The following is a 72089-nucleotide window of genomic DNA, read 5'->3' as shown; positions in this document are numbered from 1 at the left end:
AACTGGGCCTGTGGAGCACATGGACCGAAGCCCCAGACTGGGCTCCAAGGTTTTGTTTTCACATCGCAGCATGGATTTGTAAAACCTCATCATCAATAGTGGGAACACGGTGGTTTCCCTGCAATAACACCACAAGGCCAGTTTCATGTTCCCGTGGATTTGTACTGTCAAAGTTTGTTTATGCTTTTACATTTTCACAGTGAAACTAACTGTTTGCCTCTGGTTGGTATTTTGTATTGCTTCTCATTAACTATGATTAGAAAAAGAAAAAAAAACCACTGTATTCTCTCTCTCTCTCATCATTCAGTCTGAGCCGATTACAAACTTTTGCCAGATCTACCTGGAGGGTTTCTGTGGTGGGTGTTTGTTTCATTGGATGGTGTTTGATGTGCTAATGTACTGTTTTGTTTTTTTGGGTGTTTTTTTTTTTTTAAGCTTCCTGCACTTTGCTTTGCAAATGGATTAAACATGAAAATCTAAGGCTGCCTTGTCCTCCCAGCAGCACATCGAGTTTTATTTCTGAAAAAAAGCTTTTAAATAAAATATGCTTATATTCTAGTACATTCATTATCAGTTTGCATCACGATGAACTATTTTCAAGCTTATCACATCCTAAGAACTCAACTGAAGGTGATTTTGAGGAGTGGCGTCGATTACCTCATCTCCGTTTAGTGCAGTCGTGTGTGTATTTGCTGAAAATATGAATTCACAACTTTATAGTTATTTTGGTTTTTCGAGATCTGTTGAGATGGGGCGGTTTTAGGGCGGTCAGACTGGAACCTTCTCGTTCTCTCTCAGGATTTGTATGTGGCTACAGACTGGTGATGCAGAGTGCCTAGTGCTGGTGGTTCCATGGAAATCTTTCCTTTTCAGCTTCTTTGCTACCAGACTTCTTTAGAGCATGTTCATGCCTTTATGTGTCACTGTTCCAAAGAGAGATTGCTGCCTCTTTCAGTGAAGAACATAACTATTACAGCATGAACGTCAATAGAATTAATCAGAGCAAACATTGATGAGACATTGACGAGTTTAGCTCGAGTGGTTTGTCTGTTAGTTTAACCTTCATGTTTGTTTGTGATGTGCTCCTCTTGAAACATGCATCAGAACAAAGAAAGCACATGTTATTGATCCCCTTCTCTGCGTTTAACCCTTCCTATTCATAGTTCACCTGAACCATGCCTACTAGAACCACTGTCCTGCCGCAGATAGACACAGTGGTGATCTGTCAACAGTGTGATTTAAACTTTATTTGAACAGGAAAATTGAGAGTAAACGTCCTTTTTTTTGTTTTTTTAAGTCTATGAGATGTCACTTGTTATATAACAGTTACCTAAACCAAAAAAAAAAAAACTAACCAACTTAGGACCCAATACTCCATTTCTGATCTATTCATTCTAATTATGATGGAAATTAGTAATTCAACTGACAACACTTGACGGCCTAAAATGACATGAGCTTTTTGACATCTTTATCTTTACAACAATTCTAATGTACAATCCAATTTGTAGTGTACTTTTAGAAACTTGAATGTTGAACAACAAAAGGCCAATAACTAATAATAAAATAACAAATAAACTATAATAAAAGTTGAATCACATAAAAACTAAGTTTCCAGTGTTCGATTTTGATATTTGAATGGCGCCGCAGCATTTCATTACAGTGACTTAACAATAAAAGTAAATATTCCAGCAGTTCAAACACAATCTTTTTATCTGCGGTGGATGACATCAGATAATGTTGACGCAGAAGGCACAGCTTCTAATTAGAGAGCATTTCTATTAGTGTTTCCAACTCCTCACTTTAACACACTCCATTGTGCAGTTTGACTTTCAAGTTTGTTTTTTTAGTGAGAGCGGTTGACATAAGTGTGGCGAACACATTATGATCGCAGGCTCCAAGCAGCCCTACTGAAACCTTTCACTGAGTTCTGAAATGTGCGGCTTTGGTAAAATGTTCAGCCTGGAAAAGAAACGAGATTATATCATGAACCAGCTGTTATTGCAAATTAACTGCAGAGTTTGCCAAAAGTGAATTGTTCATTGTCAAATGAACAGAGGCCTCCAAACTATTTTTAGTCAGCTATAGATGTAATGTCAGTGTACACAATAACTCCAGAGCTAAATTGTGTCTTCTTTAGTTTCACAGATATAGTATCAAAAATGTCTCTTGGTGTACATGAGTTATTGTATTATTTATTATTAATTCTTCTCTAGTACTCAGATCTTGATATCTGTGGGAACCAGATCCTTACTATCCTTACTTGTCTTGAAAGTGACTTTACACTGTGATACTATCCAAAACACAACTTTTCTAACAATATAACTGTGTTGCTTTTGTTCAAGAGAGGGAGTAGACTATATGGTGGAGCTCCTGTTGGCTGTTTTCTCCACAAGTAAGTTGTTGATTTCCTTTGCGGGGCTGTGTGGGTGTGACAGTTCCACTGTGTCATCAACATTAACACCAATACCACACATGGATATCTAATTGAATCACTAAAGCACAAGATTGTTTACACTGTTTTGTGATATATAACTACAAGAACATCAAAAAGAGGAGCGTAGAGGCTTCTACACCTTTTTCCAGAGGATCCGAGCAAAGGTTACCCATCACATTTATAAAACACCAAAGTTATTATCCTGCAGGAAGCAGAAAAAACACGAACAAAGTGACAAACACTGAACTGGCAGGACTAAACACAAAGACACAAAGGGCCCGTTTTCTGCACAAATGCACCATGGACGTAGGAAACAGTTCTTTAGCACATGCATGAGTAGATGACTCCCAGTCCATATTCTCCTGGGACTTGGTAGTTTTATAGTTGGCAGTCTCTCACAATATCAATCCAACATTGTCGACTGTCCATACGTACGTCCCTGGCCACGCGCGTGTGTGTGAGTGGTTCATTTCAAAAATTTAAAAAAAACGCTAACGACAACCAAGAACACCTACTCATGGTCCAACAAACCGTTTCTGTGTAAACATCACTTTTAGAACGATGCTAAACGTGAAAATTATGAATTTTCACTTTCAACATTGTTATGAAAATCAATTCCAAATTACTTATCGGATAAAAGTCATATTAAAACAAGTCACTGGCAACTGTCATGCTAATTATTACCGTTATACGATCTTTCCCAATACAGAAATTCACCAGTAAGCCTCGAGTATGAGTATGGACTGTCAGAGGAAGCTGGAAAACTGGATTCCAACCAGCTGACTTACTCTCTCTGGGGTGAGAGTCCCTACAACTACACCACTGTGCTCCTCGTCAAATGGCTTTTGGTAACATTTCACATCTATTTACAACCTCAACTCAGTTTCAATGACGTTTTAAAATGTATTTCACTGCTCTTTGAATATAGATGGTTTTACTAGCTTGCTTTAAAGTCCATATGTTTTATTTTTGTTAGATTGTATGAGGAATTGCCTTAAAAAAAAAAGAAATGTAAAAAGCAATTTTTCATTAACCCCATCTGCCTTGATATTTAGAAATTGCAGCAACGTTTGTTCAAGTGCAAAACTTTCTGCTATATTTTTGTATATATTTATTGATTGCACAATTCCATTTTGAACATAATACCAAAATTGTTTTTCTCGCCATTCATAATATGACTCATAAATGACACAGAAATCCTATCAGGTCACTGTGGCTCCATTCATTAATCTGTGCTTGTCCCTTTTTCATTAGAAAACATACCTAGTGAAGCATGAGGTTGAAGTGTGTGTTTTTGTGAGTTCAGTGTCAGAGAATGGACAGATTCTTTTATCATGAATGACTCCTTTATTCCTGCAAAACACTATCCTTTCATTTTGGGTCCACTCGTGAACATGGCGAACACAACCCTTCACCACAACCTTCACCACACAACGCTGCTTTGTTAAAATACAAAAAAAAAATAAAAACCTGAATGAATGGCATTAATTTAATCAGGGCATCACTATGGAAACTGCACTTTCTCCTGCACCTCGCCGAGTCCCTCACATAAGGTAGAACATGCCTCGGTAACCCAACTGATTCTGCCATATTTCGCTTGTCTTGTTTTGAGTTTCTCGTCACAGGGATTTGACACGGCGCCAACAGAGTGGATTATTCAGAATATATGTGCTTGTTGTGCAGATTTCAGGTTGAAGATTATGACTTTGAATGAAATGCATCATGGTTATTATGGTGTACAGATTGAAAACTGCTCATGCAAATGTTTTGTTTATCTAATGAGTTTAAAAAAAAACTAAAACAAAACACCGTTGAAGCACATTCCAAGCATATTTAAGAGAGGTAAGAATTAACATTAGAGGTATGAGACAGGAAAATATACTATGCTGCCTATAACAGGTTATTGATGTGTTTGTGTCACATCGTGCGATGTATTTGAGTAAATCTAAACCTTGTAGCGCATGAGAGCTTACCATAACTTAGCTGGTATACCACATGAAGGGATACCTCAGCTTGACAATTGGCTAAATTGTGAAGGGTTCATGTATTGTGTGCATGGCTCTCAGACAAAATAAATCATGTTTACTGGCTCTCCCGGCTGAAACAGTACCGCATTGATTTCCAGTATGCCCACACTGGGTAATCCTGTTTGTGCAGCCGCCAGTGTTCAGAGCTGCAGCAATTCTTGGAGCGGCGAGAGGAATGAAAAGGAGACGAGAGAGATCTTCGGAAGGTGCTCCATTTTAAGATGACACAATTCAAAGGGGAGATTATTTACCTGCAGCAAGCAAACAGAGAGCTGGTAGATAAGAGGGGAAGGCAGATGTCTCAGCTACATTCCCGCAGCTTAGCTTCTCCAGAAATACACACCCTGTGTTCTTGAAAAGCCTAATTGAATTCCAAAGAAGTTCCTCCTCAGGTCTCATTAGCCCGCCAAGAACATGCCAGTTCTGATATCCTCAGTCTCTTTAACCCCAGCAAATGTAAACACAGGAGTTAAACTCGGGCTCCCAACAGATATTTAGGCACAAAGGGAAGAAAGCGGGAAGAGGTCTGCGCTCACCTTGTGTTTTACTTGCATTTCATTTATTCCTGAGAGCAGCGAGGGAAAAGTAACATCATCATCTTTTAGTGTGATTGAACTAGCTCACCGTGCATGTACACCTGACGTACGGTGCAATGCACAGCTTTTATTCCCCGCAGGACAAAGACTCCTAATTAGATGTTTGCACTTTCCCCCTGCTGGTTGTGATTTCTTCGATTCTTTTGAAAATCATGGTTACACTTTACAAAAAAGGCAAAACATCAAGGACGTTTTGTGTCATCCCATTGTTGTGAGAGAGGGAGAGGAAATCCTCGAGGGTAATTCTGAGGACCGCCAAAGACACCTGTGGTACTAAATATTAAGAAAAGGTTGCTGCTCGGTAATTGATAGGTAAATAGCCTGTAATAGCTCATTCAATACAAAAAAATTATAATTATGGAAATTATGGAAGTAATCTTTGTTAACTGCAGTAATAATAAAGATTACTTTTCTTTATCTTTATTTTCTTTCATTAAATCATTTCAGACGTTTATTTTTTTTGCATGTGAACAATCATATATACAATCCATCTATCCACATACTTATATATACAGCATACAAATCCATAAGAAAACCCATTGGTGATAATATAATCAAAGTTCCATTTTATGAAAATATATTTTGAAAAAATAAATAATCTATATTCAGGTATACACACATCCATACATACATCATATATCTAATAACCATGCATCAGATTTTTTGCGTCTACTGTAGCATTTCGTTACCGCGCTTTTTATATAGGTTTAATTCAAAATAAAGGTATAAGATCTTGCATGAAAAAAACAAAGGAAATATTATTTGTAAACCAGTGAAAGCGTGACACTGTACTGCTCCTTTAACCACATACGACTGCAGAGTTTGGCTCTCCTTTTGTTCATGTTGCAATATTGCATCACTAAAACAAAGAAACTGGTTGAATTCATCAGTATTTAAGTCTTTCTGGATGACAGATTGGGCCTTCAACTGTTCAACCTTGCGCCGGCATTGAAATGCGCTGGTTATTTTTAGGACAACATTCATTCTGGCCCCTCGTGAGCCGCTCAATTCCTCAATTTGAGGATGTGACTCATCTCATCATAATCTTTTAAGGCTTTCCAAATTACATTACAAACAAGGTCAGGGCACTTTGAGAAATAATAAGATCCCGATAATCATTTTTAATCCCCCCCGCTGTTACACCACAGGACGAATTGTGTTGTTTATGCATTTTGCCGATGTTCTCGTTTCCAATAAACACTTTTGTTTTCCTCATTCAGAAAGAGGATTAATGCATCAACCCCCCCCCACCCCATTTCCCCGTTCTCTCTCAGAAGATCGTGCTGTTGCGGAGTTGCTCTCGAATCTGGCACGAGAATGTTACGACAGCAGAGACAATCTCACCTCTACCCCCACAATGCACTCGGGTCAAGTTCATTTAGGTGTGACCATGGGATTGGTCCCTCTGGGAGCAATTAGTTTTCACTAAAGGATCTGCGATGGTGGGAGCAGCGAGATGTCAAACAATGGCTTCACCCCTCGTCAGCTAAATGCGTATTACCCCGGGCTCCTCAGAGGGTATATTGCCGGCGTTTTGTATTTCTGTGTGACTACTCACCCACCCACACTCGACACCCGTAGACACCTCAGCACGGAGTGATTTCAGACTCTCTTTAACACAGCCTGCATCTGTGTGTCGTACCAGGGGAAGAATGTCAAAACTTTGATTTCAGCATCCTTATGCCGGCTGGCTCTTCAGCATTGAGTTCACTTTGAAAAATGTCGCATTTGTTTTGCATTTTGCTGTTGTATCCCCAAAATTTCCAGCGAGGGATCAATGAAAGTAGCTTCATTTACAATAAAAGCAATTGTATGTGTTTACTTGTAAATGGCATGATGGCTCTCTACACCTTTATGTAATTTTATTTAATTTGGTTTTATTATATCATCAAAACAAATTTGAACTAAATTTTGTGACAAACTAAATAAGAAATTCTCCTTTCTGAATACAATTCAAAAATTCTCCCTCAGTTATTCATTTATATTTCACAAATTGCACCCTACAATATAATTATTGGTTTCTCCATCTATTAGATTGTCTGGGGAACTTTTAGGAGACAATAATGGACATCTTCATTTGTTGTGTTTAAAAAAAGATATATTTTTCTTAAAGACCAATGACACTTGAAGGTTTTTTTTTATTCCCCAACTATTGACAAAAAGTCTCCCATTATTCTGACCTGTGGGGATAAAATCCAGACGAGCATCAGCGCCGTCAGGAATCCTCCCTAGTGTGACTAGTTTTTGTGTAATTAAGTGACAAGTTCCGTATTCAGTCTGATAAAGTCTCCTTCTGTTAGAATGGGAAGATCTGTTGCGAACGTCTCCAGCAGCAGTGGAGTGTATTTCACAAAGTGCAAACTCCTGTAACGTTAGAATAATAATGAGAGTTGTGTGTAGTGGAGGGGACGATTAATGCGCAGCTGGATGTGTTGCAGTGACAGCCGTGACGTCAGTCCCTCTGAGGATCTGCCTCGTAGAAGACAAACCACCGATCTCTCAACAGTCATTAAGCTGCTCAGTTACATTTCAACCTCTCATGAGCGCCACCTGATTTTCTGTGAACTGACGGGTGGGAGAGTTCTGCTTTCAAATGCATCAATCTTTCATCTTGAACATAACCTGGTCCGGAGCAGTTTTTTTGGTAGCAGCCTAAGTTCCTACAATCCTGCCAGGTATAAAGAGAGTCGCCTTTGAGACAGTGGAAAAGCCTTTCAGCTCAACATTTCTTGTTATTAAACCACTGGGATGGGATTCCTGTTCAGTGCAACGTGACTAGTTAATGTGATTAGATGCAAAGGAAAAGCTTAGACAAAGTAATTAAGAATTGAAAAAGCAGTTCTGTGAAAACATTCATGACAAAAACAATGCAACACCTCTTCTGCCAAGGTAGAAGGGGGATGGAAATCTCCTCTCTCATAGTAGTTGAAGCTTTGTTACCTTCAGTCTGGATAAAACCCACCGAATAATTGTCAGTTAAAAACCAGGTAAAGCAGAGCTGCCAAGTTTCAGCTATTAAATCAAACTATTAAGTCTAAGATGACATTTATTTAATGTCACGCTGGGCAGCAAAGTCTGTCTGTTGTCAGACCAAAAAGAAAAAAAAGAAAACACGAATTTGGAGTAAATGGCTGATGGTACTCGATAAAAACAAATAAATGTTGTAATCCTGTCAGAGAATTATTCTTTGAAAGTGGATATTAGTTGGTAGGTCTTTTTAAAAAAGTCCTGTAACAACCATACCTACAGTTTGACAATGTAAAATGTTGATTTATCACCATTACTTGTGCATTACAGTCACTTGTAAAACATGTTTCATAAGAATATAAATATGCGTTTTAAACTTGACTTGTTCTGTTTTTTTTTAATTCACAACTTATTGTAAAAAACATATAACTAAAACAACATGCTCATAAAAACATCCCCTTGTTTCTTCACATTTTTCTTTAAGCTGCAACCTGCGTGAATTTTATGAAGACTGTTAACACATTTATTATCAATCTGTTGGATATATTCATTTGTTCTTCATCTCAATACTTTTTTATTGGAAACTTATTTCATCTGCATCTAAAAAGTACTTTGGGCTTTTTCATAGAAATTGATTTATATTTTGCTGAAATCCATACACGGACAGACTGACGTCTCTTGATCAATCTTTTATATACGTCTCCTTTTATTTCTTCAGTCCATCAAAGTCTCGGCAGGAGGAGACGCGGGAGATCTGAGTGGGAAAACTGTCGCAAAGTAGATGAAACTTTTCCCACAAACAATCTTTATTTCCTACTTCAAAGTCTCATTCATCTCTTCTCATAACCCCTCAGCACTGACAATTTATTCATAAAGCATAAACAAAGTGTTCCAGATTTGTTCCTGGGACTCAGATGGCGGTAACTTTCCTGGGTATGCTTGTACACTCTCTCTCTCTCTCTCTCTCTCTTTAGGATAATAACAATTTGCCAAACAGCTGCGGTTACTGCCATTAACATGTTGGGAGCGTATAACACGGGCTTGATGAAAGTTTCTGCACAATGTGACACCCTTTTTTTTTTTTCATCTGACGCACAAAGACACCTATAGTAACGGCAATTCTTTTCGTTTGGCAAAGAGAAAAGACCAGTTGTTATGGTTACAAGTTATAAATAGAGCAGGAGTGTAGGTGACAAGGGAGCTGAGAGTTTCAGGATGAAAGACACCGGTGACATCCACCCCACAATCCCCTGCTGCAGATCCGCTCACTTACAGGGAAACATCAGCCGCGGCAGACTTCAGCTGACAAAGAGGAGTCTGTGCCGCACAATTACAAGTACAGCACATGAAGCACACCTGAATATCGAATCACAAGTGTTTGAGTGTATTGGTGGTGCGGTTTTAAAGTTCAGCCCTGAAACAGAGCAGACACAGCCAGATATGGACTCTCTCCTCTCTGCTGAGACTCGGGTGTCCCCGGACTCCTCTACGAGCCTTTTTGGCATTTGTGTCATGCACATTGTTCTCTGCCCAAACGCCCAACACCAGGGGCCTCCTGATACACCCCGTAATTAGAAGCAGCTCAAGGATTTAATGAAGAGGCGCTCACTTGATGGCAGCAGCGCTTGAGACACCGCCAGTGGCTGCGACTTCAAAGCCAGAGATACGGCTTCCCAGCAAAGACCGGGTAAAAAATATTTAAAAGAAAAAAAAAAAAAAAAAGCTGCGACGAGATAACAAGTCATGGCTTTCTTTTGATTTGTGGCATGCCAGGACACTTAACTATATAGGTCTGCAGCCAGTGAGGGCACGCAAACGCTTGATCAGTGTGGCATTGCACTTCTGGGCATTGAGTATCGTCGGTGATAGAGCCCAGTAATGATGTAAAGGGAAGATCAGATACGAGTTATGCAAGTTTTCCTCCGGTTGATTCCCACAGAATCACTTCCTGTCATCTACTTTTGGAACCATCCAGAAACAAGCTCTGGAGGAGCTTTACCATCAACCTAAAAGGGTTTTTTTGTTTTTTTTTTTTTTTGCAGAGACGGATGTGTTTCAAAGTCATTTGGAATTCTCTTATAGGCTTGAAAAAAAAAAAAATAACACTGTGCTTCCTCAGGAAACGTTAAATGACATTTTTCAAATTCATCAATGAATATTAATGACATCTTTTAGGCTATTACCGCCTGCTTGCATGTAGGTAGGTCTTGGAGGAAAGTGCAGCGTTGCTGCAAACGTTTGCTGTGTCGGAGCAGCTCGGTGAGGACTCACCAAGCAGATACGTACATCGCTGAAGGGCTTCCACCCCCACATTCATTTCATATTAACCACAGTGCGTTCCTTTGACTTCATCCCACTGATAAGATACTTTCTTTTTCACTTTGAGATGCCCTCAAATTACATTAGGCTGATTCATAATTCTCTTTTGAAAATGCTTCGCAAAACTTTCCATAGGGTAGTCTATATGCGCTCCACTTGTAAAGACACAAACTTCAAGGCATTCTGGGAGAAGATGTGAGAGAGCCCATGTCCTTCTCCGACCAAATTAAAAAATATGATAACAAATGTGGGCCTTGATCTCAATTTAGGGACATGAATAAATCAAATGACTGAGGTTTCTTCCTCATTTCGTGGTTTTCAATGCCGTTACAGCGACAGTGACATTATCTCAACCAGCGTTACCAGACTGTCATTTACACCCACAAAAAGTGTGTTTTTCTACCATCTGTTGGAGAAATATTTCAAAGCTCAAATCAAGCTCTATTCTGCATGATTGCCTTCAAAGAACATAGGTTTGATACAGGTTTCCTTTGTTTCCTGTATTCCGGTTAGCTCAAAGAAGATCAAGTTGTTGTTTTTTTTCTTGGTTCTCAGCTGATTTCATCCTCTTTCATCAAACAGCCATTACTGTTACTGTGCAGGAACAAGATGCATAATGCAGGATGAGCAGCACTTTGTCAATGTTTTTGGTGTGCAAACTTCGACAGTCTGACGGATGATACGTTTTTTTTCACCCGCTGCAGTTAGAGGATGTGACGTGAACTGTGCTGGGGCAAACGTGTTCGATACACATTACTGTGTACCATTTACTTTGTTCATTCTTATTGTTATTCGTTTATAAAATGTGTTTCTTTAAAAGAACTTCTCACATCCAAACTACGTATACTATGCAGAGTATCTTCAAGATGAACGAAGATGGGCCAAACAAAGAAACAAATGAAGGTTAAATCACGGTTGCAAGTGCAGTAACTATAACTGAGTTCTAATTTTCTAACACTGAATATATGACTGAGGCCCCGTTTATACAGCAGCTTTAGTGTTTTTTCTGTGTTTACACGACAATGGTTGCTAAGAGACACTGCAAACTTTTTTCGAAAACAGCTCCCACGTTGGAACTTAAGAATTTTCCAACTCTATCTCCGTCAAAACGAGGGAAAATGCAACATTTTAATAAAAAGGGCTCAAGCTCCGTCTCTGTGTAAACGGTGGAAATGCTGCTACTGCGCATGCACACCACGGCCATGGTATATTAGTTCTTCTCCACATGCGCTGGTAGCTGGACGATAACAACAATGGTGGCCGACAGAGTGTCATGAGTCCCGGTCCATGTTCTCCTGGGACTCGGTAGTTTTACAATTGAGTCTCACCCATAATAGCAATTCAAATTCACTTTTGCACCATACATAGTGAATCAACCTCACGTAAATACCTGTGGCAACAGTATATCTCCCACGCTCGCAGTCTCAAAACACTTCACACTATGAGAGACATTCACTGGTTCACAGAACAACTCACTGCCACACGCAGATACTCAAATTTCAACAGCAGCAGCTGGAGGTTCAGTGTCCTGCCCAAGGACAGGCGTGAGTATCATGCTTAACTTCAAATTGGAGGACAACCTGCTTAACCTCCTGAGCCATAGCCACTGCCAAGTGTGCGCCGTCGTCCTGCCAGGCTGGAACGAGACCTCTGAGGCTTTCAACATATTTGGATGCCTGTGAGCCGGCAGGTCCTTTAAAAAAATATAAATACCATTTTACGTGAATTATTGTATTTAGGGGAAATTTGTTGAAAACTAACTGCTCCAAGAAGCTGCCCAAGAAAACTTAGAGACGTAGAAGACATTTCAAGAACTCTGAAGTTTAATCTTATTTTAGAGGTGCCTCAGCAGCTGGTGATTGTGCTCAATCAGAAAGAGATTGTCGACCAGGAAAAACGGCTTTTTTTCTTTTAAGAATGCCAGTAAAGCTACAATCTGCCAGTAAGCATGCACAGAGCAGAACTTTAGGACTAATCTGGACAGATTAATACAATTTTGCCCACAGAAACATCCAGCTTGGTGAAGGTCAATGATAACTCATCAGGAGAAGAGCGTCACACCGGCTGTGACACATGGAGGTGAAAATTCTCAGGGACTGAATTCAGCAGCACATCAAAGAGCTTCAAGGTGAAGCCTTTAATCATAATGAACCTCAGCACATTTGTGAGAGCATGAGAGACCGAGCTCCGACATGCTTTTACAAGGGAAGGAAAGTAGCAGGAAAAGTTTTTAGCAGAGTTGATGTGAAGACTCACTGTTACGTGGACCGTACATCATTTGACTGAATGTGAATCACATTAAAATGTAAACCCCATTTGGTTGTACTGGCCAGTTCGTTCTAAAGCCAATTATGGGATCACGCACATGTCTCAACATTACAGGCCAAAAAGATTAAAGTGTTCTGATTGAATATCATTTAATTCACGGTTTAATCTTATAATCAGTGTCCATGTAAACAGGACAATCTAATCTCTCAGGTGAAAAGTATTCAAATCAGATTTAGAAAAAGCTACTACTGATGATTAGAAAAAATATCTACAACATATTGTTTCTCGTCCCCTCAGACATTATAATACAAAAATGTGTTTCCTCTAAGGACCATAGTTTGTAGTACTGGGAGTGTAGTTGCTAGTTTCTAAAGTCAAGGTTGTATTTACTTTATCCTCTCAAGGAATATCACATCTAATAATATTTTTGTTGAATCGTTTGAAGATCCAAATTTTTTATTGGAGTCAGGTTCAAGGACATAGAATGGAGATTCAACTTTTCAAAAAAAAATGTTTTTTTGAATAGAGTGGAATAGAAATGTTTAACACTGGAAATATTATATCTTGCAGGAGGCTTTCTTTCTTATCTGACCACTCATTTTCCAGCTACGACTTAAGGTGCATAACTGTTCAGGGCAAAAAGATAAAACTCTGAATGGCATCAATATCCTCACCTCATGTTCTGCTTTAACCCCACCAGAGAACCAGGAACTACAGGAAAGGTGTTCATTTCAAATGCTGACATCCTGTATAACGCTGAGGAAACTAAATCTCTCCATTCAGTCCCAGAGAAGGACAAAAGGTGTCACCTGTGTGATTTGGATGAAAATGAAATACATTCTACATTCTGCTTCTTGCTGTGAGCTTTGCAAATCCCAGCAAGCCTGCCATGAATTTATGGGCTGAAAAAAGGAACTATGCAACGTGTTAAGCTTTTTTTATGCTTGTAAATGAAAATGCTGTCATGTTACAGCTGTTAATTGTTCTCATACTTCACAAATCCCTATCCATGACTCCAGTAACAGTTAATTTTGATAATAAGAACTCAATATGTTTTTAATCAGAACAATTCATTCATTTATATTATGACATGATATGGTTGTTGTTGTTGTTGTTTAAAGGAGGGCGCATCATGTTTTTCAACATTTACGAGCGATGCACCGATACCTCATACCCAGAACACAGAAACACAAACTCTTATAATCTTTGCTTGCATGATCTTCTTCTACTTTCATTTCCTAAAGTCAGGACAGAACTGGGAGAAAAGGCATTCAGGTTTGTGGCCCCATCTGCTTGGAACAAAGTACAAAAAACCCTGAAACTCAAAAACCCTGTTTCATTGGGCTCTTTTAAAAAGTTGCTTAGTGACTTGGAGACAGACACATCTGTCTGCATAATATATTTAATCTTAATTTGTGGGGAATTTTTTTTATTTTAATTTATTTATTATTTAAAAAATTTGCATGTTTTTTTTAATGTATTGACATTTTTCTTATGTCTTATGTGTTTTATGTGCCTGTTTTGTCTGAAACTTCAATATACTACTGCTTGTCTTGGCCAGGACACTCTTGAATCTCAACAAGGTTTTTCTGGTGAAATAAAGGTAAAATAAATTGTAAGAAAAATACCAGTATACAGGTAAAGCAGAACAACTAGTGACATTTAGACAAGCAGGGTCAGCCTCGGTCAATCCTCGGTGGATCCAGGAGGATTTTTCCCCAAGTTGTGCTACATGCTACATGCTAAAGAGCTCAGGGGCTCACACAGCAGCAATGCTACACGCTAAATGGATGGAAAGTATGTTTTCAAATATCGATAGCAAAACAGTTTTTATATGTGCAGATTGGAACATTGACCTTTTAAATGCCAGCAACCATAAACCTACTAATGACTTCATCGATACTATGTACAGTATGAGCTATTTTCCGAGAATCACCAGACCCAGTAGGATTACATCTAGTTCTGCTACTCTCATTGATAACATATTCACAAATGACATTGATAATAAGGCAATTAGTGGATTACTGATTAATGACATTAGTGGCCATCTCCCAGTATTTACAGTTAATAATACAAACCTTGGAAAAACAATAGACAAAAAAACAGAATACAGACGGGTAAAGACAGAGGAATCTATAAACGCACTAAGAAATGGGCTGTTGGAACAGAGTTGGGATGCAATATATAATGATAACAATGTTGACCATATATATAATGAATTCTTAAAAATATTTACCTTATTATATGATAAACACTGTCCAATTAAGAAATACAACAAAAAACTAGCATCTAATAGTAATCCGTGGATATCAACAGGATTACAAAATGCATGTAAAAAGAAGAATACACTTTACAGAGATTTCATTAGACAGAGAACTATAGAGGCAGAACAAAAATATAAAAAATATAAAAATAAGTTAACTAATATTATAAGAGTGAGTAAGAAAGATTATTATAAAAGAATATTAGAGGATAATAAAAACAACATTAAAGGAACATGGAAGATACTAAATAATATTATAAGAAACAGCAATACACACAATAGTCTAAGTATTTTATTGATAAGAATGTGGAAAATTATGACATGAATGAAGTAGTTAACAGATTTAATGAATTCTTTGTAAACGTTGGACCTGAACTAGCAGAACAGATCCCTGATACTGGGAGTTATGGAGAGCATATACCAGAAAGAAATCCTTGTTCTTTGTTTCTTAAAGCTGTGACAGAAAAGGAAATATTGGATATTGTCACTAAAAGCAGATTGGAATGATATTGATATGTCACGAGTGAAAAGGGTAATAGAAGGCATCTCCAAACCATTAACATACATATGTAATGTTTCATTTCAAACTGGTTCATTTCCAAATAAAATGAAAATAGCCAAGGTCATACCTCTATATAAAACTGGGAACAAGCATCATTTCACTAACTATAGACCGGTCTCATTATTACCACAATTCTCAAAAATACTGGAAAAACTCTTTAACAACAGATTGGACTCATTCTTAGAAAAACACAACATACTTGCAGAGAATCAGTATAGATTTAGATCAAATAGATCAACAACACTGGCAATAACTGAAGCAATAGAACTAATCACCAATGCTATAGACCACAAGAAATATGCGGCAGGGGTGTTCATAGACCTGAAGAAAGCATTTGACACAATCAACCACGACATATTAATCAATAAGCTGGAAAGACATGGTGTCCGGGGAATAGTGCTTGATTGGGTCAAAAGTTATTTAAGTGGGAGACAGCAGTTTGTAAAGGTGGGCGACTATTCCTCATCATGTCTAGAGATTGTTTGTGGCGTCCCCCAGGGGTCAGTATTGGGTCCCAAACTTTTTATTTTATATATTAATGATATGTATAAGGTTTCTAAGCTACTGCATTTTGTACTGTTTGCTGATGACACTAATATTTTTCACTCGGGGGATAATATAGTACAGTTGCAGGAGGAAATAACTACAGAAATGAACAAATTGAAAAAATGGTTTGACAGCAACAAATTATCATTAAATGTAGGAAAGACAAAAATAATGCTATTTGGCAATTATAAAATGAATGCACAGGTAAAAATAAAAGTGGAGGGGGTAGAAATTGAGAGAGTTCATGAAATTAAATTTCTGGGGGTAATTATATACGACAAAATGAGCTGGAAACCACATATCAAACATATACAGAGTAAAGTCTCAAGAAACATCGCAGTAATGAATAAAACAAAGAAGGTCTTGGATGGAAGATCGCTTCATACTCTATACTGTTCACTAGTCTCTCCTTATTTGCAGTACTGTGCTGAAGTTTGGGGCAACAACTACAAAACCACATTATCTTCAATATATAATATCCTTCAGAAAAGAGCAATACGGATCATTCACAAAGCCGGTTATCAGGAACACACAAACACATTATTTCTGAAGTCAAAATTACTCAAGCTTACTGACATTGTGCAATACCAAACAGCACAAACAATGTTCAAAGCAAAAAATAATCTATTACCAGGGAATATACAACCATTGTTCAAAAACCAAGATTTCGCACGACCAAAAAACGGTTTTGTCTATCAGTATGTGGGGTGAGACTACTGAATGGGTTTAGTATGGAATTGAAGCAATGTCCAAACATGAGACAGTTTAAAATGCTATATAAAAATATAATTTTCAAAAGGTACGAGGATGAAGAAGGTGTGGCCAATCACTAGGCTATTTTAGGGGCAAATGTCTGGTCATTTATTTTGGTTATTTATGTTGTTCGTTTCTTTCCTTGCACTGTGGGCTTGTGTGTGGGTACAGGTGTTTATGTCTGTCTGTAGATATGTATGAATGGACGTGTATGTATATATATTCTATATGCTGCACAGGACGTGTGTGTGTGTGTGTGTGTGTGTGTGTGTGTGTGTGTGTGTGTGTGTGTGTGTGTGTGTGTGTGTAAGAGATGGAAGGAAGTAATTATATTATTTACTTGTGACAAGGGGTGAGAGTAAATAGGTTTTTACTTCTTCTCACTCCTTTTCGAATACTCATCTGACGATGTTTTTCTTGATTTATTTTATATTATTATTACTGTTAATCATTTATTTATTTATTTGAGAGGAAAACTTTGTTGTTAATTTTCTTTTCTTTGTTTCTTATTGTTTTCGTACCTTATTCGAAATAAACATTTCAATCAATCAAACATGATTAAAGTATGACAGATACACTCATTAGCAGCGAGCTATAGTGTGTGTGTGTGTGTGTGTGTGTGTGTGTGTGTGTGTGTGTGTGTGTGTGTGTGTGTGTGTGTGTGTGTGTGTGTGTGTGTGTGTGTGTGTGTGTGTGTGTGTGTGTGTGTGTGTGTGTGTGTGTGTGCAGCAGTACACAACAAGCTCGGTCCCACATCTCAATGTGATGTGCGGAGGTGGTTCTTAGCAATACATAGCCTTTGCGTGTCGTTTGCAAATTAAATACAAATTAGGCTTAATGGTATTTAATCAGTACTCGGTGTCAGCAAGTAGCTAAAAGTTAGTACTTGTACTCGTTTAAAAAAACTATATTGGTGCATCCCTAATATTTACTATTGCATGTAAGGGATTACAATGTTTACATGATACATTTGATCTCTTGAGCTGCTTTATACTCTAAAAAAAGAAGGACATTGACATTTAATTAATGTGGCCATATGCTCCAGGAATTGGCAGCCGCTAGCAAGATAATGAAGCTGGTGTCAAATTACAGGTGCATGATTAGTATGTCTAAGGCAAGTCAGTCACTAGACAATAAAAATAAACCAGATCCATGTCTGCTTTGTTCATTTTATATTAAACTCTGCTAAAGATGGCCTTCTTTGCAGACTTCCTTGTGATGGCAATAATACAGAAAGTAAACTTTTGAATGTGTTATCCGACTGAATCATGTTATGATTTTAATCTCATATTATATCTGGCAGGAGAGGCAATTATTATGTGGTGATGGAGTGTCACTGCTAAATGAATAAGCAGTTGTCAGAGCACACCGCTGTGGACGAGGGGTCTCGCTGCGTGAATATAAAGCCCAAGATATCCGCAATTAACTTCTACCCTCCATTCCCTGCAAAACGTAAATAACATTTATGTTCCACAGTTTCTATTAGCCCAGCTTGTTCTGCAGGGCTAGCTTTATTATCGACTCATTACAATGGTGCACACTGTCTTTTTTATTCTCATTAATCTGCTAGTCTCCCCAAACTCTCACTATCTGCACCTAATGAGTATTTATGACCGAGGGTATTAAATAAAAAAATAAAAAAAAGCACACATATAGTACATTTTATATTTTACCCAAGTGTTAAAATATAAAAGGAGTGGACTGATAAAGCATCTTTAAAGTGTCACACTGAGAAATTTCAAGTTTACGAAGTTTAAAAAAAAACCCAAAAAACCAGTGCACCCTTTCTGTTAAAGCCTAAAGGTTTCTTATAGGTTCTCTACTGTTAGTGCACAGACATGATTAATTGTTTTTGCACAATATATAGCCAAGATTTTAACTGTTCATTTGAAGCTATGTCGCACATTTGTGTGTTGCCAGGTTAAATGAATAATAATTTTGAGGGAGATTTAAAGGCCAACAAAACCTTAGTGGAGACTTGGTGGTGGAAAGGAACCACAAATTAAAAACTCGACTTGATAACTTTTTGCAATGTTAAAAATAATAATTTAGTGACTCATTATATGAAATTAGAAAATATCCATTGATTGAAATCATATTTGTGGTTTTTCTTTTGTCTCAATTATCTCACTTCCCTCATATTTACCTCTTATCCTTGTATAAACTACTTACACACTGATGCCTTATAACTAAACTAACCCTTTCCAAGCCATGAGGGCTTATGAGGCCAGTGCTAATCTGGTGAGAGTTTATAACTCCCCCATGATGGGACACTGGTCCATCGCAGGTTAGTCCCTTTCATGTGCTGGTACTTAGTTATACAGCTGAGTTGACTGAAGCAAAGTCAGGCAAAGTGCCTTGCTCAAGGACACAATACAGTGGAAAGGCCGGGTAATGAAAATCAAGTAATGTCATGTATGTAAATATAACATACATGAAATATTTACTTTGTTGCTTGTTCTTCTCTTGAAGAGAAGAGAAGTCAAGTAAATGAGTAGTAGAGAGTAGTCTGCAGTTTAACACACGAGTGTAGTCCAACTAAACTCGTACTCTGTTACAAATAACGTGCAATGAAATCTTCCTGAAAACGTACTTATTCATCTGTAAAAAACAAACATTCAAAGCATATTGCAGACGTAAATGAGAGATAATACTGTGTCATGAAAACATAATGTATCACCTAGTGAAAGTGCAAAGAGGAAGGACTGTTAATCTGAACTTTTGATGAACTCGGCAACATCTTTGTAGTGATTATAAATGTGCAAAGTTTGTGTAAATGTTATTTAAGTGTGAATCTATTTAGGCAATACAAGAAACTGCCAAGACCTCCAGGTATGAAGGTATCCACGAGCCATTTGAAAAACAAAAAAGCCTTCAAAATCTTTAAAAAGCACAACATTCAAAAATCAGGTTTCGAGATGCATGGAGGCACCAATATAGTATATGTACTATAAAATTAAGTGTAAAACATATTTAATTTACTTCTTAGAAGCCCATGGGGTCAATATTCTAGATACTGTACTTGTGATCAATACTGCACACGAGTTCAAACAGAAAGGTTTCAGTGGGAATGTGTGTTTGAAGACCACATCTTATTGAGAGGTGCTTTTAATATTTGAGAAACCTGAGATTGATCAAATCATTTAGCTCTTTTCCAACTTCTCTTGTGATACAAAGGTAACAAGCTGTGATAAGAAAACCTCATTTTAAACCCAAATCAATTCAAACATTCAAACATGGCTTTTTGCTTGTGGAAACCTACCGAAGGAGCAAGTTTGATTGTCTCAACATAAATCTACTACAGCACCATATGAAGGTGTTGAGAGATTCATGCCAGATGGTGTGACGCATGTAGGTGTGGATATAGGGCATTTAGTTATCACAGCCAGTATGTGACAAACAGTGGTGTATATAGATTGATCACAGATTATTTATAAACGCTAAAACAGGTTGACGGTCACCAGTCGGTGGCATGTCTGAATAGAAGCAAGGGTCCAAATGAAAATGTTCTCAAAAAGTACAATAAAGAAATGAAAATATGAATAATCCTGCGCAAATTCATCGATGAGCATTGACATACTGGAATAAATCGTAATTCCTTTTCATCATCTGGTAGATTTTTGGTTTCCAATTTTACCTTGAGCTTTTCAAATGTTTGGTACCGACCTCATTCACACTCATAGACAAGTCAACATTTGAATAGACTCAGCATTGTTTGATGGTATTGTTGGATGACGAAAGGTGCATTAAAATGGTTGGTCTGGGGCAAATCCAGACAGCTGTGGAAAATTAAAAGGTCACTGGACAGGTGCAGCCTCTTTTTTTTTTTTTTTTTACTGGAGCTTACTTCCAAGTCCTTCTGCTGCGAGTTTGATTGACTGAATGTCGCAGAGGAACATTTGTGTCGTTTTGAAATGAAAACAGATGGTCCTCCATTCTCTCCGCTGCCACACTGTTAAACCTGAAGGACATTCGAGGGTAATAATGACTGATCTGCCGAATGCCTGGGATGCCGCTGACCTCCACTGGAAGAAGTTGTATAATAATTGAAATTATTTAGCGGCTAAAGTGAGCGGCTTTACAGCAATCCAGTTTTAGAATTTGACGATGATAAATCCTGATGAAATATGCATGCTGTCCCTAATCCTCTTCAATCATAAACAGCTGTCCTGAGTTATGGATGTGACTGTTACTTAAACTGCAGAGAGAGAGAGAGAGAGAGAGAGAGAGAGAGAGAGAGAGAGAGACTGCCCTTTCATCTGGATTTGGCTCAGCCTACCCCTAACCTGATCCCAGATTTCCCTCCATCTGTCAGAGTTTTGAAACTAAAGTACATTTGAAAAGCTTAATAGCACCAATGATTTTTTATTGCTTTTCTGAGCCCGTCTTTGGTGTTTACTTTGCTTTGCGGGCATACCACATTGAGTGTGCACATATACAACCTTGTTATTATTAGTGTCGTTTAGTGCTACCACAGTCATCATCTTTTTGTAAGTCAGTCGCAAAAATGTATGTCTTTCTCGTGCATGGAACCTGCAGGTAGACGGTTTTTCAGTTTCAACTAATTATGTTGACTTGACACAGTGTTGTTTACATGCCTGAAGGTCGAGGCTGAGATTTACCCCGAAGACCGTACGGTGTGAATTTACATGCATGAAATCTACAGAACATGCACGTTGTGTTGCCGTGTTTATTCCCTGATCAAGCAGCAGCGATGTTTCATGAGGCATTCTGGATTCAATTTCTGCAATTATGCATTCAGCTCCAATAATCCTACTATCGAAACTGAAAGCTTGCTCTGAAGTCATGCAACCTCCAGCCCCAAAGGACTGGAGTTTCCGTGTTCCTTCATTGTCTCCCTGCGCTGTTTTGACAGTGGTCATAAATAAAAGACACTGCATTCAGGTGCGGTGCAGTTCACCGCCCTCCTGATTTATTAACCGCAGGTAGTGCTGTAGAAGATCAGCACCAGCTCAGTGAGTCTGAAGCTGTTTTTACATGAGGTTTGGCTTAAACAAATTCTGCAGCGATTCCTCTTCTGGGGTGGCTCATTTGTCTTGTGAACAACTCCTGTGCACATCCTGGTCCATCCACTGAGTGTTTCTTCTCCCCTCCACCTCAGTGTACTGCATATTCAAATCAATAATCAATCAATATCAAAATATCTGTAATGATATTTACTCCCACCAGTCACTTCATTAGTTACAGCTGTTCATCAGGTAGTTAACACAGACGTCTACCTGGGAGTCAGAGATATAGTAACGACAACCTGAAGGTAAAGCTGAGCATGACAATGTGGAAGAAAAATGAATTAAGTGACTTTGATGGCATACTGATGCAAAACGTGTGCGCTCCACACACACGTCTCTAAGATTTACAGAAAAGGGCCTGGAAAAAGTGGAGAATATAACAGTTGGTGCCAGTTATGTGGCTTAAGAGGTCTTGTTGAAGCCAGAGGGTCAGGAGGACAGTCAGGCTGGTGCAAGTTGACAGAGAGGCAATCAATAACTTAAATAACTACTCTATAAAGCCAAGGAGGTTCCCTCTGAGCACACAACACAAAGAAAATTGGATACAAGATGCGGGCAACCACAATGGGGGTCAACATTGTCAGCTAAGAACCGAACACAGTTACGGCTACAGTTTACACTGACTCACCGAAATGATGAAAAAAAAAATATATATATACATATTTGCATATATATTTGCATATTTGCACAACATTGGCAGATGTCACTGGATGAGTCTTGGTTTGCTGGTCATACATTCAAATGTTTGGCGTAAACATCATGACGGAATCATGGATTGATCTCTACATGTATCAACAGTGCAGTCTGCTGCTGGTAATGTGGCGCAATTGGAGATATGCTCTCGGTCCCCCTCAGTATCAGCTGAGCGTGGCTCAAACCTGAGAGCTTAAAAACTGAGTATTGTTGCTAAAAATGTCCATCCCTGTCTGAGGGATGGAGGTCACGTTTCCTGAAAGCCGATTCCCGCAGGATGTTGGATCCCATCACAAAGCTCCAAAATCTCAAGTTCCTCAACAGAGTGATGAGTCACATCCACCGTCACAAAATCCAAATGCAACAGAACATATTTCGTGTTCGTCTAAACAGATTGAGATATCCATCTATGGGGGCTGGTGCATCAGGTCACCAGTCCATCACAACACAGAGAGACAAACAACCACACACACTCGATCTAGCTTTTCAACTCGTAAGCACGTTTCTGGAATGTGGGAGGACGAACCCAGAGAAGACCTGTGGGCCCCCCAGGAGAACATGCAAACTGCACACAGAAACGGCAGCAAGCCTGTGGAATGAACTAGGGGGCTGCTCACTGTGTGGCAAGTCTGTTTCACCACCATCACAGTGCTGTGCATCATATATGTAAATAAAGATATGAGTTAAGGATTAAAGAGCTGAAAGCAGTTATCTTCTGTTTGAGTTCACAGTTGCGTAGTTTCAGGAAATCTTGTTTTTACTATCAGCACAGTAATATGTTCCATTAATGTGATGTAAAAAAAATTTTTCAAGTGAAAACATAAAACTTTTGTTTGATTTTGAGTGTCTGTTTACGCAACAAACGCTGATCAGAGCCACTAAAAACTCAAGTTTTTGAAAACGGCTCCTAAGGTAAACTTTTTGAAAATGTTCCGACTTCTCTCCGTACAACTACATTGTTTTCAGCATCAAACCATTGCTGTGTATACATAGCCATCATTTTCAAAAAGTTGCTGTGTCAAGGCGAAAGATTTCTGAAAGGAAAACACAAAATGGATGCGTTTTCACTTGAAACGTTGTTGCGTGAACAGGTTCTAGTTTCAAAATGGTTGTTTTATCAAACAAAGAACAAAGATCCATGCAGAGACTATCACGATCTAACATGAATCCAACAATCCAACATGATTATTGTCATTGCCACTTCTACTTGTGTGAGACTTTGCAACCGCAATTCATTTTTAATGCAGAATATTTTTATCGATACTGGAGCAAATCGCTCTTTCCTTGTGTGTGTGTGGCATTTCTGTGGTGGTTCAAGTAATGAACAAAACTCCAGAATGCACATGGATGTGGCTTTCAGTATCACTACTGATGACAGAAGATTTTTTTGTGAAATGGCCGGAGAGAGTCCTCCTCAACAAGTCTTGCTCTTCACCTAGTGGTTTGAACTTGGTTTGCTCATTTGACTCCTTGTTGACATGCAGCTTCTGGGGGCTTATAGTTCCCTCGGTGCCAAATGAACACCTCAAAACAACTTGTCCTCTTCTCCTTATGAGGTTATTTATGCTCCTCTAAAGGTCTTCACTGCCTTTTATAGCCATGTTTATCTTGTTCTGCTCTCTGGAGATCAGCCTCCACTCAGTCTCCCCACTACAGCAAGCCTCTCAGAGGCATATTAACGAGATGGAAACAAGCAGAGACGACTCTACTGGAACATCCATCTCTCAGTCTGGCATCGCGGCAGATGGAATGAAATTGGCACATCATACTCGTGCCACCGACATCGTACCCATGAGAAGGCAAATGTAGTGACTGTCAATTATTTAAGGGGAGATGGTTTAAAAAAATGTACAGCTTTGCTAAATTAGAGATGTTTAAAGTACCAATGTTTACGTATCCATATTGCTATGCCGGTACCTTTTCCTTATTTATGTTTTCTAGCTGCCAATCAACAATCAGCTTTGTAATGGTAACGATGCCAGGAAAAGGCATCCCCCGATCCCCCAGATTATTCCTTCAGTCGTCCCCCTCCAGCCTCTCCATCGACCTTCAGGAGGAGCCCCGACTCGTACTTTGAAAACCACATCTCTAGATATAATCATGTGAGTCTCAAAGCTTTCTGCACACATTGAAATGCACTTCATGACTAAAACATACAAAGGAAATTGGATAAACTGTGATGGTGTTTATCGAGCTTAAAACACATTGACCTTGAGGCTGTGCAAATACGGCCCCTGTGGATCGATTCCACCTGCCAAATCAAGATTGATTCAGAATTTCACACAAGTGGCTGGAAATAATGTTATCCATCATAAAGACTGCCAGGACCCATACAAAAGAGCTCACAGATCCACATACTGTATCTTGTGAAGTGCTGTTTCAATGAGTAACTACAGAAGATGCAGATTTGTTTCACATTATGTAAACAAAAAATGTATTTTTTGAACTTATTGTTTAAAACTGATTACATATTAATTTTAATATTTAATTTCTAGATCACTCAGTTTAATCTTGGCAGCCTTTTTGCAACAATGTTTTGTTTTTGTTTTTTTGCAGGTCACAAAGAGTATGTTGCTGATTCACATAAACCCCACAAGCCCCTTAATGTTCTCACATTACTGAAGCGAGTAGGTTGTCAGGTTTGTGTTCTTGTGATCAATAGCACGTTATAACACCTATTACAGCCTGGAGTTTGCTGGCTGGCAGTCATTCCCCCATAATATCATCATCCCTGGATGACAGCCTCTGCAGAACTATTCAGTGCCCTGACTTTATTTGTTTCTGAAGAATGATGAAATTAAGGAGAGGTGGGTATATTTGGTGCTGAGCCAATGATTCCCACCTCTTTAAAACCTCCGCAGTGGTAACTTTACACCAGCTACTTCGTCTAACTTTCATCAGAAACAACAGAGACTCGTGGATTATCTGCTGCATCTGCTGAACGTTGTTGAACCCACAGTCTCTCTCTCCCAAGCCGACATCTGGCAATATCATCAGCAGTGCATGCCCACCAATTACTGGAAATTGCTTTGTGTGCTTATGCTATAATTATGCCTGGTAACTCAGTTCACGGTAAGTCTACTGAATTAAGGTAATACGATCTCATTATGAATATGCGCAAGCAACAATGCTGCAAATTCTTATTGTGATTTTGTGGTTTAATGTTAAAAACACAGCAACTATTTTGATATGAATAGTGAGGATTTCTTCAAAGGTGTAATGTACTGTGAACTGATAGTTACCAAGCAGTTTAAAGTTTTATCATTTAATGAACTTTTTCAGACCGGAATTTAACTACTTCCAAAACACATCCACAATCTATTATTGTCAAATGCATGTGTGAAAAAGCCGTAAGTGGAGGGCTTTTGGTGTAATTTACAGTGCAGTAGTTGCCCACACAGGGCTGCAGAGGTGGATCCACAGAACTTTTAAAGAAGGGGAGGAAAGGTTAAAGTTGTTGAGGGTCAGCCATGAATAATAGAATTTAAAGCAGACTCTTAAATCACTTCATATTAATGTTTTATCTTTCATTTCTCTTTGCAAAGATGGTGCATATGACTATGATATTTATCAAACTTGATTTTTCATTATTAACATTATCATTAGGTTGGACGTGTCTCTTTAATTGCATTATTTTTGTCAATGTCTACTTTTTCCATGTAGTTACTGAGACATGCAATTGGCTTTGAACAAAACAAGATAAATGCTATTTTAATGTTGTCATTTCTGTTTTTGTACTATGAAAAACATGCAGAAAGGACATATTGTGTGATATTTTACAACTTAACCCAGAAAAAGGTTAAAGGTCAGTGCTCATCTTGACTCCATGTCACTCAAGCCAGAAATGTGGGCGTAATTATGGACTCAGACAACCACGTTAGTACAATAGCGAAATCAGCTTGCTACCATCTGAAAAATAGTGTGAGAGTTAAAGGATTTCTGACCCAACAACAATCAGAGAAATTTGTTCAGGCATGTATTTTCAGATGAATTATTGTAACGGTGTGTTTACAGGTCCCAGTAAAGCATCTGTTAGACAGCGGCAGCTCATCCAGGGTCCTCACCAACACAAAGAGGGTGGAGCCCATGACGCCTGAGCTTCACTCTCTGCCCTGGCTGCCGGTGTGTCAAAGGATCCACTTTGCTTCTTCTCTATAAATCTTTGATTGGTCTCAGACCTAAATACATCTCAGATTTAGTCGAATGTGAAACCTCAAGACCCCTGAGGTCCTCAGACTTAAAATAAACTATAGATTCTTCTTATTTTATTACTTTTATGTTAATAAAGCTTGTACGTTCTTTATTCTCCACGTCATTCCTTTCTCAATCTCTTTGTTTTAATCTTTTTCATAATCTTAATCACTTAAGGTTAAGATTCTAGATTCAATGCATTTCTTTTATTCCCTTCTGTCTGAATAGCGCTATAGAAATCAATCTGCCTTGCCTCACCCTACACTTTCTGTTGAATTTACTTGAAGTTATGTTTGTTACAGTACTTCAAAAACAAACAAAAAAACAAGTTTCACAATGTAAATTAGACTGGCAGTAGCCAAGGAGCTTTACCATCAAGTGATATCGTCCCTTTATTTTGCAAAAAACGGCCAATATTACATATGCTATTATCTCCATTTTCTTTTGTCAGAACAACTTTTTTGGGGGGGGCTTTTTATTGTAGTGAAGTTATTACACTAATTAGCCTTCCACTCATGTGCATGAGGAAAGCTCTTCCTCAGACAGACTCCCTGCCGAGGGAGCCTTACCTACAATTTTCACTCTTCTGTTAACTCAGCCGTTTGTTTAGTTGCTCATACAGTAATCCCTTTTTTTTTTCTCCTTCCCCCATGCTGGCTGATTTCTAGGTATTACAGTATATTGCACAATGTTCAAAGCAACAGAACTCTTGTTCCCGGAACAAAGCAGACTCTCGTTCGGTAAACAGTGAAACCGTTAGTGTTGCATAAAAAGGCTTGTCAGAATAATTATTTTCAATAATTAGACTTGACCTACTATTTGCCCAGTGTTTGTTCTATGAACTCACATGGTTGTGTTTGCTTTTACTTGATCAGAATGCAGACTTGTAGAATAAAGCTTCACTTAACACACAAAACTCAAAATGGAGAAACAGAACTTGGCATGTAACCGACCATCAGTCATTTACATCTTGAAAAGAGATACACTAATAGAATAGAATTTCCTTTTAAGCAACAAACTCGTAGGGATGTTTTTACCTGACATCTGCCGTCTTCCTCAGAGCGTCATCTGAAAAGAAACAATATCCTAATGTTACAAATGACAACATGAACATAATTCAGCGGGGATGCACTAAATATCTCGCAGCCACTTGTTTAATGATTTAACAGTGCCGTATTGATGGCATATTGAAACATTCCCACACTGGTGGAGGAATCACACATTGACGCAGGAATTATCTTCTGGTTTTATTTACAGTGCTCACTGGAGGTCACGGACACGTTCAGCCGGTTTTACATAATAAAAATATGTGAACAATATTTGAAAAATAACTGATGATAAATAATCAAAAGAATATTGAAAAGAAAACTCAGCACACACAACATATCCCTCTAACCAGCCAAATGTTTCTGGGAAACCAACTTCAGTGGATTCTAGGTTTTATAAGTCTGTTGCCAAACCACCCATGATTATTCTCACAACTCAATGAAAATATGACAACAGTTACAGGGAAATATACAAAAGATAAATCAAATTAAAAAAACTCAGATGATGAAGCGACTTCTTATCTTTGGTCTGCATTTGATGTGATATCAAAGTGTGTATAAATTATGACAATATGATTGACAACAAAATAACAAAAACTATTGGCCTGAGTAGATTTTGGCCAACAAGTGTCATCCGAGTTTGTTTTAGTTTTTTTCTGGGGCGAACCTTCGATATTCAATAGCAAATGCTTGGGGTCATTTTTGACCCTGCTTATGGAAAAGTGGGGTAGTGAGACAAAAACTGCAATTTCTTAAAATGTAAGAGGAATTATTTTTTTATGCAAATGGCCTCATGTCGCAAACATGTTTCATGAGGAATACCTGGAATATAAAGATATAGAAACTTTTAATTTCAAATACATGTATTTTGAAGAATAACAACCATTGGGGTACTTTTTGACCCCACTGATGCATCTAAAGGTTAAATGAATTTTTTGTCCTTATAGATGTGATAAGGCATTTTTCCACTGATCACGGCTATTCACTTGAAGTAAGTGTGAGGTATGCAGTCCGTGGGCTTTAGTTATACGGTAACACAAGACGTCTGAATGATCAGAAAATGTGTTCTTCACCCACAGTTCGTAACTCAATTGTTTTGATTTACCTCGGGGTATAAGAGGAGTGGGAATAAATTATTCTCTTCATATTCCTCTTATCTTCAAGAGTTTGTCGTGTTTTGAACACAGAATCTATGTGCTAGTTCAACAATTTATTATTAAGTTCTTTTTACAATCTTGATTTAATTCAAAAGTTTTTTTGGGGGGGGGTTTCAGTCGTTTGCAAACAAACTTTGAGAACACTGGTTTATATATGCTCATCATCATTTGAATGATTTTGTTACCTTCTGTGGAGATTATATTTTTCATTTCAGTATCATAGAAATGTCTTGATTGCAGCAGATCAGCAACTAATGAAACTCTCCTATGAGTTCATTAAACACAATTGCCCTCGAAAAGTGTGTTTCTTCCCTTTAACACAGCGGTGTCCTTCTCCAAGTTTCTAATACTTTGTTCCATATCTGAAGTGTGGGTTCCTGGTCAAATTTGCCTTCCTTTTCATTGAAACAGTTTTTTTCCACATAGCCTTTCCTGGCTTCCAGAGTGATCCATGTGAGTTACAGCGTGTACCTACTCTCGGTCACAGTTTTGTGAAAGCCCTTCAGTCTTCAATTAGACATCCCAAGTCAAACACTGATACGGCTCCTCTCCCAGGTCTGCTCTAAAGTACTAGTGTCTTCTTCCACATGTGCAAATCTATGTTGGATTAGTCTGTCTAGAAAAGATATGTTGATTGAACAACATTTTATGTTGATACATCCTGTGAGCTTGATACAAGTTATTGATCATCGCGGAGATTTTATTCTGTCAAAACTAAGATTTAAGTTTTTACATCTTAAGATGTCTTGCTGGTACTTCACTAAAGTAATCAACTAAGATGCTTCATCTTTGTCCTCAGACTTATTATCCTCAGTTGAAGTGAAAATACTATGTTCTCTTGAACTGCTTAACCCGTTTTTTTTTAACAGACACCAAACAATTTGTCTGAACTAGTATGTTTCTTTATACCACAGTCACAAACTCACTTTTCTTTTTGAGATTTCTTTCAATGATGGAGCAAGGAGACGCTGCACTTCTGTTTCCTGTGACCTGCTATTGAATATCATTATTAATTAGCATTTGACTTAGTCACAAATCAATTTTAGGCGCAACATAAAAGCAAACTTTGACTACAAGGTTTTTCAATTTTAAGTAGATTTCGATGTATTTGTTCCTTCTTCAGCTCTGCCCTCATTCACATTTATAATCCATTGTAAAATGACACTTTATGTGTGTGCTATATAGTGCAAAGCCTGTTCAATGACGTTTTCATTTTCTGATTGTAACAGTTTTCATATATGTCATTAAGTTTGGGTGCAGGTTGCGGCGTTTTCCCTCACATTGACAATATCTCCTGTTTGAGTCAGGCTTTAGGGGCCTTTCTGTCTGGCGTTTGCGTGTTGTCGTTATGTGTATGTGGGTACTCCTCCCAGACTATGAAAACATGAAACATTGTAAACTGGCTCAAGAGTACAACTCTGTGTCGTCACAGTCGTAAACTTTATTGAACAACATTAGTAAATACAAATACATATATTCAATATAAGCAGTGTGTTAAAGCAGGGTGATCTCTATTATCTTCCTGATCGCAAGAACGAAAAACAAAAATCTCTGTCTGTTTCACAGAGAGTGCTTTGAGCCCATAAATAAATGCCAGTCTGCCTGCAAAATATAGTAAAAGCTAAGATGGAGAGGTCACTTACCTCTCGAAGCAAGGCTGGAAGCTTTTTTAGGAGAGTGGAGTCACCCGGTGTGAATGTGGAGGTGCAGAAACAGACGCAAACGCCTCTAAGGAACTGAGAAGGCCAAAACACGGCAGGTAATGTTAAATTAACACATCTTGTAGAATTATAACATAAAACAAAGTTTAAAAAATACTCGTAACAACAAATACAACTATAGAGTTACACTGTTACATAGTCTTGAGAAGGAGCTCTTCTCTTGGGCTGGAGGCGTGGGTGCAGGGAATGACGACAGCCATGGCCTGTGTTTCAGTGTAAATATACTAAAACAAAACAAAAGAAAACCCTCAGAAGACAACAAATTAACCAATAATGTTCCTATAATCATTTCTGGAAATTTGACATTTCACAGTTTTTTAAAGGAGACATATCATGCTTTTAAATCCTTCCTTTTTACATATAAATCATACAGTTGTGGTCTATATAAAGCGGAACTGCAATGCTTGGGTCTGAATTCCTCATTATTATAGCTCCACAGGCCCCTTTTCTACCCCTTTTCTGATGTGCTTCTGAGAGCAACTCGTTTTGGGGCGGTCTCTTCAAATGCAAATGAGACACTTCATACCCCGCCTCCTCTCCAGGTTGCAGAGGTGACACTCGGTTCAACGCCACCCTGTTCGGCCATCTTTGTAGTTTGATAGAACAGATACAATTATCTAGCGGCGCAGAAACTTTATATTCACACATTATTTACAAAATGTCAACAACGGAAGATTTGTCCATCCAGCCATACATGTTGGAGCCAGAGTCGGACCCGGCGGAGCGAGATGAAAATGACGATGATGCACCTGAAGAACAACGTCTTCATATGGATGTAACGCAATGGTGTGTTACTATATTTACACTAACTTCTCCATCCATGCCCACTACTACAATACTGCCTGTATTACAACGACTATTTAACACAGAAGTTACATTATAATCTAAAACGAGCACACAGCGCTAACATATGAAGACGGTGCAACTGCTAATGCTAACAAAACAATGACAGAGACGTCTTATCATCACACTTTTTAGCGTTATATACAGCTTACCGAAGTGCTCTGTTCGTCGTCTCCATAGATAGAAGGAACTGACCGCTCAATCAGACCAAGTCTTTCGGCAAATCCTTCTTTATACTGGCGGAGGTTGCTGAAGCAGTCGTCCTTAAAGTGCTTCGCGCACACAAAAATGACCTTACCCACAGATGTGGGTACATTTTTGTGAAAAATAAAACTCAACCAGGCACTTCGAAAAGGTTCTGATGCTGGGAGACGGTGTAACGAAGCTTGTGGGTTACTACATCCAACAACCGAACATTTCGACTTATCCTCTCGTAACTTCGGCACCCTTAGGTTGGACTACAAAATCGCAGCGAGAAACAAAAATGGCGGATTGCTCGAAGTGTCGATGTCCTAATTTGGCAGTTCCGCCGGGAATACTGTGACGTAATAGTTCAAAAAATGTAATAGAGAATAGAAAAATCGAAACGGATCGCAAAATATGACCAAAACAGAATATAAAGATATCAACGGAGCACCTGAAGAGACTACTTTGAACTTTTCTGGACTTCTAAACACTCTAAATATACAACAACATGCATTTAAGGGCTAAAAAAGTGGATTTAGCATGATATGTCCCCTTTAAGTGTTTGGATGGAGCCAAGAAAAAAGTTAATGAGAGAAGGAGGGAGGACAACCAAGACGGCACCAATGAAAGAAAGCTCAATAAAGTATCAAAAATGCACCAAAATCTTTGTGGCATAATTTCTCAAGGACATATGACACCAAAGTAGAGGATGCAGCATGTCAATGTGTATAAAAGCCAGCACATAAATCTCAGAAAGAAAACTCCAGCCAACCTACTTTAAAACACGGTGGCGGCACCATCATGCACTGGGGCTGCCTTGCTGTTGAAGGTTCAGTGAAAATGACCTAAACTTGTGTGTCTATAAATTAAAACCAATACTTTCAATAATGCATATCAGAATTACTGGTGATTCAGATCAAAAATGTGTTTCTCTCTGATTGAAAAGTTATGCGAGTTCAGACGTGCTGAGTGAGCAGAATTGTGCCGCATCCACCCCGATACTATAAGCGATGAAGAGAAGAGCAGCTCCACAATGACTCTCTGTACCTGTTCAGAAGTAGTGTTACTACAAGCATAATAACTGCAATGTCAGTACCAAGAAAACAAGCTGCTCTTCAGAATACATTTGAATAAATAAGGCAGTTTGCTGCCTCGTGGCAAAAGTTCATACTTCAGTCCCAGACACGTGTGTGTGTGTGTGAGCGTGTGAGACCTGCTCACCAGACGGTATTACAGCAGGAACCCACTCAGCAGTATCCATCTGCCTACAGGCACCTTTTTTTTGTATTTTAATTAAACCCTCTTCTGGTCATCTGAAGAGAGTAAATAATCTGAGTCAATCATGCTTGTCGCCACACTTCACTATCTGCCTAATTGACTGAGGCATTTCTATAAGAGAGGGATTGGGCTGTTTCTGTGGGAAACTAGTTGGTGCTGTGGTCCTTCTTTGGCATGTGAAACTCTCACACTCCATTACCTTGAAAAGCGGCTGTAAAAGGTTTGCGGTTGGGTCACTTTGGATTAATTGCGTTTATAATTGATTCAGGCACCGACAAGGTATCAAAATTAATCAAGAGTATCAGAGTGTCCACAGAAAAATATGTTTGTGGTGACAATTTGCCAAAGTGCAGCTAAATATGCTGAGAAGGGAAAACTGCTGCTCCTACCTCCTCCTGTGTCCTACCTTTCTGTCGAAACACGAGGATTCATGAGCAATATTTTACCTCTGCATTCATTTGAATAAACACCAATTTGGCCCATTATGCCATAGATTTAATGTTAAAAGCAAAGAAAACTTTTGAGGCTTTATATAATGGAGCACTCTAAAGAGAGAGTACAGCTGTGAGTTGACCTCATCAATCGCAGCCTTGCTTGTGAAGGTTTGTATATATATATATCGCTCAAGGGAAGCAAGCTCTGGGGCCTGAGGTGTGGTGGAGGAGCCCCATGTGCTTCGTGAAATATCTCTAGTATTAAAACTATTCAGTTCTAGGTCCATATTCTGTACCACTTCATCATAAACAGGGGTCAGGGGATGAGTGAGGGATGATGAATCCAGCTATACTGACTGAGTGAAAGCAAGGTTCATCCTATACAGATCACCAGTCACGGGGCAGAAATAAAGATACACACCACTACACACATAGACACACCTTTATGGTCAAATTAGGATCTGTTCATGCGAGAATAATCGACCGAAAATTTTTATTTTTTTTTCCCATATTAGTTTCATGTTCAGACACTGACACTTGAGTGCTGTACATGCCAGAAATTATGAAAATACTGTAGTTCACATATCAGGCCACTATTTGATGCTGTATAAAACTATACACAATTTGACACAGAGAACAGTAAACTTTCAAGTGCCTTCAAAGTGTCTGCCTTCATTGTGAAAGCCCACACAGTATTTGGTGTACGTAAGAGACGTGTCTCCTCTGATGGTGTAGTCATTGTACATTTTGCTGTGAGAGCGCAGTTAAATTCAAAAGACTGAACAGCACAAGCATTGCTCTAGGAGATCCGTCATTGTCATTGTGTGTCAATCTCTTCATGCACGTATAAAAATACCTATTTATAGTGTGCATGTGGCATACACTGCGTTTAGGAAAAGTTTCCCTGGTTACACGCAAACACAGACCAATTTAAAAAGTTGCACTGTGCCGTCTTGCTTTGAAAGACTTCCAATGCCATGGTCGTGTGAACAGCCACCCAAGACTCACTCAAAGTTTATCATCTTCACTTGAAAATGTTCTTAGAGATGTGAATTCATCGAACAACAGTGGAAGGGCATAAGAACCACTCAGAAGGAAAACATGCAAACTCCACACAAGACAGCACCATAGCCTGGAATCGGTTTATATCCCTGCACCATCTCGCCCTGGTGAAAAACCAGAAGTCCTTTTTCATCTGCCAAATCCCTCCTTTACCATATTGCTACAGAAATGTTCATAGTTCATGGGCAGCTATGGCTCAGTGGCTCATCTCTTGGAAAGTTGCAGGTTCAATCCCCCATCTCCTTGTGTCCATGTGTCCAACGGTTCTTGAACAAGACACCCAACCCCAAATTTCAACCCACACACACTAACATGCAAAGTCCACACAGAAAGGCCCCGGGCGTTATTTGAACCGTTGACCTTCTCACTGTGAGGCGAGAGCACTAACCACCGCGTGCACCGTGTAGTCAACATTTATCTCAGCACAGAATGTCCCAGTGTCTTTGAAGATGGCCAACCTTCCATTGCAACTGTCCAAAACCCTGGAGGAGCGGCCTGAAGTTTCAAGTTCAAAGCTGAGCGGTTCAAGTGTATCAGCACAATGTACATCTGGCTCTGGAGATAAAAATTAGGATGCAGGGGATTTGGCACTTAGTGGTGGTTCGATGCCTGGCGTTCCAAGAGTCTTCCTTTGTACTATAGCAGAAACACTTAAGGGGATACAAAAAAAAATAGGAGCATGAAATATGAGGGTTTAATCATCCAGTGTAGTAGGAAAGAAGGTAAAGAAACCATTGGTTGATATATTCGTTGACCAAAAAAAAAAGACTATAATGGGATCCCACTCTGGCCTTTCCAGCCTGCCAAATGTATGCACGCGAATATAATGAGTGCAGGGTGAAACGGCCTCTTGTTCAAATTATTGCATACTTACTGAGAGCTATGGCCTCATTTAGTTCAGAGACCACACAAGCGGGGAAAAAAAAGTGATAGAAAGGTTATAAGCTTTATTTATAATATCTGAAAATCTCTGTGAGTACTCTTCGCTCATTTTCCAAGTCTGAATAATCAGAGAACTCCTTCGGAGGAATTCAGATATGAATAAATAACATTTTCAAGTAGTTATTCTGATTAACTGCTTAATACTCGTCTGGTCCACAATACTCCAACCCATACTACAGAGGGATAACTTCCGTCTGCCAGGTTTGTAAGTGTTTATCAAGCCAATAAAAACTTTCTTCAAGAAGAAAAAGAACTTTCTTGCTGCTATATACCCTGTCAGCAGACATTTTCATTTTAACACCGTGAAAGCTGCTCATGTTTTATGGTTTGTGTGCCAACCTGGATGACAGTCTGTCATCCAGGTCTGGATGCTGTCTTTCATGATACATTGTTTAGAGACACCTGCATCATCCGCAGTCACCAGTAATAATTAATTATTTCTCAAGCTTCCTCTGCACTGTAGTAAAAGAGAGTTCCATCTCCCCCTGCTGTTGTTACAGTAAATACACCATCAAACAATTCCAAATATGTCTTTTTTTTATTTTCTCTGAAGGCCTCAAAACACACTTTGTTTTCATATTACTTAGCTCTTAGTATTTTCATGAATCAATCAGATTTTTTTTTCACTCCGTCTGTGGACTTAAATAAATCCCTTAAGTATATTTTAGAGATGCAAATTACTCATAACACTAGTTCATGCTGTTAAAAAATAAAAAAATCAAGTATCCCTTGTACAGGGGTATGAAACTCATTGTCGAGCAGAGAAACAACCCAAGTTGATCTCATTTGAGCCTTTTAGCTACTATTCCAAACGATTCCCTTTGTTTTAGTGTAAAGAATTATGACTACAGTTTGGAAAAGGTCTATATTTAACTAAACGTGTTTGTACTAAACCTAAAAAAGTTAACATTTTAAAAGAAAATAAATTTTACGTCAACATCCTGCCATAACTACAATACATATCTCAGACTGCAGAATACATTATTAGGTTCCAAAAACACATACTAACCAAATTGCGACTAATGCCATTGAGCTTATTTCAGGTTTATGAATATGATGAACGATCTGAAATCCAATTTTGTCACAATGTTTCTTTCAGGCTAATGTTGGAAAAAAGCCTGTGGCTTCTCAGATTTCTTCAGACGTACTCATGTTTTCACAAAATCACCATTACATTGATGCTGTATAATCATTCTTTCAGTATGTGTGTTGTGTTGTCCCTGCCATCCATCTTCTCCAACTTAGGGTTGTGGGGCTCTGGAGCTGATCCAGGTAAAGTGAGGGTGCACTCTGGACAGCAACACAAAGAAATACACAACCACACACTCACAATCACACATTGAGGCAAATAGACAAAGTCACTAATTAGCCTCAAATCCATGTTTATGGACTGTGTTAGAGACATTGCACACAGCCCGGCCTGGACTAAAACCAGGTGCAATGAGGAGAAAACCACTGCATCACTGGGTGACCCCAGTCTGATCCCTTTTGAATAAATTAGTATCAGCAGCTACTTGACAAATAAAGGTAAGATTTTGTTTTTTAAATCTTCATGCTGTGTGCTCGTTCTGTGGGCTGAAATTGAGCTTGCAGAAGGCTGGTTTTGGTCGAGGGTCATATTTTTGACACCCTAGATTTAGTATATAGAGAATATATGATTTTTTTTTTTAGGAACCAGCTCTAACAATGCACTGCTGTTATGGCAAGCTTTTTTTTGGGCAAACATCAGTAAAACCTTTTGGAACAACAAATGAAGTTATATTGTTCTGCTCGATATGCATGAGAAAATATAAACACATTTTTGCCCCCAGTAGATTACAGATTATGGTGAGATTCTATCAATTCCCTCAGTGTAGGCTCATTCATATTCATGACAGAGGATCATTTCACTTTGTCAGCACATGATGCAAAGGTTTAGAAGAAAGAAAAGAAAGCAGAATATCACAGTAACCCTACAAGATCAGAAGTATTAATTACCCTCTCTCTCTTTTTAATTGAACTTGTTTAATGTTTAACAGAAAATGTCGCCCCAACCAAAGGAAAGAGAAGTCATGTGATGTCCACATTTAGTTGCATTGTATAGCCTAATCCCTATGCAATTTCTTTTGAATCTTATATTTACCACCTGACATTACTAACAGCCCTCAGCATGTCAGGATGGGCACCTCCACATCCTCCACCATCATCCTCAACTCTGGTGATCCTCAAGGCTGTATTCTGAGTCCAGTCTTGTACATACTGTCCCCTCAATACTGCATCACCACCCTCAGTTCCAACATCCTCATTCAAATTTCTGATGACACAACCACTGTAGGGCTAATCAGCAACGTTAACAAGGCACCATACAGGAAAGAGGTCCAATCGGGCCACAACCTTCAAATTCAAAGAGTCTCTATCTCAGAGGACCTCCTGAGAACACCACCCACATCATTCAAAAGGCCCAGCAGCATCTCTTTATCCTGAGGATATGGAGGAGGAACAAACTCCCTCCACCACTGCTGAAAAACTTTTTCCAGTGAATAGTAGAGAATGTCCTGACCTATGGATGTACAGCGTGGTATCCGAGCTGCAGTGCATGCAAGAAAAAAACAACTGCAATGGGTTATCAAGGCGGCTCAATGGATCATCGGCCCCCTACTCTCACACCGACAGGAAATCTACTCCAGCCATCTTCTCCAATGGGCCACATAGATCCGTGATGACCCCGCCCACCCAGCCCACCTATTCTCCAGCCTCCTCTCTGGCAGACTCCTTATGAGTGCCTGCACCAACAGACTGAAAAACAGCTTCTTTCCCATGGCTGTGAAGAAACTGATACAGGAAACCTGATTCCATGTGACTGCACTTTATTATGTATGTAACATTTTAACCTTTTAGCACTTTAATAGTTGTTATTTATGTCACCTTTTAACTTTAACATTTTAATCTATACTTCTGTGACTGTGATGCTGCTACAAGAGGCTGCCAAACAAAATTCTATTGTATTTTTGTACGACAATACAGCGTTGTATACTTACTCACTTGAATATTCATCCATCCATCTTCTGTAGCGCTTAATCCTGTGGGTCCCTGGGTGCCAATCTCAGATGACACCGAGCGAGGGCAGGATACACCTGGGCAGGTCCTCATTCCATCACAGGGCAAACACTGAGAGACAGACAACCACACACACTGACAGTCACACATAGGAGCAATTTAGGGCAATCACTTAACCCCACATGTATGTTTTTGGACTGTGGAGGGAAATCAGAGGACCCGGAGGAAACATAGAGAACATGCAACACACAGCCTGGCCAGTATTTGAACCTGGGATTTCTCACTGTGAGGTCAGACCGAATCATTAAATCAAATTGAATTAAATGAAATAAATCTAAATTAACCCATCCAGCCATCCTCATCCAGCTCAGAATTTTATTTAATTTGTTATTACTTACGTATTATTGTTCAGCGTTCTTTTTATAGGAATCGGATTACATTTACGGACTTTTTTTTTTTTTTCACAAGATTCTTCAGAAGCATGATTTGACTGGAATATTCAAATCTATTTTTACATATCATTTTTCAAATCCTCTTTATCCCCATGTAGTTCTTTGGTGTCGCTGTAAACCACTTGAAAATGACAAAAAAAGGCAGAAAAAAGAAAAAGAAACAAAAAGCGCCACTTGAGTACAATTTTCCTGAAATTATTATTTCCTGAAAACTTGAATGCATCGCGGAGGACGCTGAGTCGGAGGCGCGTATAAGTCACGTGACTCCCATCGTCACATGACAGTCTGGATCGGGGCATCGTCATGGCTGCAGCACAACAGTGAGTTCGGTTTTCTAATGCAAGAACGGTCGCGATGTGAATGATCAAAATGAGTTTATTATTTTTGCACGGGGTCGTGTAATTAACGGGTTCGTGTCAGCTCTAATCCCGTCACTACGTAAGCACGTCAATCACCTGTGCGCGCGGACTCTTGTCAGGCAGGTTTCCGGTTATGAAGCTGTAGTAGTTGTAACTTATACGAGTCTGTGGTGATGTTCTAAAACAAGAATAAACAATGTATTTATGCTCGGATTCCTTTATAAAACGTCCATCAAACATTATTTTTCTTCTCTAGATAACGGCGCTGAAATCTGCGATGACAGTCAGCAATAAATAGTTCAACTCCTCAGACAGCCCCCTTACTCTCACGTCTTATTTGTGATCTTATCAGTACAACTTATGGTGCCTTATTTCAACTTACTAAAATGATCACAAATTGACTTTTTTCTACATTTATTATTCTTTAATGTGGTTGATATCTTAGCTACAGAAATGCATGCTTAAGCTACACATTTTTGTGCTTCTTATTTATGTTTGATTGTGGTTAAGTTTCCATAATCAATTTATGTATTATTATCGTATTATTATCATGTTTGTGTCTTTTTTTTTTCTTTAAATTTGAAAGTTAAAGGTTTTGAGACTGTGTCTGTAATCTGTGGATGTCATCAGAGTTCATAAAGTCGATTTAAATCACAGCATGAATGCCTAGAGAATAGCTTGAGACAGTCTGAATAAATCAGGGAAATTACCTTTAACAAACAAAACTGCCATTTTCAGTTCATTTTTCTTGTGAATACAAATCTCCATTCACTTCTCATATTTCTCAACACAGCAGGTTCTGTATTTTACAGACTACCTTCTTGTGACCCCCAGATAAAGCTGCTCAAGAATCTGCTGTTATCGTCATACAAATGTCGGCAGTCAGCATATGTACATCTGCCTGAAGCTGGTGGGACAGATTAGAGACACTTAAAAAAAAGAAACAAAGTGATGTCAATTGTTTAAACATCAGATAATCTTCATGAATGCATCAAACCTTGTCCACACCATAAACATTGTTCAATCAGTAACTCACTGATATGGTCAAACATTACATGAGGACTTTTGTTCCTTACATGCAAGGCTTCCCTTGAGATGTTTAGTGCGCTGTTTTTTTGTTTTTTTTAACTCAATAACGGCGACATTTGCTACGTCCACTGTGATGTTGATCTTTCCTCACAGTCATACCTGGAAAAACTGGCAGCAGTGTGAATATAATACAGAAAATCTTAAACCATGTAATTCACCAAGGTTGTGGATTAACCTTTGGTTCGGTCCAGGCTGAATCAGATGGTTCGTCGTGTATTTTTTTTTCTTTTTCTTATCTTATCAGTGAAACCACGGCCAGAGATCACGATTTAGATCCAGGACCTATCTGTTACAAAGCTGTCTATCTTATGTCTTAACTGTTTCTGAGGGCTGGCTGGGCTGCGGTTCACTCACCTCCTCGGGCTGAAATCTACTGACCAAATCCCAGAGGATTTGCTCCAGATGGAACTGAAAACATTCCAGGTCTTCACTCCCGGCTGAAAAGAGAAAAGATGTTTCTGAGTTTATTTTTATTTTTTTTAAACTTTCCCAACAGAAACAAATACACCAATTTTAAATGTAAATACTCATTTTGAAAAACCTCTGTGATTGGCCTTAGAGGGACAGAAATAAATTTATCCATGATGCAGCACATCGTGGATAAGGAAGTGAAACACGGAGGCATTCACACAATGTTTTTCTAACACAGTGGAGAACAATAAAGTGGTGAGCAGATGAAACTGAAGGAGCGAAAGAGCAGCGGATTCTCTACAGTGTTATTTGGTTTTGCAACAGCCACTACTTCTCTACCTCAATTTTATTTATGGCACCAGAAACAAACAACACAGTCATTTCAAGGCAATTTTTACAGAGAAAAACCCCAACTGTTTGAGAACAACTTGAGCAATCAAAGACGATGGTGGAAAGCGAAAGCTCCCTTTTAACGGGAAGAACCCTGCAGAACCAGGCTCAGAGGTGGAGACTTTCTGCTGCTCCAGTTGGAGTTAGAGGATAGACGAGAGAGAAAAGGAGAGGACAGAGATGGAGAGCAAAACTTTTTTTTGTGCTTTGGATCAATTAAAGTCCAGCAGTGCAGCATTGTGATGTAGTCACACAATCTAATGCATTTTGATTGTTCAAATTGAGTTTGCTTTGTAAAAAATCCCACTTTTGGACCAGACATCTTTATAATTTAGAAAAATGTAATAAAGACAATCTCTGCAGTTCAGACTGAAAATTAAAAAAAAAACAGTAAATGGCCTAAATTTCCTACAGTTTGAATGTATTAATTTCAGAGTCAGTGAATGACATGGATGATCTGCATCGGTTTGAGCATGTTGTTCCAGGTTTGTTCTCTTCATGACAGGCCAGTTCTAATCTCGCCCCAAAACCCTCCAATCAAACGTCCGTCTCTCCAGCTACCACTCCACTCACATCCTTTGTCTGGGTGTCCTTTCAGACCTGTCTACTGGCTGGGTAACGACACCCTGCGGGTGTCTGCTGCCCTTTTTGCGGAGAACCGCAGCCGGCTGTGCCAGGGGCTGAAAGCCAAAGACGGAGTGGTGCCAAAGTCGGTGGTGGTGCTGCAGGGAGGAGAGCAGAAGCAGAGATACTGCACGGACACAGATGTCCTCTTCAGGCAGGTGAGTGGTCAGTAGTTTAGTATTCATTCTCTTATCTATTTCCCCTCCGAACAGCAATGAGACGGCGTCATTCTCAGGTACTGTGGTCCAGCACGAGCATTCAGGAGACACCGGGAGAAAAAGGATTTTTAATCAAACATCATTCTGAATAAACGTGTTATACGTTTCTCTGGTAATACTTTGTTCAACACTCTATAAAGCTGTGACCGTTTCTATCAATTGTGCAGGAGTCTTTTTTCCACTGGGCTTTTGGAGTGACGGAGGCTGAATGCTACGGGGCCATTGATGTGGACTCTGGGAAATCCATCCTTTTTGTTCCTAAACTGCCTGAAAGCTATGCTACTTGGATGGGAGAGTGAGTCTCACTAATCCTCAAAGAGCTGTGTACACAACAAAGAATGATCAGCAGCTGGTCCACAGCTGGAACTTAAAGGCCTGAATGGCATGTTCTCCACCTTTAAAGATTCTATTTTTTTTTTTACAATTGCAGCCGAGAATGATGTCAGATTTAATATTTTTGTAATTGTACAAACCTCCTCAGACGAGATTACACAGATACAAAAACCTCTTCAAGTATTCTCACACTAAACAAGAGACAACTGGGTGAATAAATTGGACATATCGGCTACAAGCTGCATTTATTGTTGGACTGTACTATTGCAAAACGTGAGTTAAACAAGACAAGAAATAGCGAAAAAAGCTATGATCATTTTTTGGGAGCGGACAACAAGCTGCTGTGGACTAATGTGTGAGCTTGTTGCAGACTGGCACAGCTGGGTTGTGCGTGAAATAATCAGTCAGATTATTGAACAGTTAAAAATAAGCTGCTGACAATGTGACAGTTTTCTCTTTCCTTATATGGATCATTTAAAGCCTTTTTTTTAATCAAGTAAACAACAATTTTCTCCTCGTGCACAATTTTGATCTGGTCGGCTCTTCACTGAGCTACGTTTTGTTTTTTCGGCCGTTACAAGCAGCTGTTTCATCTTAAAACCCTGTGGTTTGTGCTTCCTTCTTCATTTGTGTTTATATCCGTTGACAGGATCTTTCCAAAGGAGCACTTCAAGGAGAAATACGCCGTCGATGAGGTGCAATACACCTGTGACGTAAGTGCTGTTGGTCACCTGTTCTGCTTTGACCTTTTTGTTCCTGTGCTGCATTTGAACTCTGATGTTTAGTCCCGGAGTCGTGACATCCCACCAGAGGACAGTCACGCCTCCAGAGACCGCTTGTAACATGACAGTCATCGGGGTATATCTGAACTATGTGACATTTCTCGGCAGGCAAGTTTCTGCTGTTTCGCTTAATATTTCTATAACTAATTATTCAGGACTTTTGCAACTTCCAGTGTCGGGTAGAATATTTCTTCATCCCGACGAGCTATGATTGGAAACTAGAACTACTGTGGAGTCATTCGTTCGACTGGTTTAATTGAGGAAATTATGATCAACAAGAAAGACGTAGGCCCTAGATTCATTAAAATATAGAACAAAAGACTAAATGTATTTGTAAAAGTAGTTAATGCAGATAAACTAAATGTATAAACTATTTTAATGTACAACAATAAGTATAACCGGTATGATGGTTTCAGGTTAATTATAGTCCCACTGCTTTCTCTTTCAAAGTGAAAGCATCTATTTATGACGTTGTCTGTTTGAATTTGAAAATGTAAGGAATGCAACTTCCAAGCAACAGTGAGGCAAACCGTGTGTGGCTTAAACGTGGGTTTAAGAATTGATCACTCTTATTGTGTGAGCGGTGAAAGCTAATTAATTACAAAGCGGCTGTATTGCATGCCTCAGCTATGCAAAATGGTATTTGAGTCCTCAGAGGTCACGTTTGCCGTATAGAGAGAAACCAAGTGGCAAGAAAAAGTACAAGTTAGCTCTACAGTCATGAGGGTCAATAAAAAGTGTTTTGAAACATTCACTGCTGACTAAGCAGATCTGTATTGCATTAATGCCTTGAAATGAAAAAAATGATCTCAAAATGCTTTCTGATTAATAGAAATGATCAGCCGCGGTAATTATGTCTGTCTACTTTCATGCACATAATGGTGAGAGAATTCTAAATCATTGTCTAGGTTTTCTACAACATCATTATGAAAAGAAATGTGGTGGGTATGAGAGCTCATCATAACTTCTGCTCTCAATTCATTTGAACAGTTCATAAGACAGAACAAATCTAACTGGGTTTAATATTCAAAAATCATTAGTTGCATTTTGTGGCCGACCGACATGGATTTTCTGGGGAGGCTGATGCCGACTCCAACATTAGGGAATAAAATATTATGATAGCTGATTGGATAATTTTTTTAGTGCTGGGGTGACGTGTCAACGTAAACACTTTAGTAATGACGTGCGTTGATGCGTCGCATCATAGATGGTGGCATCCGGTCAATGTGGCGACAGCGATAAAAGCATGGACGGAGAACGAGCTAAACACATCAGACCAGCATGACTAACACAACGAGGCACTTCATGGGAAACTTATTGAGACGTTGTTTATTTCACAAACCAGTTAACCGATCAGTTCAGTAAATCATCCGTCAGCTTTCACTCTTCACTCTGCTGTGGGGTGACTGGAGTCAGAGCGTTCACTACTGGACCGCCAACACAAGGACCTTAAAAAACCCAGATAATATTCTCTGCTTTTTATAACCAAAAAATATGTGTGAACGTTGGCCAACTTTTGGATGATTACCAATTATTCGCTAACGGCTTTAATCGGCCAATTAATTGGTCAAGCTCTAGTTAGGTTCATGGTTTTTTGTTTAAAATCTGCGACCAGCAGCTCTTTTTACAGCTCAGACTGAGAAACCTTCACTCACGTTCAGGCTGCTCATAATTTCCTGTTGTCAGAGTTTGTGGGAGCAGTTAAGCCCATCAGAGCTGACAGCAGATTCCCAGGAGAGAAACTGTATATTGGTGGGGCGACAGCTCCAGAGCTATTTCAGAAACATGCATGTTGACAAATAATGAATAATATATTTAGACTACAGTTTAAAAAAAAAAAAAAGAACACTGAAAAGCTTCTATTTGCAGTGAACACATCAAATGCTTCCCTCATTTCCATATTTCCACTGTGGATGACTCATCCTGCTGCTGATTTCCAGGTGTTTTTACATTTCTACACCTGCCTGAGGTGTGACAGTTCCTCATCAGTCACAGGTTCACATGCAGATCATCAGGCAGCAGCTATTTAACACCACAGGATCAAATTAGTATGTCTAATTAAATGTTGTGACTTGTGTACTCATAACCAACACCGTCATCAAGAAGTGAAAGTTCTTTCCATCTGTCCAGCATTCAGGTGGCAAAGCTTTCCTGCACACAAAGAGCTAAAAGAGAACAATATTCCCTTCTTGTCAGAACCAGGTCGTAAATCTTTCAGACTGTTTTTCAGTCAGACTTCAAAGGTGATGGTGCACGCACGCACACACACTCTCAACACACCCGTGCTTAACATGCAAAACAATTCACCTTTTAAATTGTTGAAATTCAGACTCTTGAAACACCTGCCATTCACTTACCTTCATGATTCACTGCTAGTTTCCAAGATTTGCATGTCTTTTTAGGGGGGGGATCCTTGTAGATATTTTAAGATAATTTTAATACAAAAAGAGAAAATGTTAACATTGTTTGAATTTCAGTTTATATATATATATATATATATATGATTGGATGATTTCAAATAGTTTTGAGATCTTTTTTAATAACTTAGCAGACTGTGCTGTGATCTCAAAATAGTTTTGAGATCTTTTTTAATAACTTAGCAGACTGTGACTCCGGTTACGCGACAACGAATACGAGTGTATCCGCAAAACTTTCTTCACTTTTAGGGGGTCCGTTTACAAGACACCAGTGTGCGGATCCACTGTATCCGCAAAGTTTTTATCCCGGCTCCCATGGTGGAAAGATTCTTTCACAGTCGCTATTCCCTCCTGCAGAGACTGCCCGGAGGCAACGGAGCCTGTTACTGCGCGTGAGCATTTCTCCACCGCCCTCCTGCTCACCCAGTTGTAAACAAACATGGCGGCCCATAGCGGTATGACTCGCAGTCCCTATTCTACTTTTATCATCCATATCAGTAGTTTTATAGTTGAGACTCACCCCTGATAGCCTCCGATTCGTCATCAGTCCATGCGCATGTCGAGTGTTCTCCATTTTCTTCACGTATATAGTGTATTGTTCTCTGCACACACGTCTGTGTAGTTTCATTACAAAATCAAGCAACAGCGCCCTCCAGTGGACCGGCATACTAACTACATCGTCGTCTCTGTGTCCGCTGCTGCAGTGTAAACGCACTCCTTTTTTTTCTTCTTTTTTTTTAACAGATTAGGTGTTGTCACGTGAACCGTTGTCGCGTAAACGGGGCCTCATAAACTGCTGCAATCTTTTTTCTGATGACCTCAGGCAGCTCTTTAGATCTCACCATGGTGTTCACTCTTTTAAATTTACATTCACATTTTAAAGAAAGTTTTAAAAAGTGTTTTCTTCAGTTTGAATTGTTTTTTTATATTCTTCACCTTTTTTCAGTATTGTTAAAATTTATATTACTATATGTCCAAATATGTAAAAAAAAATATGAAAAAAAAGAAAAAGCATGTAGGGTTTTGTAGAGTGTCCTGATTTTTTCAATACATACACATATATATGATATGTAAATCTCAAAGTCCCTCCCTCAGTACATTTATTACTCAACTTTTGTTTTTGGTAAAACTGTTGCTGCAAACTAAATCTTATTCTTTTTATGAATAAGATTTATTCATGTTTGCAGCAACATGAATAAATCTTATTCATTTTATGAATCCTGTAAACATCAAACATCTTCTATCTTCTGCCCTGTTCACACAGATTTTGTTTTGCCTTCATTTGTCCCCACCTTTTTTGTAAATAGCATGGAGGGAGGACGGCAGGGTCATTAGTTCTGCTTCTGTTCCACCTTTAGAGGGATCTAACAACCAATAGTGAAATTATGGTCAATAATGTAATAGTTTTGGCCATTTCAAATGTCATAAAGTCAATAATGTAATAACTTGCCAATGGTGTAATAGAACATGTGACCCTTTGTCATAAAATCATTTGGCCAATAATATAATCTGAGTTATTACATTGAGGAGTAACATTAAAGAAAAAAATCATTTCAAAAAGTACCATCTGCACTGAAAATTGGAAAATAAAAAAAATCCATCAACAGGGCTGGATTTCTTAGAAACCAAAGCTTTTTGCAGGTTTTGTGAAGGTTGCTCATCAAAAATAGGTACAGTGGATGGCACAGTTGATTCATTGAGGATAAATACTGCAGCTCTCGCTCTCTCTCAATTATGGCTGAAATCGTATTGGCTATTGGCAAGTTATTACATTATTGGCTTAATTACATTCAAAATGGCCATAATTAATACATTATTGGCAGCTACAAGGCAATGTCACAGGTGAGACAGAGTCTTTGCTTTTTGCGGACACACTGAAGAGTTGATCACTGCCCATCAGCCATTTCTCTATTGCACTGTGATCAGTGAAACTCCCATAACTAGTCGTTCTGTATGACTCTTTAAAGAGACCATACAGGAAGTATCAACTATTTACAAATTCTGTTACGCTAGAGCTCTAGAGTGGCTTCAATCTTTCCCTCAAGTCTTTTTTTCTAGTTCGCAAATTTATTACAAATAAAGAACAAATAAATCCCATCCAAAGCTTTTTCATGAAGCTGAAGAACAGAATTTTTCTCTATTAATCATGTCCCTACAGCTTCTTGGAGTCCATCTATGGTAAAGTAATTTGACGAAACATGATTTGGGAAGGCACACGTCGCTTATATAAAGTTAACAGGTAGGAGTGCAGTCAGAGCAAGAGGTGCAAAGTGACCAAGCATGAACTCAAAGGAGTCGTCTTGTGACTCTGAAGGGAAAAATCTGAGGAAATGGCTGGAAACCCTTCAGCTGTTTTAAAGGTCTCAAAGAACAAAGTGGCCTCCATCATCTGTAAAAGGAAGACTATCTGAATCACAAGAACTCTTCCTGAAAATGTCCGGCTGTCGAAACTAAGTGCCCGGGGGGGGGGGGGGGGGCTTAGTCAGGGAGGTCACGAGGAACCTGATGGTCACTCTGTCAGAGCTCCAGCGTTCCTCTGTGGAGAACTTTCTCGGAGTACAACCATCTCAGCGGTCAACCACCAATCAGGCCTGTGTGGTAGAGTGGCCACTCCTTTGTAAAAGACACATGGCAGCCTGTGTGGAGTTTTCAAAAATGCACCTGAGGGACTCAAGATGATGAGAAACTAAATTCTCTGGTCTGATGAAACAAAGGATGAACTCTTTGGCCCTGATTGCCAGGCATCATACTTGGAAGAAACCAGGTACCGCTCATCACCAGGCCAAAAACAATCTCTACCGTGAAGCGTGGCAGTGGCGGCAGCGGCAGCGGCACCGAGGAGACGAGTGACGATGGAGGGAAAGATGAATGCGCCAATGGACAGAGACATCCTGGATTAAAACCTGCTCCAGATCACTCTCGAGTTCAGATTGACTTAAACAGGACATAGACCCGAAGCACGCAGCCGAAATATTCACGAGAGGCGCTGCAAAGAGGGTTGGGTCAAACTGCCCAAAGATAGGCGTGTCAAGCTTGTGGCGTCATGTTCAATAAGACATGAGGGGGTTAATTATTGTCAAAGGTGCATCAGCAAATGTTGTGAATGTGACTTATTAATTTGCAAATCCCCCAAAAAAGGGAAATATTGGGGTATTATGTGTGGAAATTTGTGGGGAAAGGGAATTAAATCAATTTTCATATAAAGCTGTATAACAAAATGATAAAGTGTGAATACTTTCCTGATTCACTGTAGTCTGACCAGGTCTCTGAACCTGTATGTCTGAACACACGTAACCAAGACTCCGAAAACTCTTTAGAATAACACAGACGCTACCAAGATCCTTTATTTTCACTGAGCTTACCAGAAAGTAAAAAATTTCATTTACAAAGAAAGAGGCTGTATCGCATGCCGCGTCCATGTTTCAAAAGTGTTTCTGGTGTCCAAAGACGCAGCTCGATGTAGATTATTAGCTTTCTTTGGCATAAACAACTGTTTCAGGAGTTTTAGTGGTGCTGAAATATCACCACCGTGTTCGTGAGTCACGGATCCGCTATGTGACATTTAGGCCGTTGGCAGAGGAGTAATAAAGCCTCCTGAGTCTCGTCCGTCACTGAGCTGCTGAGTACCGGAGAGGCCATGGAGGCGCGGTGGCATCCGCCTCGCTGACCTTTTTATTCTGCTGCCTCCCGAGTAGAAGGAAAGCGGTGCTGGTTGTCTGTGGCGGCTCCAATCTGTGTCTGACTCCTGCAATTATTTCCCTTCTGCAGATCGTGGAAGTCCTGACCAACCTGAAGCCTGCAGTTCTCCTCACACTGGTACGAATCACTCAGTCCTGCATGAAAACAATGAGAGGATCTCACAGAATCGCTCTCGCCTCACTGCAGCGTGCTTTAGGTTAGATTCCATCCACTCATCATTCCGATGGGTAGCTTTAGGATTATTACCTTTCCAATGTGGGAAAAAAAAACATTGACTTCATCCAGAGGCAAATAGTTATTACATGTATGGAATGCTCTTGGTGGTGACGAAACAACTTGTTTCCTGCAGCGAGGACAGAATACAGACAGCGGGAGCACCAGCCGAGAAGCCTCCTTTGAAGGAATTAGCCGGTACGTTTAATTGATGTCGATTTGCATGAACATAATTATACTTTGTTTAGAGAGGTTGTTTGTTTTTGTTTTTTCTTCCATTTATAACCAATGACCCAGCAGACTTCTGCTGCACACTGATTGCGATGAACCGAATTCGGAATGTAATTTAATTAAACAAACAATCTGTCTTTTCTTATTAGTGGTCAATTAATAGCATTGGTTTTTGTTTGTTCTTCTTTTACATGCATAAATTTACTAATTTTACCCTTCTTTTTTTTTTTTTCACACACTTTACGTGCAACTGGTTTCAAAAAGGCTTGCAAATATCTGCCTCATATTAAACATTGTTCTGTCTCGTTACTTTTTCTTTTAATCAGCTTCCAAGTCAACAACACTCTCCTGCACCCAGTCATTGTGGAATGGTGAGTAAATAACATTTGCGATATGATAGTATTGAGGAACTCATGTCTTTGGATGAGAACAAAGCCTGCGAGGGTGTAAAGGTTTCCTCAGTCAGATTCTCACAGCGCTGGTAATTGTGTGTCTGCAATCACAAACATGGAGGAGGGCTTTGTTTTCTCCGGGTTGTTATTTTCCTTCCCGCTCTTAAAGTCAGGAGTCGGTCTGCATGGCTGTAATGGACTCCGTGCTTGCCTGCTTGTCCTTGGCATTAGAGTTTGCACCCTCCAGATGAATTGACATTTTCTCAAATAAAGAGGAACGCTTTTCAGTCACACACCTCCAGGGGAGCAGAGCTGGATTGAACCCTCTGCCACCTCTTCTCAACCCAGCTCACTGGGCTCCTTTTTAAAAAAATAAAATAAAAAAACTATAAAGTGCTTTGCCCTTTTTAAAACATTTAGGGTTATATTTGGTTACCTCAACTTTTCTTCTGCTCTTTATTCAATTATGATTAAAGAAAAAATAAAACGTGTGTTCCTGCTGCTTGCATGAGGCCGTGGAAAGACCGTATGCATGTTATTGTATGTCCGTACAGTCTTTCTGTAAGGGTCCATTTCAGCTGTGAGTAGGCCACCAAATATAGAAATGGGAAAGGATATTTTATTCTCAATGAAACAAACTTGAGGTGTAGAAACTGGGACATTTGACCTTTTAATTGAAAATATCCCATCATTTTGACAATTGATGGACGCAACACATCTTTAAAAAAAAATAAGAAAAAAAAAAAAAAAAGAGGGTTGAGACATCTGGGAAGCGAGGACGCAGGGGTTCCTCATCATGTTCATGATGCACTCTTCTGCTGTGAAGAGCCGCTCTTGTGAGAGTCTTTGCGTGTGTGCGTTATCTTGCTATAATGTTTTTATGTTAGGGGCACACGTCGCTGCAAAGCCTGAATATACTTTCCAGCGTCGATGGTGCTTTCCCAGATGTGCAACCTGCCCATGCCACAGGTATTAATGTAACCCCGGACCATCAGAGAGCCGTGCTTTTGAACTTTCTGCTGAGAACAAACTGGACGGTCATTCTGCAGGATGCAGGCTCCATGGTTTCTATACAGATTTCACATGAACTATTCTAGATGCTCTGAAGGCTGGGTCATTTCTTGGTCGGTTGATTTTGCCTGATACACCTTTAGCGTCCATGGGTGGATGGCATGTGTTCCTGAGCACATGCAGTGGTCTCCAGGAGACCTTTGACCTTGTCCCTTGCGCACAGATTTCTCTTGATTTTCTAAAGATGGTGGGATGCAGATTGGTGAACCTCCGCCCATCTTTACATGTGAGAGGCTGTGATTCTCTGAAATGTGCCTGCTCATGTTAACCGAACAACCTCACTGGTTGTTAAATACTCCTCCAGTTGTTTTTCATTCATTTCATACTCGATTATTGTCCAGCCTTTTTGTGGCCCTTGAATGATTTCCAGAGGTGTTTCTGCCATCTAATTCAAAGTGTGAGACATTTCATCATTAAGTAGAAAATATCGGCAATTCCAACATCTGACATGTCAAGATCAGATTCTTGTTTCTAATTTGTGTGGAGAGTTTGACAAAGGATAATCCTGGACCTGCCTTATTTCCATTTATTTAAATACTCTTATTAAATGATCTTCAAATTAAGGGAACAGTATTTAACAAATGATGGCTACAAGGTGGGGTTTTCTTCTTTGTTTTTTTTCGTTGGACGTTTGTGATAAGGGTTTGCTTTTAGTCGGTTGCTGCTCAGCTGTGGCCTTTGGAGCACTTTAAGTTGTACATCATTGTAGGAAAGATGCCAACAACCAATAATGCAATGATGGCCAGCAACATAACCATTTTGGCCATTCTGAATGTAATAAAGCTCATAACATAATAACTTGCTAATAACGTAATAGAATACTAAAGGATTTTACAACCACAATTGAGATCGCTGCATAGTATGTTTCTCACTAAATGAAAAAGATGACTATCCCATCCACTGCATCTATTTTTCATAAGGAAACCCCACAGAAGCTGCCAGGAAGCTTTCATTTCCAAGAAATAATAACTTATTACATTACAGGCTAAATGTTATTATGGTAATGGATCAAATCGTATTACACTAATGGCAAGTTATTACATTATGAGCTTTATTACATTAAAAACGGTCCGACATTATTACATTATCGGTTGTTACATGCTACATAAAAAAGTGAGCTACTGCGAGATTGATCAGACTGAGGCTTGTTAGTTAGTTTACAAACTTCAGCCGGTAATTCTGCTGCACAATTCAAAAACCTTTGAAATGCTGTAATGACTGTTTCTTATTTATCTATGATATCGAGTTCATTTTGCACATAACGTCTGGTTTTCTATGTGTAAAGACGGCGCGAGTGATCGGCGCTGGTTCCTCTCCTGTTATTTCTCTCTTTGCTTGCAGCCGTCTCCTAAAGACCGACATGGAGCTGGAGGTCCTGCGCTACACCAACAGGGTTTCCAGTGAAGCCCACAAAATGGTGAGAGTCTTCTCAGCCTTAAAGACCACCTGTAAAGATCACACACTCTTTTCTATTTATGGACCAATGAAAAGAACGAAGCCAACCGTTGAAAGCAGAAATCAAACAGAAAACCCTTAAAAGCGTCTGAGAGTTTAAAACTCTACTAAAAGATTGAGGAAGTCAGGATCCTCTGAGGCCGTAAATGGTTTAGAAGCTATTGATTTTAACTTCCTGCAGTTGCTCGGAGGTCTGCAGTTATCGGCATAAGCTTTTGACCAATGAGCTATAACATTAAAGTAATACTTTACGTCTGTGCTGGCTTTCGCTTTATCACTATGAATAACCTCTTCGGGGGTTGAGGGGCAGTTAACCTCACACTGTTACCTGTCCTCTGACATCATTCAACACAAGGGCTCAGTAATGTTTTCTACCTGTCCTTTCCCCCTTGTTACAAGTGTGACCATCAATCAGTTCTGATAAAACAGGAGCTCCTGTTCATTTGGTTCAACTTTAATTCACAATCCATCGAGTATATCAGAGAGTCAAATATACAATTATTATTCAAATCTTATTGGCCTATTTTGTCTGAATCCTGCAAATAATGTCTGTTACATTTCAGCTTTAATCATGCACACACCCACTAAAAGAAATGTTCGTATTGTCATTTGTAAAAAATTGTGTTCTTAACTTCACATTTAGTAACTTATTTTCCCAGATGACTTGTTCATGTGAAATTTTTTAAAAAAAAGAGAGTTTTTGATCGGTTTGCCTGTTTAGAATACATTTCAAGTATTTTGTATCTTGAGATTTTCTTCATTTACAGAGGTCCCACATTTGTTCATATTAAAACATACAGACAGCACAATGTGGCAATAAAATTGGTCTCTATCTATTGTTTACTGAACAAATTTTCTTGGCGTCATAAATGAATTAAAACAAATGGAAAGCAGAAAAAATTGTAAATGCAATTTAAAAAAAAATGCAACAGTGCTGCAAATCATAATAAAATAATCTATAATATGTAATAGTAGTCATTTATAAACTGGGCATCCTTCCTGTTGGAGCGGAGCTTTCAACCCTAAAACTACACACTGAAGGTGGAAACTAAATGTGACCTAAACTACACCTGTATACCATTTTTATAATGGCTGGGATGTCAATAATGAGCACAAACTTCCATTTTTTTCTCTCAACAAAAAGATTTTGTGTATGGTCATTTAATGGAAAGAATGGCTTTATACTGTATATCTAAGCAAATACAAGTCTTTTTGGGAAGAATGACGATTCAATTTTTATTGCTGGGTTCGTGTGTTGAGCGACAGGCAGATTAAATTCAACATAAACCAGCAACTCAATTGTACAATTATACACTTTTTCTTTTTTGCTGACGGCAAAAAAGTGAAGTTACATCGACCAACTTCCAGTTACAGAACTTACTGAAAAGGATATTCTATTACAATATTTCCATTTAAGGGACACAACAGGCATTATACACTCCACTCACAGACAAGGATAGTGGCGAACATCCAAAAGGTGTTTTTTTATGACAGTTTGACCACAAATGTAGTCATTTAAAATGGAAATTACATTGGAAGCATTGACTTTTCCAATAGATTACTTAATATGGATTTGCTTTTTACACAAACTGTGGCGGAGCAAATAGTTTGATAAATTATTAATAATAATACTCCAAACTTGTATAGTACACTCAAAGCCGCTTTACATAAGAGAAACAAAAATAAAGGGGAAAAAAAACTATATTGATGTCTTTAAATATACTGTGTTTATTGATCAGATCTAATCTTTATCTGCAGATCATGAAACACGTGAAACCGGGACAGAAGGAATATGAAATGGAGAGGTAAGAAGCGGTTTGGTGTCTACGAGTACATTTACAGTACAAGTGAAAAAAGCAGCAGTCAATTCAACTGAACTTTAGATAAAAAGTCGCTCAATAAGCTTTACTTCATTTACAGCTGTCAGGTGAATACAGTGTATGGGGAGCATTGAGTTTTATCTTTCAAAGTACCAACTGTTCCTGAAGACAACATAATTAGGGAAGGCCATGAGCTTTCTTTGCCATGCTGCTATTACAATCCCAGCCCTACTCAGTCCAAGCCACGCACCCCACGCCAGAACAAGGCCAAAGGTTTGAACCTGAAAAAATACTATCTGAAGTGAAGGACTGTGTTGAAGCTGGAAAAAATAAATAAATAAATAAATAAATAAAATAAAAATATATATATATATATAAAACTTGAAAACAGGAAAGGTCCTAATCTGAAAACATCAAACCTGCCACTGAAAAAATAACACCTAAAATTAAAATATAATTGAAAGTGAAAAATAAAAACAAATGATTTTATCAAAAGAATTCCAGAGCCGAATCAGAATTATATTTAATTTAAAACACTTTTCATACATTTTAATTAAATAGTGTTTTTATTTTTTTATTTTTTTTTAAATTCAAGCTCAAACCTTGAACATTCAGTTTCAGATAAATTCTTTTTCAATCACTTTTTTTTTTTTTCCCAAATGAACAACCTTTTTTGGCCTGGATTTAACTCCACAATCATCCGTCTGTAACTCCTAAAGTTAAGCTGTACAGTTTTATATCTTTGTAGTGTTTCTGCTGCGGCGGCGCTGCTGTCCGCCAGGCTCGTTATCCACGGGATGATTGACGATTTAGAGCTGAATGAATTCGGAAAAACCACAGAGTGAATAAAAGGACAGAGGAAGTCCGTCAGCAATTAGTTTTCACTGATCTCTACCGGCCTGACATTGTTGACGGGTAATTATTGTCACTGCAGTTCTGTGTCTGATGTAGTACTTTTTGTTGTTTTGCAGTCTGTTCCAGCACTACTGCTACACCAAGGGAGGGATGCGCCACACCTCGTACACCTGCATCTGTGGAACGTGAGGCCTTCTCCTGTCGAATCTTCCCGCTTTCGTGAAAGGATTTTATTAGTACCTGCATGAAGACTTGGGGCACATAATGTCTTATTGATGGGATTAAAGGGAGATTTGAAGCTAGAACATCAAATGCCGTCCACCTCTGTGAGACGACCACTCCTCCACCGTCTTACTCTGTTTAAAGCACCGTCTTCACACCGTGCGCGCTAAAACTAAACTACACATCTTTTAGCAGGCTCACCATCAGCCAACAGCATCATTATGGATGAAGGATGGTCAGACGCATTGCTAATCGTGCTTTGGCCTTTTGTATTAAAGGCCACGCGCACAGAGTTTCTAAAACAGGATCAGTGATTGGAGGATGATTTATCTTCCCTTTCAAAATAAGACATTTAAACAATTAAAAGACCTCTCTGGAAGCAATGGATCTCAAAGTCGAAGCTCTAAATATTCCAGTAAAAAAAGAAAAGGCAGCATGAAGTGTTAAACTAAAGCATTATGCCTCAATTCAAATGCTGTTCTTCAAATGATCAAAAATTAATGAAAGTGAGGTAAGCCATATTTCTGTAATCACACAATAAAATGTCATCGTAATCGCACCTTTTTTTATGTATTTCAGTGAAAAGCTAATCTTCTTGTTTATGGCACTACAAACAGCAATTAAATATGACGCAACGATGGATATTTAAAATAAGGAACTAGAATACATTTTCATAAATTGCTTGTAGAAATTCTTTATATAGAACAAACTAGTAGAAATGCTGATTTTTAGTAGTGACAATCATTGTGTTTCCAGGGTTTGATAACTTTGTATTCATTCAAGTGTTTATCCTTTGTCCCTATTTCTCTTTTTAATTGTTTGTTTCAATTCAGGGGAGATAATTCCTCAGTCCTCCACTACGGCCATGCCGGAGCTCCGAATGACAAAACCATTGCAGATGGAGACATGTGGTGAGTTGTAGCCACTTCATGGCATTGCAGGATTCCTCCTAAGGGAGGAGCCGTTGTACCAGAATTAAAATCTTTCAGTCTCTGTGTTACACCTATTCAGTGCTACTGTGACTGTTAATTTATACTGTGATTTCCAGTGTCGTTGCATTTATTTTTGCCTGGTTGTTGCAGTAGAAATGTTAAATGTGACCTGATGGTCTGTGTGTCATCTGTTCCCCTGCAGTCTGTTTGACATGGGTGGAGAGTACTACTGCTACACTTCAGACATCACCTGCTCCTTCCCTGCCAACGGCAAGTTCACGCCAGACCAGAGGGCCATCTACCAGGCAGTCCTGAAATCCTCCCTCGCCGTCATGGCCGCCATCAAACCAGGTCATCGTCTATTGCAGCTGAACTGAGGACACGTTACAGACACACAGACAGAGAAGAGAGGAGAGGAATTCAAATTTCAACTTGCTGTTGATATATTTGGAAAAACTGTGGCGCTTGTTTGACTATAATGAAGACATTAGGCTCTCAAAGGTTTTAAAAGCGATCTTTTCCAGGGCTTTTAGAACAGGCAGCTGGAGCCTGTTCAAACTAAGACCAAGTCAAAGCAGGATTAGATCACCAGTCTATCGCATGGCTAACAAAGAGAGACAGACACACACATTCACACCTATGGCCAATGTCAACAGTTGGACAAGCTGCATTTCGTTGGTGTCGCAGGTGTGAAGTGGACCGACATGCACCGCCTGGCTGACAGGGTTCACCTGGAGGAGCTGGTGAAGATGGGCCTCCTGACGGGCAGCGTGGAGGACATGTTGAAGGTCCACCTGGGCTCCGTCTTCATGCCCCACGGCCTGGGACACCTGCTGGGCATCGACGTGCACGACGTGGGAGGATACCCCGAGGTGAGGACAGACCACTTCATCTCTGAGATCAGCTTCTTGGTAACTGGAAGCAGCAGCAGGAGTCAGTAGTTTGAATTCCCCAGATAGCAGAAGATAAAAAAAAACATGTTCTTCCTTCTGGAATAATGATGCATCATCAATATTAAAAAAGCTGCTGGTGCAGAAGTGAGAGGGGAACAAAAAGAGGTCAAACTGAGGAACAAGTTCAGATTGAGGGCAGGGCCGAGGGGAAGGTGTCTGAACTCTGAGAAGGATGGTTTCATGCTGCGTTTGGAGGCTTTGAACAACGATGCAGTTCTGACGTGTAAATAGTGAAGACAGTCAAACCACAAGATTCCTTATGAAGCTGCTGGAAATTACATGGCAGGAAATGACAGTAGTTGAAAGAAGCGAGGAAACGAGGCTCAGTGTTCAGGGGATATACAAAGCAGCTTATTGGCTCACTGCTGTAAGAATGACATTCAGATATAATTTGGCTTCTCATCCACAAATATTGAGATTATTTGACTTAAAGAGGACATTTAAAGCCCATTCCCATTTCTTTCATTGCCACTCATTTTGAATAATAAACTGAGGTCATGCTGTCTGAACATGAAACAAAACAGCAAAAACTGGTGCCATCTCCACTCCATGGTTTTCATGTAAACAGCAGGTCTGCCACCAGTTGTGCTACTAATTACCTCAAAATATTAAATGCCAAGTTGCTTTGTGAGCAAAGTTGTCTCACAGAGGCATCAAAGGCACCGAAAAAATGTTCAATGAACACTTAAATCTCAGACAAAACTCCACAAACTCTGGATTCACACTGTTTTCTACATGACCTCACAGTGAAATAAAGTGACGTGGACGGTCAGCAGTCATGAAACGTGTCCCGTCATCTCAGAGAAGCGTCCAGAATCTCTCCTATAATCCAAATCCGAAGATTACGAAATGAAAGTTGTTTTTACATGAATACAGACTTTTAACTGTGGAGCGAAGTGCACCAAGCCAGAGGTATCTTTATCCACCCCAAAAAAACAATTTCACTTTACTGATTTTTGTAGGATCAAATAGTAAAAGCCTTTTTAAGAGCATTTTTTTAGTTGGACTATTGCTGACATGGTGAACTTAGGAGTTTTTACAACCAGCTGCTACATGTTCCGGCTTTACTGTTGGATGCCATCATGTTGTCCAAGCCTGAGTAAAACAGTCTGTGATATTGTCATTATTTGCACTGTTACAGAAAACTCTATACATGTGGCCGTTGTGCTCATCAGTGAATCTGTGTTATGGTTCCCGTCACGTAGGGAGTGGACCGGGTCCCCGAGCCCGGGCTGAAGAGCCTTCGCATGGGCCGCCTGGTGCAGGAGAGGATGGTCCTCACCGTGGAGCCCGGCATCTACTTCATCAACCACCTGCTGGACCAGGCGCTGGCCAACCCTGCGCAGAGCTGCTTCATCAACAACCAGGAGCTGGCTCGCTTCCGCGGCTTCGGAGGGGTCAGTGTGGCCGAACTTCTGATTGGCCGATTGGTGGCTTTGACCGGCATGCGCTGAAAATAGCGTTTGGTTCACAGTGACCGTGTTGACAAATTAGGCGACTCTGAGAGTTATGTCACCTTCCACAGTCCAAGAGCATGGTGTGCCAAGCAACTCTGAGTTGGATCAAACTGTCTGGAAGATGAAACGATTGCACTGTCTTAGTGAGAGCTGCAGGTATAAAACAAACTGTTCTGTAAGATCAGTGATCCAGCAGTGAAGGCGAGCTGCCTCATTGCTAGAGAAGTAGCATCAACATGAAAGCCCTGCGACTCTGCTGGATAAAGCAGTGCAGAACATGGATGGGAACCATCGGAACTATTAAGGGGATTTTTCACACTGAAGATGTGATGCAAAAAGAGAAAGATACTGACCTGAACCTCCAAACCAGGCGTCTGCAACCTTTTTGACCAAAAGAGCCAATTCTTTGATTTTCCATCAAATCAAATTTAACTGGAGCCACAAAACATATTTACCCTGTAAAATTAGGTTATATATGAACATAAACTATATATTTATGTTGCATTTATGGCATTTCAACTACAATTTATAATGGTAAACATTTCATTACATTTTCGGCTGTTGTTGGACCCGATTGAGTTTTTATCTTTCTTTTTCCAGCCTTTTTTTTGTGTGTGTGTGTGTGTGTGTGGGGAGGGGGGGGGGGGGGTATGTTTGACATTTTAGCTGATTTAACCATTTTTGCTCTTTCAATATGTCGTTATGTGTGTTTCCCCCCCATTTTTAAGCTTTTTTCCCTGTTAGAAATCCTAGTCATTTTAGGTTTTTTTTAAAGCTGTTTTAGCAGCTTTTTGTCCCTTTTCTTGTGGTTATAGCTTTTTAACCCCATTTTAGTTGTGCCGTTTTTTAATCCCTATTTAGCCCAGAGTTCAAACTCTGTCAATAAATGACTGTGCATACATAAAATGAAAACAAGATAAAATGTTAATTTAGGCTTCTTTTTCTTTTTATTGTTCCGGGAGCCACTAGAGAGGGGCCAAAGAGCCTCGTGTGGCTCCGGAGCCGCAGGCTGCAGACCCCTGGTCTAAAAGCATCAGTCTGGAAAGTTTTATGTTGGGATGTTTTGAGTTGTGATGATGAATTTAATTTGATGAAGACTTAGGTAACAACACATTATTAGTTGAACGTTTCAGTCAACAGTTTGAGTCGTAAAGGTTTAATTGTGTCATAACTGTTAAAAGAGTCGACCCCATTAAACCTTATAAAAGCCGTGTTCCATTCATACGTCAGGGGAAAATGTTCAGAAAAGCTCCTCCTGCTTTTGTGTCTCACTGATCCGTTTCTCTGCAGGTTCGCATCGAGGACGACATCGCAGTGACAGCGACTGGTATCGAGCTGCTGACCTGCGTCCCTCGCACAGTGGAGGAGATCGAAGCCTTCATGGCCGACGCGGATAAAACCTTCAGCCCCGTGGTCCGGAGCGAGCAGTTCTGAATAACCCAGCCCAGTAAAGTCTGAGCTTCAATCGATTCAGGCATCACACGTTGTCTCACTCATAATCAGGATTTTTTATCGAAAACACTCCTGAACTTTTCAAGCCCTTTAAAATTTTTGATCAGTGTTGGCAAAATGTCACTTTAAGGGACGTGAAAACTGTTTTGACCTTCTGGGTGGAAAGTTTTCTATTCTTTTTTTTTCAAATATTCTTATATGTTCCTCTTGGTTAACATTTGCTGACAACAAATGCCACGAAAGTGAAACTGAAATAAAGAGTTTGATTTGCATTGGTGTGCAGAAGATTTCTTTTTATTAAGTCATTGATAAGGAAATATTTAAATCCAAGCACAATGTTTGCATAATAATTTCTACGATTATCTTTTGACAGAAAAAAATTAAGTTCTCTGAAGCAGTTATTAAACAGAAGTATACATAAGTATTAGTTGAGTAATTGACAAGAATTCTAAATCCTTCAGATGTTTGTCTATACAGCAGATATTAGAGAAAAATGTTTGACACTCCATTTATTTTATTAATCAAGAAATTGATACACTGTTCTCCGTGTTTTGATTTAGAATACAATGTGCAGTGTTCCTAATGCATGGAATTAAAAGGTATTATACGTGCAGCTTGTTCTGCTGTACTTCACCTTCTACTGGTGACGCTTTTGTTTGAAGGTTTATCCACATTGTCTTTGCTGTCATTTTTACACACACCACCTTGTACTAATTTCCACTGGATTCAACCAACTCTTTCATAGTTTCAAAAGAATTCACCAATGAACACCATCTCAAAACTTTTCTATTTGCAAAGACCTATCACCTGTAACTCCTTCTTTTAATGGTTTTTAACCAACCTTGAGGATTCCTGCGTTTAGCTTTTGTATTTGTTTTCATGCTTTTATTTTATAATCTTCACATGTTTTTATAAATGTGAAGTGCTTTACAAATTAAATGCATTATTATCTTTGTCTTAAACCAAATATCGTGCTTTTCTGTCTCCTCGTGTGGCAAAATCATGATTGAACCATGAATGCATCTTATTTCATCATCACACAATTCAATAAACTCATCACAAGAGTTAAGCATCTCTGTGAAGGAGTAAAAGGGACCACTTTGCATTAATTGGCTCCCTCAGATTGCAAACTTTACAGTCTCTTTCCCATTGTGTAATCTGTCTAAACTGATGAAAAGTCTTTTGGCAGCCAGTGGTTGATGCTGCACATACACACCTGTTTCAGGTGATCAACGTTCTTCTCGGATCGACGCGCTGATTGTTGGTGTGTTTGATCAATTACAATCCGAGAATTCCTTTATGATTAAACCCCTTGTTCCTTTATTACAAATCAAAACTTGTTGTGTCCAGTAAGTAAACTCATGGTAACTAATGTTTCCAAACATCAATCAGCTTCGGCGGTCAAAAGTTGTTGGTCCTTCCGGGTGGAACACCCGCCATGCTAAGAAAGGTTCCGCCATTCATAGTCCAGCTGCCAATGACCATGTGACAACCAATATATCCCTGAACCAAAGATAAATAAATCAAAATTCCGCTCCAAGTGCACTAATGTTAGCAGCATTTGTACTTTGATGAAGTAAAACAAATTCTTGTATTTACGAGCACAATAACCTGGTTATCAATTATTGTAGAAGAAAATCCAGTGAAAATGATTAATATAAGTTGATTATTTGAGTGCAGCAACTAAAATATATATTTTCACCTAATTTTAGAATCAGAAGCAGATATTTCTGAGCATTTTTACCATGAATTTTACTTTAAATTTTGCACTTTTTATAACTATACAGATTATTTTACATGACATGGAAGATAAGTGATTTATTTATTTTTTTTATGTTCCTGGTTAGAGCTATAGTTGTAGAAGATGCAAGTGAAAGTACAGCAGCCAGATTTCATTACCTTAATAATCATATTGTGACTGACCCCTTCGAAGAAGCGGGAGCGAGCCAGTTCCTGGTTTTGGTTGAAGCATCTCTGAACAGGGTTTTGTCATTTATAGGCACTTTGATCTTTGCCACTCTGTTATCACATACGTAGATTACAAAATCAGATTTTCACAAGTATAAACAATTTACATAGTCCTTCAAGCAACAAATGCTGAAAGTGATTAGGAGAACAGTTACAAAGTAATCTTAAATAAGTATTCACCATTCCAACATTAGATATTCCATAATCCATATCTCCATAAATTAAGACCATGTCTTGGCGTATCTCTCACTAGAAGTGGGCATTAAGTCTAGTTGGCTCTAATAAAACAAATACAGAATAATCAAATAAAGGCTCTGAGGTATTGTAGTCGAAGGTCAACTATTTTCATCATGAATCTGCCCAGGCCTGGTGTCCATGGCAAGACACAGGGAGAAAATATTTTTTGGATTGAAGTGGTGAGGATTAACATAGAACTCTATGACTGGGAACGTCTTCCTCATGGTGGAGTTTGGTGAAGGGAGCATCAGGATTTTGGGCTCTGTGTTGCCTCAGCGCTTGGTTTGTATAATGGACAGGGAAAATAATTTAGATAATGACAACAATCTAAACTTTCATTTGGTTTCTCCATTTGTTTTGAGTCAAAGCCAAGACCTGAATCCATTTTTCAATCTCAAAGGAGGAAAAAGGAAATAAAGGGTGTTTTTCTTGTTGTGATTGTTTTGATACTTCTGTCAGAAACACGGACTGGTAAATGTCTATTTTCACTTAACTCTCAAAATACATGTGTGTAATGTTGAAATTAAGCATATCATAGTTATCTGGATCTCTGACAGTCAAAGGGTTCCATTGTTTTATTTGTGACTTAAGTACAGTGCAGAAATGTCACAAGCTGTGGAAAATTGGCTTCAAAAGTCAAATCTGTGTCAAATAATTTAAATATTTCAGGATGAGAGCCAAACTATATCAGAATGCTACATTCACGACCGTGTCTCTCCACACTGAGCTGTTTGTTTTAATTTGTTTCAACAATTTCTAATTCCGGCTGTTGCTCTCCAGCAGTTCATTGAAATATTGTGGGATAACTCCCTCCTCTGTCGTCCTGTCAAAACTGCATCGTTGCTCAAAGCCTCCAAACGCAGCATGAAACCATCCTTCTCAGAGTTCAGACACCTTCCCCTCGGCCCTGCCCTCAATCTGAACTTGTTCCTCAGTTTGACCTCTTTTTGTTCCCCTCTCACTTCTGCACCAGCAGCTTTTTTAATATTGATGATGCATCATTATTCCAGGAGGAAGAACGTGTTTCTTTTTATCTTCTGCTATCTGGGGAATTCAAACTACTGACTCCTGCTGCTGCTTCCAGTTACCAAGAAGCTGATCTCAGAGATGAAGTGGTCTGTCCTCACCTCGGGGTATCCTCCCACGTCGTGCACGTCGATGCCCAGCAGGTGTCCCAGGCTGTGGGGCATGAAGACGGAGCCCAGGTGGACCTTCAACATGTCCTCCACGCTGCCCGTCAGGAGGCCCATCTTCACCAGCTCCTCCAGGTGAACCCTGTCAGCCAGGCGGTGCATGTCGGTCCACTTCACACCTGCGACCCCAACGAAATGCAGCATTTTTACACTGGATGGTTGACATGGTCTCCGTCTGAAGTCAGGTCAAGGCCCCTTGGTGATTTTGAAACCAGGTTAACATTTAAAGAAATAAATATGCTCTACAGATAAACACAAATGTAATGACTTCACTTATTCCATTTAATTGTAAAAACCTGTAAAGGCCCAACAAAACATATTCAGCTCTCCTGAAAAACCTGGTAAATTGAAGGGTTACAGTCAGTTTGTTGAGCAAACAGCAACGCAGACTTCCAAAATGCACCTCAATATTTTATGAGAACACAATATAAAATTTTTAAATTCCTCTCCTCTCTTCCCTGTCTGTGTGTCTGTAACGTGTCCTCAGTTCAGCTGCAATAGACGATGACCTGGTTTGATGGCGGCCATGACGGCGAGGGAGGATTTCAGGACTGCCTGGTAGATGGGCCTCTGGTCTGGCGTGAACTTGCCGTTGGCAGGGAAGGAGCAGGTGATGTCTGAAGTGTAGTAGTAGTACTCTCCACCCATGTCCAACAGACTGCAGGGGAACAGACGACACACAGACCATCAGGTCACATTTTTTTTCTTCGGTGTTTATCACAAACATGCACACATAGACGTAAAAACACTCAAAACCACTTCATAGAGCGACAGTAATTGTAGCTCTGAATGGCAGTTGGCTAAAGTGTGTCTCACACAGACTGTGGCTGCTCCTGATTCTAGTGCAACAGCCACATTTAGGAGTCAACCTGTCTCACATGTTTCCATCTGCAATTGTTTTGTCATCGGGAGCTCCAGGGCAGCCGTAGAAAATGACAGAGCAATTACTGCCTCTGGTGGGAACGAATTAGAAATAAATTACAACCAAGAGTGAATGAACGACTACTGAACTATGAAGGTGGAATTCATGTAGATGTAGGGATATGTTTATACTTTACTACATGTAATTAAAAGGTAAATCATAGATGGATGGATGGATGGATGAATGGATGGATGGTGTAACTTCAGTAAAACAACATGAGCTGTATATCCTTGTTTTAGATTCAATTATTATCAAGCAAGATAAGCTGTGCAACCACAAAAGTCTGATCGACCTCCTTCTTTAAAACAGTACAAGGATTCCAGTCAAGTGTTTCAAAATTCTTCATTTTATCCAGAAACGCCTGAAAATAAATCATCCATGGGCCATTAATCCTGAACTCAGTTCACAGGCCTTTAATACAAAAGGCAGATCAATGATCAGTAAAAGTGTCTGACAATCCTTCATTGATGATGCTGCTAGTCGATAGTGAGCCTGTTGAAACATGTTAAAGATGAGTTTATACACGTGTCTTCAGTTAAGTAAGTCATCATAGATAATATTTTTTAAAAAGCAGGAAGAATCAACAGAAAAAGCCTTACGTGTACATGGTGTGATGCATCCTTCCTTTGGTGTAGCAGTGAAGCTGGAACAGACAGCAAAACAACAAAAACCAGTAAATCAGTCAAAGAAATATTGTTAGAAATTAAAAAACATGTCCACAATTTCAGCCCAACAGAGATCAGTTAAAACACTAATTAGCTGAAATACTTCCTGTCCTTTCATTTACTCTGTGCTTTCTGAGAATCCACTCAGCTCTCAATCTTTAATCATAAAACATGTTCATAGATCTGGACGGCGTCACCGTTTAAGCCTACCAAGACTTTTGGTAAACCCAGTGAAAATGAAGGGTATTGTGTACATACATATATTCTGTGTACATTTAAAGACAGGCCAGGCCCCAGGAGGGCCCCAAAGACACTGTCGTTTTGTAGGAAGCATCAAATCTGCTTTGGCTCACTCCTACAACCCGTAGAGACTCCTTGCTTACTTTAGCATCCTTCTCCCTCACCACAAAATAAAGTAGACTAATGTTCTGTACTATTACAAGCATTGTGGAGGTGCCAGACACAGCAGCAAACCGATTGTTCAGAACAAACCTAGTGGTTGTTTTGCTTTTGACAGTAAACGCAAAGCCCATCTCACATCTTGTGGATTGTTGTTTATTCTAAAAAGATTATTTTTTTAAATTCTCAAATTTGTGCTGTCAGGAGAAATGACCAATATCTACCTTAAAATAGTTTGAAACTAAGCAGGCTTAGAAAAATGCAGCTTTTCTAGTTTATGACTGAATTGACTGTCTGCCCAGTATGCTGGTAAACTCATGGAATATAAATAATGTTGGCGTCTGCGAGCACATTTGAAGGAAGAACAGTACAGCCGAATGTCCCTTTGGAGACCACATGTGTTCAGGCCAGAGACTTTGAGTTTATCATGCATCGAAGCCATAGGAGAAAACTGATTGTTTGGGATTGTGGAGGAAAGATGATGTGTTGGTAGAGCCTTATCACGCCAGTCAATCAAGGACCTGCTCACCTCAGAGTAACAAAGAATAAGGCATTTAGATTTTGTCTGCACTTTTTGTCAGAGGGACACCTGCAGCTGGTATTTCCTCTGTGGACAATGATATCTCATTACTGTACGATGGCCCCACTTCAATACAAGTCAGTGATTCAAAAGTCTTAAGTTTGCCTGAACCACCTGCCTGTTTACAAACCTGGGTCTGTTTCAAATCTTTGATAGGAAATGTTTATGTTTATGTCCTTTCACACGAAAGGATTCCCGTCTCTCAGATCCACACAGATCTGATGTGAGACCACCTCAGTGTGTGGTTTTCAAAACCTTAGAGATATGACAGATGGGCAATGTGAAACTCATTAGTGTGTCAGTGGGAGGCCAGAAGCTTGTTGGCGAAGGTGAATCAGAAACGGAACAAATCATCCTGCCATCCTGTCTCCAAGCCATTTACACAACTGTTGGAGAGATAAAGGCACAGAATCTGTGTGAATGGGGCTGAAGATAAAAGATGTTTGAGTTTCACATGATTTCATGAATGACTGAGGCTTAGTCACGTTTGTGGCAGCAGTCAAACAAAAACACAAGTTAAGTAATACAGGTGCCAAATGAAAAACTTTGTAGTTTGAATGTCAATGCAAAAAAAAAAAAGAAGAAAAAAAATCAGTTTTTGTGCCCGATTAAAATTCTCTGTAAATATCTACAAGGATCCCAAAATATCATTAAAATCTTGGAAACGAGCAGTGAATCATGAAGGTAAGCACATGGCAGGTGCTTCAAGAGTCTGAAATTCAACGATGAAAAAGGTGAATTGTTTTGCATGTTAAGCACGGTTGTGTTGAGAGTGTGTGTGCATGCGTGCGTGCGTGCGTGCGTGCGTGCTTGCGTGCGTGTGTGCGTGCACCATCACCTTTCAAGTCTGACTGAAAAACAGTCTGAAATATTTACAACCTGGTTCTGACAAGAAGGAAATATTGTTCTCTTTTAGCTCTTTGCGTGTAGGAAAGCTTTGCAACCTGAATGCTGAACAGATGGAAATAACTTTGACTTCGGTGTTGGTTATTAGCACACAGTCACAACATTTTATTCGACTAATTTGATCCTGTGGTGTTAAATAGCTGCTGCCTGATGATCTGCATGTGAACCTGTGACTGATGATGAACTGTCACACCTCAGGCAGGTGTGCAAATGTAAAAACACCTGGAAATCAGCAGCAGGATGAGTCATCCACAGTGGAAATATGGAAATGAAGGAAGCATTTGATGTGTTCACTGCAAATAGAAGCCTTTCAGCCATTTTCTTGGCACCGGAAAGCCTATTTTTATTTTATTTTTATTTTTTTTAACTGTCATCTGAAAATATTATTTATTATTTGTCAACATGCATGTTTCTGAAATAGCTCTGGAGCTGTCGCCCCACCAATATACAGTTTCTCTCCTGGGAATCTGCTGTCAGCTCTGATGGGCTTAACTGCTCCCACAAACTCTGACAACAGGAAATTATGAGCAGCCTGAACGTGAGTGAAGGTTTCTCAGTCTGAGCTGTAAAAAGAGCTGCTGGTCGCAGATTTTCTTTTTAAATTATTACATTAATTGAATTATTTTTGAAACTATTGACTGTCTTGTAAACTGTCCTACCCAATGAAGTGATGATGCTCTCTGAGCTTTAATACTTTTTCTTGCATGCAGACAACACAGTTGCAGATGATTTCTTTTATTTATCAGCTATATTGCAAGATAAACATCTTCAAAGACAGTTTAAAAAAAAAAAAAAAAAAAACAAGTCAATGAAAACAACGGTAAAAAAATCATTCAGGCATTCGCTGCAGACCAGTATTCATTATAAATACTGTATGTTTGTTTAAAAAGATATAAAGAACTTCCACTCTGGAAAGTTATCATAGAAGTCTAGTATTTAATGGTGAGCTGGATTAGTGTGTAATCACACAGAAATCTACAGTTTAGTCGCAAAGCCTCATTAAATTGCTTCTACTTAGATCAAACATTCATAATACCCAAAAGGCTGACGTAGTGTTGCATTAATAAAATACAAACATTATGTGTGCATGTTAATGGGCAGCTGATGGTGAAGTCCTGAATGACTATTTATTAGGGATGTCCCGATCCGATCGGTAGATATCGGATCGGGGCCGATATTAGTGATTTGTGACTGATCAGGAATCGGCAAATCCAGCCGATGACCCCGCCGATCTAAAAAAAAAAAAAAAAAAAAACTTTTCACGTCAGCTGCCATGGTAGGTACCAGATCTGTCCGGGGCGGGATTTGCGCATGTGCCTGAGCTACCAGAGCGGTCCAGGGCGGGGTTTAAACCCGCACACGGTGATGACGTTTCACATTATGATTGGCTGTGATGGCGTTTCGTATTTTTACTGGCTGCAAGTTTCTCCCGTCACAGTATGAAGCTAACATTAGCTTTCACAGTTAGCCTCGTAGCTCCGTGAAAAGCTAACAAGGCTGTGTGAGGTGAACAGGACGCTACGACTGGTTTTATGTCTCTGAATGTCCCGAAGCAGCAGTGATCTGTCTGGTTTAACTTCAGGAGAGTGTAGAGACTGAAGGTGTCTGGTGGAGCTTCGTCTGATTTTATGAAATGTCCTTTTCTTTGCCCACTTAATGCTGTAAAGACCTGTGATGGGTGACAGAGACATTTAGTCTGTTTCTCATATCTCAAGCAGGTGAAACAATAAACTGAGTGTTTTCCAAGACTGAAGATAAATATTGTGGCCACATGAATGAGAAGGAATGTACAGATATAATGCAGAGATAAGTGACTGTTTTCAGTATATTACCAAATACATACACAATATCATAATGGACATAGCGACAAAGGTAGAATTCTTATGAAAAAGTTTATCCATCTATCTGTCGATCGATCGATCCAGCCCGTAATGTAGTTTGTTTATATGGAGTTGCTGTAGAGCATATTGTGTGTGACGTCATTGACAGGCGTAGGCGCGAACTCCGCCTCTGACAATCTGGTAGGCTGATCCCATCCGCAAGCCCGAACCCGGACAGATCTGGTAGCTACACCGGAAAACACGCAAAATGGGCCGTTTATTCCGCAATGCAGTTCAACGCACATTTATGGTTTCTTTTATGTGTCTTTCGTATCTCAACACAGTCGCGGATTGTCTTCTGATAAGGTAAAAATTTGTCTTCTTGTCTATATAGAAATGCTCAGCCTGCACTAATAAGAAGCGGCAGTGATATCAGTATTAATGAGAGTCAGAGTAGTTGTATAGTTATGTTAGGAGCAATGAAAGTTTAAGTTATAAAACATGTTTTTAGTCTTTTCTGTGAAGGTTTGCATCAGACATCGGGAACAGGCTTTTTTTTCTCTGACTTCTTTTCCCACCTGAAGGAATCCAGACTATTTCTCATTCTATTTAGTCGTGTGCAACCAGGTGCTGGATAGTGTCTAGGAATGAATCTGTGCTGAGTCTCCATCCCTGTTTCCTCTCGTCACGTTCACATATGTGCCTGATTTGTTTTCCACTTCGAGCGTCTTTTCTATGAAGGACTACGCAACTTTTTTTTTCTCCCCGCTGTGATTTCTAACCAATGTCAAGCTACTTCTTTCAAAGGAACTATGTGTCTTTATGTGTAAAAAGACTTTACTATTCATCCTGGGTCACTAAGGATAGAGCAGGATCGTAAGTAGTCGTAGACACATCCACTCGCACTGTCTGTCGGACCCTGTTTGCTTCCTGTTTTGGCTCCTTGGCAGGAAACTAGCTGTCAACAGGTAACAGGAACACCTGGCCAGTGACACAAGCTACTTCATCCCACAAACCTTGGTCCTCTGTTCTCCTTCCTTCTGACTCTTCAGCCTCGTCACTCAGGCCTCCAGCATGGACCCAGACTCTGCTCAGCCTTCATGGCTTTGAGTTTGAACTAACAACATGTAACACATGAACCATCACTCATTCACCTACATAACCACTGATATGAAGATCACACCTGATCCACCTGGTTCTTCAGCCTCTGCCTAGTGAAATGATGGTAGAGTGTTGCTTTGTCTCCAGCCATTGGTTCATAATGAGTGTGTGTGTGTGTGTGTAGGAGGCAGATTACTATAAGGTTGTTCTTCTCTCCTTTTCATCCATTCACATTAAGTAGTTTTTTGGCCATATCGTTTTTTACTTTATTTTAAATGAAATATACAAACTAGAATAATGTGAATACATCTCTTGTTTTGCATGATTTTTTATCCAGAAACAGAAATGCTGGAATGGAAGCAGTGCAAACTTTGCAAAGGCTGGCTGCATGTTGGTTGTTTGTTAAAATCCCACCAACATCTGGATGAGTCATCCAGTGGCTGTAACACCATGAATGAGAGCACAAGGTACTACAACAATAGTTAGTTCAATTATTCAATAGTAGGGATGGGAATCAAAAACTGGTTCTGACTTAGAACCGGTTCCAATTGATCAATTCCATCGGAATCGTACACCTTATATGTGTTCGATTCTTCTTAACCATTCATTTCCCAGCACGATGTGAAGTCGCGTTGCGGCACGTTGCATTACGTCACACACTGCGAAGCAGACCTAATTCAACCAGGAGAAACCATGGAGAGGGAGAAGGTCTAAAGTGGGAGACGATAAACGACTAAATAATATGATACGGTAATACATGTTCCACTCACCACGTCCTGAATCCACAGAGTCCACAGCCTCTCGCCTCACAGCCACAAGGTCCAGTTAAAAAAAAAAGTCTCGGTGCAAACCCCGGCAGGAGCCTTTCTGTGTGGAGTTTTCATGTTTTCTCTCCGTGTTCTCTCCTACTAATGAGGGACTTTTAATAAATTAACTCTGCCGTCAATCTGTCCCGTGTAGTGAACGTCTGCTCCAACGAGCCGACACCGTAGACATATGCTAGTAGATCTCCGTAAATGTGTGAGCCCCTGGTTGTCACATTATCAAACGCTACTGTGTAGACATACACAATATATAGGTCTACTACTGTATGTCTATGTATTAGATCATTTAGTGTTGAAAATCCATTCACAAAAAGCACCAAGACAATATGAAAACAGCATTCCCTGCAGACCGAGAGAACTCGTTCCTCCTGCTACGTTACTTCCTCATTCCTCTCCAGTCTCCGACCTCTCAGAGAGGGTTAACTTGTCAACAGCGCAAAATTTGAAAAAGTGTAAATTCCAGGGGGCATCCAATGAAGGCAAATACAAATTTGACTGTTCTTTTTTAAGGGAAAAATTATAATTCAAGTTTCATCTTAGGAAAAACTTAAATTGTTCCTTTTGGTGCAGAAGACTGTAAAACTACTTTTTTCCCCTCAAAACATTACTCAGGAATTGTTAGAAGAATTGATAAAATCTTATCAATTCCCACCCCTAGTAAACTACCTGTTAATTCTCCTTTAAAAAAAAAAATAAATAATAATAATAATAATAATAATAATAATAATAATAATAATAATAATAATAATAATAATAGAAAAACACACAGATAAGAGAATCGATAAAGAATTGAATCGTTAAACAGAATCGAAAATGGAATCGGAATCGGAAAAATCTTATCAATTCCCATCCCTATACATCCACATTCATTTTTTCCGAGGTTTTCTTATTTCAGTAAACATTATGCCAGAGTCATGACAGGCTTCATGACAATGAATGGCTCATTAAATCAATAAATTTTTCAATGATAGCGCTGAACTACGCTAATTGTATAGCTAATGCAGTCAATGCATGCACTGACTTCTTCTAGCCTGTGGGAGATAATTGATAGATGGTGTATGTCTACAACAGATCCTTTAGTGATGAAACACTTTCTTTGTGTAACTAGATTAATCCTTTAATTACTGATGTGTGTTGTGTATATAAGGAGATATATTGCATATTGCCAGTTTAACTAAAGCATCTATACATAAACAAATTGGCACCATGAAAGTGGACATGTTGGAAAATGGACAATGTTAATCAGAGTACATCTGAATTTGGGAAATTGGCAAAAATAAAAACAACATATGA

The 72089-nt window shown here is 39.3% G+C and overlaps 2 protein-coding genes across 2 annotated transcripts; one reads left to right on the top strand and one right to left on the bottom strand.

Annotated features, from left to right (window-relative positions):
• Positions 1-39049: 39049 nt before the first annotated feature.
• Positions 39050-61508, top strand: pepd (peptidase D). The gene is made up of 15 exons (XM_080493593.1): positions 39050-39126; positions 41654-41837; positions 42065-42192; positions 42880-42943; positions 49198-49245; positions 49478-49539; positions 49899-49943; positions 52377-52452; positions 54249-54295; positions 55282-55350; positions 56221-56298; positions 56522-56670; positions 57007-57191; positions 58478-58669; positions 60020-61508. The coding sequence occupies exons 1-15, from the start codon at positions 39110-39112 to the stop codon at positions 60161-60163; spliced, it is 1488 nt and encodes a 495-aa protein (XP_080349719.1). The 5' UTR covers positions 39050-39109; the 3' UTR covers positions 60164-61508.
• Positions 61481-71200, bottom strand: LOC308128557 (xaa-Pro dipeptidase-like). The gene is made up of 5 exons (XM_080493594.1): positions 70743-71200; positions 65101-65144; positions 64089-64237; positions 63514-63698; positions 61481-61684 (listed from the first exon to the last, which is right to left on the bottom strand). Exons 2-5 carry the CDS (start codon positions 65118-65120, stop codon positions 61583-61585), a joined length of 456 nt encoding a protein of 151 aa, XP_080349720.1. The 5' UTR covers positions 65121-65144; positions 70743-71200; the 3' UTR covers positions 61481-61582.
• Between the last annotated feature and the right edge of the window lie 889 nt (positions 71201-72089).

The sequence above is a fragment of the Lipophrys pholis genome (assembly GCF_963383615.2).
Source record: "Lipophrys pholis genome assembly, chromosome: 2".
NCBI lineage: Eukaryota > Metazoa > Chordata > Actinopteri > Blenniiformes > Blenniidae > Lipophrys > Lipophrys pholis.
The sequence above is the reverse complement of the archived record's forward strand: the minus strand, read 5'-3'. Positions and strand labels throughout refer to the sequence as shown.

Excerpts from the sequence above, each read along its gene's own strand:
- pepd (XM_080493593.1), top strand. Across the intron at positions 49,540-49,898 it reads TCCTTTGAAGGAATTAGCCG|CTTCCAAGTCAACAACACTC; the intron begins GTACGTTTAATT and ends TCTTTTAATCAG. Across the intron at positions 57,192-58,477 it reads ACGTGGGAGGATACCCCGAG|GGAGTGGACCGGGTCCCCGA; the intron begins GTGAGGACAGAC and ends CCCGTCACGTAG.
- LOC308128557 (XM_080493594.1), bottom strand. The coding sequence starts at position 65,120 with ATGCATCACACCATGTACAC. Across the intron at positions 63,699-64,088 it reads CATGGCCGCCATCAAACCAG|GTGTGAAGTGGACCGACATG; the intron begins GTCATCGTCTAT and ends TTGGGGTCGCAG. Across the intron at positions 61,685-63,513 it reads ACGTGGGAGGATACCCCGAG|GGATATATTGGTTGTCACAT; the intron begins GTGAGGACAGAC and ends TCTTTGGTTCAG.